Genomic DNA, 72,089 nt, shown 5'->3' on the forward strand with positions numbered 1-72,089 from the left:
TTGACGACTGCCGCTTCCTATTTTCTGTAACTTGCTGCTATTTTCTGCAAAATGTACTTTTAAACTTGCCGATTTTAACGTTTCTGCAGCTCCTGTGCAATCAACCTCTTTTCTTCAAAGTAAATTATGTCTTCAGAAGTGTTTTCAAAATAGTCTATACAAGTATGCTATGCTGATGTCTTTTGATAATTGCCTCTATTTTTCTTAATGTTTTTCTTCAATATTAATAATTTGCTGAGCACTATTTCTGAAAAAAACACTATTATTTTACTTGTAGCTCAAGTATAAACCTATTGCGGTTTTGGATGGCTTCTCTTCTGGACACCGGATGTTTTCCGCAGCTTTATAGGGAGTTTGAAATTTGTGGGAAAATGGATGGTTAGAATATCCATCTGTTTACGGGGAGACAGGAAGTAGTATTGATCAAATTGAAGTTGTAATTGAGTAATTGCTCTTGTTGGAGTGGTGAGTGGATGTTCAGTCGGTCGCATAGCTTTGGGATGAGATAATAGGGATGCTTTCCAAGCTGATGTTCTATTTTACTAGTCACTCTTTGATATTTCCCTCTGGTGTGATCCATGGTATGATCAGATCCATGGAGAGGTGGAGAATATGAATATTGACTGAAGGACGGGAGGGAAGGGAATGGATACATGTAGGGGGAGGAGATGAAGGGGAGAGGGAGGGGGGGTGGGTAGGAGAAGGGAAAAGTTAGGAAAGGGAGGGAAAGAAATGGTGAAGGGGAAGAATGGGGAGGGGGGGGGGAATGGGGAAGGGAAGAGGAAGAGGAAAGATGGGGTTGAAGGATGAGAGAAAGAGGGGAAAGGGAGGGAAAGAAATGGTGAAGGGGAAGAATGGGGGGAAGGGGAATGGGGAAGGGGAGAGGAAGAGGGGCTTGGAGGGTGAGAGAAAGGGGGAAGGGGAAAGAAAAGGTGAAGGGGAAGAATGGGAAGGGGAATGGGGAGGGAGAGGAAGAGGAAGGAGGGGCTTGGAGGGTGAGAGAAAGGGGGGAAGGGGAAAGAAATGGTGAAGGGGAAGAATGGGGAGGAAGAGGAAGGAGGGGCTTGGAGGGTGAGAGGATGGGGGAAGGGGAAAGAAATGGTGAAGGGGAAGAATGGGGAAGGGGAATGGAGGGAATGGAGAGGGAGAGAGAGAGGAAGGAGGGGTTTGGAGGTTGAGAGAAATGGGGGGGGGGTGGAAAGATCAGGAAAGGGAGGGGAAAAATAGCAAAGGGGGAAGAATAGGGAAGGGGAGTGGAGGGAATGGGGAGAGTAGAGGAGAGATAAGGTTAGAGGAAAGGGAGAGAAGGAAATTTTGGAGAGGGTAAACGCGAAGTGAAGGGGAGGTGTATGGAAATTGGAATGGCAAGGGAGAGTATGGGAGGGGGGGGGGGCAAAGAGAATATTGAAAGAAACCGAAAATAGCATAAAGATTTATTTGCTATATCATAGCATTTCTGTTGGATTTTCACAAGCCTTATTTTAGACTGTTGTATTGAGATAATCACCCAACTGGGACTCTTATAATATTTGACACATTTTGCAGCGTTTTCAGAGTATGCATATATTTTCCCATTTTGCTTTATAAGCAGACACCACAAATGGATTTTGTAAGCCCAAGTTGCCTCACATCATCACTTGCCAAACACAAAAGGCGGTGCTGCACCAGCCCGAGTTTGCTCAATCTCGAGATATTAGGCGGATCAGCCCTCTTCGCGATTAGTCTCGAGATTCAAGAAACCCCGTTTCCACCATTGCAAGAAGAGCGTATTCATGCTCAAGCGAGGCATTGCTGCTTTATGTTGTGACGCCGTGAATGAATAATCCCGAGTACGTCTGCACCCGCGAATTAGCGGGATAATTTGCAAAATAGCACGCTATTTTGCAATTGATCCCAAGTTGACTTGGGATTTTGGGATTGCAATCTCGAGATTAATCCAGCGAACTAGCGCGATAATTGCGTCTCCATTACAAATAATCTCGAGATTGTTCAGATCTGGATAATTTGCCGGATCTGAAAAAGCGTGCCAATTTGAAAACTCGGGCTGGTGCAGACGGCCCTAACGTGATGATCAAGAGATTATCTGATCCACTTTAAATACCCATACCAACACCATCAACGGGATTCTGGGGAAAGTTGATTTCCTTTGCCTGCAACGAAATATTCAATCCCATAATTTCCCTGCTGAATATACTCTGCTCTTGCCTGCATGTAACTTTCCAAGGAATTCTGATCGAGAAACCCATTTTATTCTCGCTGGAGGTTCAGTTCTTCTAGGGACCTCGGAAGAAGTAATTCATGAAAATTTTGCTTGATACCCTGGAAAAGGCTTTTGTAGGTCTTTTGCATGCTGATGGCATCATTTCACCGTTGACATTGTTTGAATTGGAATGAAGTAGACCTGTGGTTGTTTCATAAAGCTGGTTGTCAAGTTCCAAGTGAATTTACGACTGGTGATACCTTTTTGTGCTACATTTTAATGAATGACAAACAGATTATAGCACCTAAAGAAGGTATTACCAGTCTTTCATTAAATCTTTTGTACAGTCTTTTTTAAAAAGTTATTTGTGACTTACGAACAGCTTTATGAAATACCCACCTGGGATAGAGTTCCATATGCACCCCCCACCAAAAACAAAAGATTGTTGAGAATTCCGGTTCGTTCACCCCAGATTTTTCTATCATTTTTTACTCTTGCTTACCTTAGTTGGGACTCAAACAGTTCCTCGTTGTATCTGCAGTCAAGATCTCTTACCGCTATGCTATCGAGAAGCGCTGATACCAGAAGGGGTATTTTAGCGGTTATCAGCCGATAGTTTGACTAGTGTAGATTCACAGAGCCTTTACTGACTAAATAAAAAACCAATGTCTATGGACAATTACACGCACTAGATCCTGCTTGAAATTTGACGGAATAAAGCCATATTTTGGTATGTATTTCCACTCCCCAATCATATATGTTCTATATTAGTGCTAGATATTTATTCTGAACTTTCTCCATGTATTCATTTTCAATTTTAGTGGGGGGGGGGGGGGGGGTGCATTTGGAACTCTTTCCCCCACCTGGGGTTGTTTAATGATTTCTGTGGTCTCGTTGATAATGGGTGGGATAGTGTCATTTTATATACCCTGAAATGCAAGAAAAGTTGTAAAGTGCATATTTAATAATATTAATAATAATGATGATAATATAGGATTTGTATGGCCTACATGTACATGTACATAACCACCTTGTAAGGTGCTCTATTACCCTGGCAACCTAGGTTGAGTGCCGTACAATGTGGGTTAATTAAGGTACATTGTAAAGTAAAGGAAAACATGAATCAATGCCCCTCTCAGATTGAAAGACAAGTCTTAACCACTAGACCACAACGCCCCCACCTGTAGTTCAAGTGAACGGTATTGAAAATCTTGAAATGGGCATACCCATCTGAAAGCAGAGAACATACTGATCATGAACGAGTCGAAGCTACATCAACCAGAAAACAACTAAAATTAGAGTGCAAGCCATAATTTGTTGTGGAGGAGTTTAAGAGTTCTCTTTTAATAGCAACAAAACAATGGAGACATTGCAATTAGGTCTCTGGGAGATACTTCCTAATATTTTCACATATCTTTGCAGTTTAGCGAGCGAGTTGTCGTTGACCAGTTATAGAGCATACAGTAGATATTTTTTAGAACTTACCAATACAGTGCAGATGACTGTAGCTCTTATTGTAAATATTTTCTAACATTATGAAATTTTATTCATAGATTTGGTGACTATAAGGTTTGTACAAAAGAAAATACCAGCACTTTTTGCAAATTTTTATTTCTTAAAAAAAACTAAATAAGGGGCGTGCGTGCCTGATATTACCTTTACATTTTGAATGGGTAATGACGATATTCAGTTCATGTATGGTGTATGTCACATTATCCAATGTCTCTATGCACATACTAAGGGATGGTGGGTATTACTACCCCCCTGGTTTAGCCCTGGGGAGTGTTTCATCAACATTTTTGTCCGACAAGTTGTCAGATCTGACATCTTTCCTTGATGTTGATTGGCTAAGAAGCACTTTACTATGGCAACTGTCGGATAAAACGTCTGACAAGTCCTTTCATGAAATGCTCCCTAGATGAGTTCAACTTCAGAGCACTTTGGGGGGGAGGGGGCTTCCTAAAGAGGAAAAAAACACTTTAAATCGATTATTCAATGGACCGGGTGCATTGTCTTGTCAGTGAGTTAATATGACAGTAATTATCCAGGATAATCCTTTTGATGTCTTAGAACTGTACCTGAAGCTTCCAGTTGAAAAATAAACAGCCAAAAAAAGCTGAACATCGTCAAATTTATTTCGAAGATACCTTTTTGAACGTGCACATTCCACAGTTTCGGTTTGCCTTTTGTCATCCAGGTGCAGGCTAACTTCAGCAGTACAATAGATTACGGATATATATATATGCACTACACGAACATGTTATTTTTATATGAAGTGGCGTTACCTATGAGCTCTTAAAAAAATATTAAATGAAAATGATGCTGTCGCAGCATCCAACTTGATGGCGACTCTTCTAATCACACGTAGGCAAGAATGAACAGCTGCCTTAACACCGTCCATTCATATCTCTTATTAAAGTCAACATCTGGTCTGAAAGCTATCCTATCATACAAATGGTCTGTTCAGACGAGAGAAAAATTCATTCCAGTGTTAGTACATAAAATGTATGAAGAAATCATGTTAAATCTAAATTATGACTTGATCTTTTAATAGGGCGTACGGATCAAATGGAGTATTTTTATATTTTTTATAACTTGATTTGATGGCCATTCATTGTTGTGCAGCTTGAGCCTAACCCGATTTCTGTATGCATTTTTTTGCTGAGGGATCTCAAATCATGCAATTTTATAATTGTGGAGGTGCCGTGGCCGAGTGGTCTAAGGCGCCTGGCTAAACATGGAAAGTCCGGGGTTCGATCCCCGCCCGCGGCACCTATGCCCGTGAGCAAGGCATTTAATCTACAATGCTCTTTTATCCTGCTTTCAAATAAATGGAAATGCTATATGCATTATTAGTAACTAGTATGCTTTTCACACTACTTTTTTTCCTTAACCCATGGAAATTGGTGGGGCTAAGGGGGGGCCTTAGCCCAACCAATTTCCCGGGGTTAAGCTTAGCCCACTTCGTTTTCACACTACGTTTTAGCAAAGTGGGCTAGCACGGTAAATAGTACGGTACTATCTGGCCCTGCAAAAAAGCAGGGTTAGCCGGCTTATTGTTGTGCTAGCACCACAATTGCGGTGCTAAGAGATGCAGTGTGAAACGAAACCGGGCTAAGCATTAGCCAATCACAGAAGTCGAAATTGCATGTTAATCACGCTCTGTATGGTAAAATCATAAATATTCATGAGCTGTGGGATAGTCCGGGATTAAGGCGTTAATCCCGGCTATAAAGCAGATAGTATGGGGTTAAGAAAGACAGTGTGAATCCAAAAAAAGATAGTATGGGGTTAAGGAAATGCAATGTGAAAAGCATATAGGTGTGCACTTGTTTAACAAAAAAAAAAAAATAAATAAATAAATTATAATTTCAATAAAATGGCAGACATTTTCCTCTTTTTGTTGCACAAAGAAGATTTGTTTCTACATGTACTCCTCATAATGTACATGGATTAGGTTTAATCTCTCTTTAATAGCTCACTCACATCAGAACTTCATCTAAAGATCCCCCTACCCCTTTATTCCTGCAATAGTGTTTAGTAAATTTTCTACAGATTTTTATTGTGAACTGTAACTTTCTAAAAACAACTTCTCCAGTTCTCCTGGAAAGCAAACTTCACAAAAGCATTTTTCTTGAAGCTTTAATACTCCATGCTGAACCTTGCCCCTTACAGCAAGCTCTCTGGATGTCATCTAATAGATTGTGCCAACATTCATTCAAACACCATTATCACCAGCAGATATGGAAAGTGTCAATAACCCGTTCCGGAAGCCGACTAGGTCGGATGGACGCACCGACCACCTGATAGTATTGATTCTCATTTCTTTCCATTAGAGTGTGTAACTCCAATACATAGCTTCCTTCGTGGTAGGCTCTGCTTTCACGGAGCAACATTTATGATTGCATTTAATAAAGGGATTGAGAGTAGCTTTGTGGAGGAGGTTAAGGTTCGCAAAAATCCGAGTCGAGATGTGGGGCCCCACTTGATGTCAGTGAATGCAAAAATAGGTAGTTTTTGCATTTACTACGAGGAAACTCTCTCCAATGCATCGATTCCTTTGAAAATGCAATTAAAATCATAATGGAGAGGTGAGAGGCTTTTGTTGAAAGTCGGTCGACTGGGACAGCAGATCATCCAAAGAGTTGCACCGGATGAACAATTGCAAATAGGTCGTCGTCCAGAGTCAAGAGATTCCGATGCTGCCCCGGTCCACCAACTTTTCGACCAAAGCCTCTCGGCTGTCCATTGAGATTTGAGTTGCATTTTAAAAGGAATTGTTGCGTTGTAGAGAGTTTCCCCGTAGTAAAATGAAAAGTCCAGAACGTTTCAAGAGGAAACCCTGAAATCTTATTGTGTCGTATTTTCTCCCCATAGACTACGTCTGTTTACTTACATAGATATATGTCCATGCTCAAGAGGTGCTCATGACTGTAGTTACCATTTTCAAAGTAATTTAGCAACAGATTAGCTTCAAACTCTCAGGTGATTCCTCTCTGACCTAAAGGTTTGCATTTATGATTTCAGCATTAAGATCCTGAACAAGCCCTTTAAACTAAAAGACATTGTGTACGTGTACACACACATCATAGATTAGATATTGACTGTGTATGATAATGGATAATACATGTAATTGGAATTGCCACTTAAATACATGATATGCCATGCAATTTTTAGGCATGTTCACACTAAATTATGTAGATCAGTATAAACTTGATTTATTGAATAATAATTCTACAAACAAGGGGGATGGGGGGATTGTCTGGGGATGGATTGCTTGGCAAGAAAACAGGTAAATGATAATTTTTTTCACCCCCTTTTATTGGGGGAACTGACAACATATGAGCCCCCCCCTCCCCGAAAAATAGATAAATTGAATAAAAAAATGAACAATAATAAAATTTATAAAAATGAAATGAAATCAATTAACATGAAATAGAAAATGATTAAATATAATGAACTAATAGATTACAAAATGAAAATTAAGAAATAGTTGAATGAATAAAAAAATAGAATTGTAATGATTTTTAAAAGATATTATGTATATAATAAAAAATAGGAAAAAAAATTCCAAAAGTAAAAATGAAAATGATAATAAAAAAGAACAATTATCAACAAGTGAAATATACAAATTCCTGGAATCAATTATCAAAAGTATATTAATATGGTATTAAGATGGTAATACTGGGGGGGGGGGGGCATTTTTATTGTGAACATCAATGAAGATAATTATTTTTTTCCAGACAAAAGTACACGTATACCCAGTCAGAGACATGAATATCTTGTACTGTACTGCTATGGAGAAAAACACCAATGAAATTTTGAAACAAATACCCACATGTCTACAAAACGTTATTAAAAAGATTTATTGCTTCTTGAGGTAATCAAAACTGTTATACTACAGAACCTATTCATAGCAGCTTTGATAATGTACATGGTGCTTTGATCATGTGATGTAAAAATTTGCAGTACTTTAAGGGGAAAAAGTAAGTTCACTATGTGTGTGATTACTTTACATACATATTGCCACATCCTCAGGACAATGTTTTATAACACGCAACAGGGCAAATCTGCTCCAACCAAAAGTTGATTTGAATAAAAAGAGAAAATCAAACTTGTGTAATGCTGAAAATTTAATAAAAATCTCATGAAAATAAGGAAGTTATTACATTTTAAACTTTTTGCATAATTCCACCATTTAGAGAGAACCGATGACATCACCCACTCACCATTACTTTTTATTTTATGATACAGGTATTTCAATTTTTTCTCCTTATAATGTGAAAGAAGATTTGGCCCCTTGAATTTGTGGGATTGCCAATGTTGCAACCTACTGTGGCTCAACAATCATTCTTCTGTATTGTCAAATATGCCAATATTATTATTTTTTTATATAATTCATATAATAAAATAAAAATTGAGTTCCCTGTAGGACATTGACTCATGTTCTGTATCTTGTGAAAATAGGCAAACTTGAAAATTTTATAAATTTCTTAATTCTTTAATATTTTACATATGATTTTAATGAAATTTGCAGCGTAGTGCTCGTTTGATTTTCACTCCATGTATTTCTTTAAATCAACTTTTTGTTGGGGTTGATGTGTTCAATGTCCTCCATTCCCGGTCATGAAATTAAACGTCTTTCAAATCATGATTCCGAGGAAAATTTAAACGTAGAAAAAGATGCGTTTGTTAACACGATCGGCTCAAATTTTACAACCTTGAGCATCGCGAATGTGACATTGAACACAATTGAGTTTTGAAACGTTTTAAAATTTGCTTTCATGGTGGAAGCCTACACAAACAGGTGCCAGAACTGTCCTTTCTTGTGATGGGGCGCTAACGAAAGCTGGAAATTCAAAGATGATCGACATATACATGGTTTTATACCTTCGCCACTGAGCGGTGCTCTGCTGATCGTGTTTGCATTCGGTATTTTGTAATTGAGTTTTCAATCATGATTCATGTTGCTGTTTCAATTTGAAAATCGACATTGAACACACCCAGAGTGTCAGATGTGAAAACAAAATGGCTGCTCGTTTGTCCCAATATTCAGAGGAAAATGCAAATGTAGAAACCTAATGGGGAAAACACATTTTCCATGCAGTCTAGCCTGTTACATGTAAATGACTGTCGTATGTTGGATGCTATTTCTCCTGAATATATTGAATAAAATAAATCAATGCTAATGAAGTATTTCCAAATGTAATTAAATCCTCCATGTGAAAATATGCGAGGCAATGAAGGATCTATAGCGGAGTCGATTCATAAGAAATATTGAAAAATATGAATATTATTAGTATTGCTAATATTGTTGCAGGTATTGAACATAATGGCTGACATTCTGAATGTACATACAAAATAATTTTTTTTTTTTTGGCTTCCCATAATTTCAACACAGACTAATAAAAACCATGACCAAAGTTAAAGTGGAAGTTCACACTGATTAATTTTTTTTTGTTAAAGTTCCAGAAAAAATAATACACAACATTAATGAGGGATTGAGAAATATCCATTAAAGATTAAAGAAAGTTATCAAAATTTGATTTTTTTTTTTTTTAATTTGTGACGTCTTATACGAGCAGGTGGCCCATATGTTATAATTATTTAAAATGCATGAATTTCAGAGTGGGTGTTAAACCATTTGTCAGTTGACATACTGAATAATTCAAAACCCATTTTCAATTTTTTTTGGAAAATTATGTACATTGATTATTGAAAGCTGCTCCCATATGACGTCACAAATCAAAAATTAAAATTGTAATAACTTTTTGAATCTTTGATGGATTTTCCTCAAAAATTCACAATATTCTTATAATGTTTTCTACTATTTTTACAATAAACTTTTTGTCAGGGTGAACTTCCCCTTTAAGTTAGAGTTCTGGTATCATGTACATGTAAGTATGAGAAGAAATGGATGGAAGCAATCCTGAAGCGTTTATCATATGACAGAATGCTTATTTAGAACAACATAGTTTAATCAAAATAATTTTGGCTTCCTTTAAATCATATTCGTTTCATAACCATATGGTTTTCTTGGTGCAGCAAACACAGGAAATTCTGTGGCTACCAGTACCAGAGTTTATCTTTAAAGGTCAAGTCCACCCCAGAAAAAATGTTGATTTGAATAAATAGAGAAAAATCAAGGAAGCATTATGCTGAAAATTCCATCAAAATCGGATGTAGAATAAGAAAGTTATGACATTTTCAATTTTCGCTAATTTTTCACAAAATAGTGATATGCACAACTCGGTGACATGCAAATGAGACAGTCAATGATGTCCCTCAATCACTATTCTGTTTTTTATTGTTTGAATTATACAATATTTCATTTTTTACAGATTTGACAATAAGGACCAACTTGATTGAACCATATAGTATTAAACAATGGTAATTGCACATGTTCACAGAGGAATTAATCGTTGTTTCACACGACAATAGGGAAAAATTTGAATATTTCATATTTCACGTAATAAAATACAAAAGAAATAGTGAGTGATGTCATACATGTAAGTCTCCTCATTTGCATACCGACAAGGATGTAAATATAACTGTTTTGTGAAATTAAGCGAAACTTTAAAATATCATAACTTTCTTATTTTACATCCGATTTTGATCAAATTTTCAGTGTTATGCTTGTTGGATTTTTCTCATTTTTTCTCGAATCAACTTTTTGTTGGGGTGGACTTGTCCTTTAAAGATAATTACCAGTTGTGGTAACGATCTCAAAATGAGTTCGAACAGAATCGAATGAAATTACCACCAAAGTGTTTGTATACATGTATATAAATAAAAAATACATGTAAGTGCCAAATAGCTTTGGAAGAAAAAAGCATAATTACTGAGAAATGATCAAAATAAGCACAGAATTCCATCAAATGTCAGGTATTTTTCGAAGCAATATTAATACACTGTCCCACGTATGCTTTCCTGGGTAAGTGATCATCAGAATTATTGATTTTGAGCTTAAATTTTCATGATTTTACAAAGATAAGTTTACATTCGGTAAAGGAAATAATCTGTTGTCTCATGATGCGGCAAACTGAAATTGCGACGTCTCGACTGCAACTGCTAGTCTTCGTCAGGCAATGAAGTGGACTAATGCTGCGTGCGCCATTTATACCGCTGCGCTATGATTGATTTGATTATAAGTTACATTAATGTACCAGATCGAGATGTACATGTATGATAATATTTTGATATTAAAATAAATCTTGATTTAAAAGACTTTCTCATGAAATGATTGTTTGCTGCAACTACTGTCTTTTTTACCTTTAAAACAGAGTTGGTTTTTAACGGTAAAACCTGAAATGCTATCTTTCATTACTCACACACAGAGTGAAATCAAACAAGTATTGTGTTTGAACACAGAGTGGGAGTAAGGTGTCCACATGAAAGCACAATTAAAAGATTATTCTTTGGATGTGATTAAGAATGGCATTCTGAGATAATTAATTGATGAGTGTAGGGGCATGATGGATCTTGTCGGGCAACTTCTTTTTTCTGATCAATAAATGCCATTTTGATTTGGAGGGTTTACACTATAGAAAGGAAAAAGTGATTTAAAATCTTTAAGAATGAAGAAAAGAAATTGTAATACTTGTGTGAATCATGAAAAGTAATCGCAGTGTTGGTTCATTTTTGAACCTGTGCACATGTATTTCAACCCGGACATTTTCCGCTTTTCTTACGAATGGTACATTGTTAGGAAAATTAGTAGAGGAAATAGTAGGGAAAGGCAGCAGGAAGGAGGAAAATGTGAATATGAAGCACCAAGGATTGCAAACTAGGGTAAAAAATGTAGGTTATGTTTGATAGCATATTAGACTCCGTTCTCATTACGCTTTCTAAAACTAGTTACATGGAAACTGGTTCAGGAAACCAGTTTGGAAGATCACTTTGCTATCGTTCCCATTTGATCACCTGGTTTTCAAAATCACTGCACGTAAAGCGATCTTGTTGCTATGGGAACGCTCTCAGTGGAGTGACATGTTTCGTGTGGAATTCGAAACTGCAGCATTGGCATTCTACACACAGTGTGTGGAATAGCGCGCTCAAAATGTGCGAAGATCGCTTCCCGAAGAACGCTTGTGTCCTCAAGCTAAAACCAGTTTAACGAGGCAAAGCAATCTTGAAAACTACATCGCGAGGTGGTTTTATGAACCGGTTTAGAAGATCGCTTCCAAGATCTCTTTGACTGTTCTCACTTCACGTTAAAGGCCAGCTCTTCATTAACTGAAGCCAATGAAGATACATTGTAGATCTAGGGTGTGTTTTATACACCACTTATTTACCCTAGAATCATGATCTAAAACACCTTTTGAAAGACGTTTCTGCAGAATCATGGTTGTGTCTAGTCAAAAATAAAAGAAAACCTGTTGTAAATCACAAACATGAAACATGGAAAAATGGCCGCTTGGAGAGACCTTTCTGCAGAAACATATTCTAAAAAGGAAAAAAAAACGTGATTTGAATGATGATTCTATGACTGTTGTGTTGGCCTACTTCCATTTCCATGCCAAACTGCATGATGTCAGTAAGTATTTTTCGCTGTCGCTTCACGCAGTAGCTATTATCATATTGAAAATCAAAGTACAGTAGTTATATCTTTTGCGTAAAAATTGACCTACATGATGCTTCCAGGGTCTACGCGGTAGGATGCACATTGGCTAGGCTCAAAGTGAGGGAGAAACTGGGTTGGAGAGAGGGTCAATCAAATCCTACAGATTCTGTAGTTACCATGGTTTATGTAATATGTTTTTAATCATAATTCATGTTTGTGATTCTCATTTCTCACTCTGATATTAGGCCGCATAAACACAATATTTATCTTTCATTGTAATCAGAAAAGATATTTTCTTTCTTTTTGATAGTGCACATTGCATACATGTAGAAGAATGGATGCTCATTATAAAATGTTGGTGAGAAATGCAGTGTATCTGTGACAATTTTTTCTGCAGGTAAAATATCTCTTGTATGAGCGTCATTGCATATAAATTTACATGTATGTGGTTTCAGGCTGACTTGATTACTATACCTGTAAATTCTTTAGAATTTGTTCAGGTCTCACGATACCTGATAATTAGTATCTGCATTCATACCCACCCTATTCCTAACCAGATTGGTTGGGTAAGTTCTCAAACTTATGAGCATACTTATGGTCCAAATAGCAGACAAGACATGCGATTCCAAAGCACTAGCTCAGCCAGCTATAGGGCTTGTCGGTTTCCAACTTTAAACAGCAACATGGATCATGATTGAAAACGTGATTACAAAACGCAGTCATAATGAGAAACAAAGGGTGTGTTCAATGTCCACTATTCCCGGTCATAAAAGTAAACGTCTTTCAAATCACGATTCGGAGGAAAATTTAAACATAAAAAAAGATACATGTGTAAACGTGATCAGCTATAAACATTTTACGACCTTCAGCATCGCGAATGCGACATTGAACACAATTGCGTTTTTAAACATGATATAAATTTGCTCTCGCAGTGTAATTCTACACAAACAGGTGCCAGAACTAACCTTTCTTGTGATGGGTCAAACTGAGCTCTAAAGCTGCGTTAACGAAATCGGGGAAATTTAAAGACGATCAACACATAAACGGCTTTATATTTTCGACACTGAACAGTGCACCACTGATTGTGTTTGTGTTCGGTGTTTTGGAATCGAGTTTTCAATCATGATTCATGTTGCTGTTAAAATTTGAAAATCGACATTGAACACACCCAAGGGCCCTACCTGTAGGGTATTTCACCAGCACCCAGTATATGTTTCACTGGGATGTGAGAGTTCTCGTAATTTGCTTGAATCACACTGCGAGAATATAGCAATGACCTTGGAAAACTCCCTGCGAAAGTAATGGAAATTTTGAAAAGTGCCTACAATAAAGCAGGTATTTTGGGGGCAATATGACAAGTACTGTAGGCCTGTTTGCTTTCATTCTACCAAAGATACCTGGTGTTTTTTTCATTAATCTGTTGGTAAAGTTATGCACGACTGATGTAAGTTCTTAGCTGCTGGACTTTTAACAGGGATGTATCAAGAAAGGGCCATCAGTCATTCGTAAATTTTGAACAGCTATATGAAATACCCGTCCGGTTTAGGACTATGTACTGTAACGTATGGTATTTTATTTTATGATCCGAGGCTATTGGAGTAGAATTCCTGATCAGAGAATTCTGGGTATCCTTAGTTTTGGAGTTGGTCTGAAAGCAATAAATATTGTCAGCTTTCTCAGAGATTTCCGTTCACCATGTAGCTTCCTACAAAGTATATCCTGTTTGTGTTTCCCATAAAAAATTTCCCTGCTCAGGTGTCTTCGGACTGTTTAGATTCGTAGAAAGAATTTCACTTTATGGGACAAGGTGTGCTAAAAAAAGAGATTGGTCTGATACTCGCACCCCTATCACGAATCCACCCTCACCTAAGGCGGTGCTGCACCAGCCCGAGCTTGCTCAATCTCGAGATTTTAGCCCGATCGGCCCTCTTCGCGATTAATCTCGAGATTCAAGAAACCCCGTCTCCACCATCGCACGAAGGGCAATTCCTGCTTGAGTGAGGCATTATGGTCTGACGCCGTGAATAAATAATCCAGAGTCTGTCTGCACCTGCGAATTAGCGGGATAATTTGCAAAATAGCGCGCTAATTTGCAAAATCCCAAGTTAATTTGGGATTGCAATCCCGAGATTAATCCAGCGAACTAGCGCGATAATTGCGTCTCCATTACAAATAATCTCGAGATTGTTCAGATCGGGATTATTTGCCAGATGAGAAATAGCGCGCTAATTTGAAAACTCGGGCTGGTGCAGACGCCCCTATAGAGAAGATTGAATATCGATCAGAATAATATGAATCTTCAATAAAAATTGTGTTCATGAATTTAGGTATAGGCTGCATTGTTATTTAGTAGTGCAGCGAGGAAATGTTAAAGCTTATCATGTAAAGTTAGTCCAGTGCATGCGCATGGCAAATGAGACCTTGGACCGCCGACTTTATTTGAGAATCCCATTCATGAATTAAATAATGAGATGGAGTGAAAATCGGATGCAGATCGAGTCTTCTAGGAGCGCTCAAGTTTTGGTTCTCAATCTTTCATGAATTGATTGAAATGATTAAATTATCCAAGTGGCAGTACATGTATGTAAAGGAGAACTGATCTGGATCAATTGAGTAGAACTCCCAATTTATATTTCAGAACCTCTCTCCATCCATCCTTAAGAAAAATCATATTATTTCTGTAAATTGTGAATGGAACATGATTTAACCATGATCTTGGCAAACTTTCAAGAATATTATGATGGTATGATAATGAAGGTGAAGAAGATGATATGTGCAATATGAGATTCAAAGTAAAATATGGGTGTTATCGTGGAAGTGACGTGGTAATGACGCAGAAGAAAGTATCAATTTCAGTTTTCATTCACAGACAATTGTTTTTGGAATATATACTGGAATTTGGCCCAATTTTACTATCAATCATTGTTTTGATTTATTTATGTCATCATCTATGTGAATTTTTGTCAGATATGCGATACATATTCCTAGTCATTGATTTTACTCCCTTTTCATGTATATGCTGTGTAAATGTATGTGGTACAGATTAAATATATCGACTTTTATTCTATAAACTTTTAACTTGGAAAAAGTTTTTCTTTCACTTTTGATAAGGAGGCACGATAGCTCAGTCGGTAGAGCAGGGGATTCATATTCCGGTGACATAGGTTCGATTCCCATTTGGTGCGCTAGTGCCCTTTGGTACTAAAGGCATTTATCCTCAGTACCAGGTCCTTCGGAGAGGACCTTAAGCCGTCGGTCCTCTGGTTGCTTGCTTACAAGCATTCATGCTTTCTTAGCAATCAGGTAAAAAAATCACCACCAATCACCAATATGATGTTAATCATGTTATGATCATTCTTTTCTGATATTTAGAGAACTGGAATGCATGTTTTAGGCGGTTCTTTTAATATCCTGTTACGTACCGTACATCATAATTTATTTCAGTTTCCATTTTCCCTCATTATGAAGGGTTACTACTGACTCTCACGTCACAATGGCCTTCCCTCAATCAAATATGTCTTGATTATCCTCCTTGTTCAGACCATGGACCTACTACTCATTCGGACCGAGCTTTCCTTCACCATATCTTACCATGTAATGTTTTCTCTATGGGTGTGTTCAACGTTGGTTTTCAAATTTAAACAGCAACATGTATCATGATTGAAAACTTAATTACAAAACACAGAACACAAACACGATCAGCGGTGCCCTGTTCAGTGTCGAAAATATAAAGCTGATTATTTGTAAATCGTCCTTAAATTTCCCTTTTTCGTTAGCGCAGCTTTAGTGCACAGTTTGACCCAGCACAAGAAAGGTCAATTCTGGTTCCTGCTTGTGTAGGCTTCCACTGCGAGAGCAAACTTAAAGATGTTCCAAAACCCAATTGTGTTCAGTGTCGCATTCGCGATGCTGAAGGTCGTAAAGTGTTAGCTGAGCGCGTTTACAAATGCATCTTTTTTTATGAATCATGATTTGAGAGACGTTTACTTTTGCAACCAGGAATGGAGGACATTGAACACACCCTCTGTTTCTCATTATATCCGGGTTTTGTTATTATGTTTTCAATCATGATTCATGTTGCCGTTTGAATTTGGAAACTGATATTGAACACACCCTTATTCACATTACGTGTATTGACACTATCCATGTCCATTGATTCATTCTATTAAGAATTAAAAAGCAAGCCGTGAAGTGCTTGAAATTTGAAATGGTACAAGTTACATAATTATAGATAAGCCTAGATGTATTCCGTAATTGTATACATTCACAACCATAACGTTTTTTTCCTTTCTAATCTTTTTACATTACTTGCGGGTTGAAATTCCATTTGAAGCAATATCGGTACTGATTTGATATTTTCAAGGTATCCCCAAGGTCTTTATTTCCAGTCACTGTGGCAGAATTTGTAGGATTTGACTGGGAACAGTGGTAAAACTTTGGTGTACTGAAGAACAAGACTTAACAGGGCTTTGATGTATTGCATAAAGGCAAGCTCATCCTCAATACACTGGCCATCTTTACGCCCATTATTTATTATTTCTTGTGAATTGGATGAAAGAGGTCTTTCAAAATGTAATCATTTATTTTATAGTTTATGAGTTTTGTAAGCAACTTTTTCAGCAAGAAATTTACCAACATTGTGCTGCACTCAACCCAGGTGAGGTGAATGGGTACCCGGCAGGAAGAATTTCCTTGAATGCCAGAGCGCCTTTAGGCAGCACGGCTGTAGCCTGGGTAATAATAATAATAACATTATTGTTATGCGCAGTTGAGTATATACAGATAGAAATTGCGCAATATAAATGTACAATTATTATTATTATTAAATGAACAGTGTATAGTACAATGTAATTCCCTTTGTTTGCTGTTGGCAGGTGTTTTCCTAGCTGATTGGTTTTGAAGCATGTTGTACATGCCATCAATTTCCTCTCAGTTTTATAAAGGGATAACTTCGAGGCAGATCGTTATGTGTACTGTCCATCTGATACCAGTTTGCAGGCTTGTCACTGATTTGAGGCCCTAGTTACACTTTTCAATTTTAGGCTCCTAGTGCATACATGTTTATATGACTCCTAGATAGATCCTTGTCATTTGAACTTGATCATTCAGCCCATTTACAATGACGTCATCAAGCGTGCAATTTTGGATCCATTCATCGTGCAATTTTGGATCCATACGATTTTGTCCATTGCACGCGCGCACCCAGACTGCATGCAGTCACAAGTAAAAAACTTTTGTTTGCAGCGCGCATGTTTTACATGTACATGTACGTGACAACCAACAGGTCGAGCTAACACTGCATGAACATAACTATTTTGCATCGAAATTCGTAAATTTCATATGAAAAAGAATCTATTTTAGGTGTCATATACATGTATCAACCAAATAGTGAATGTTCTTATCATTTGTGCAATGGACAAAATACTTCATTCAGTGAAAGATGAAATGAATGATCCATTCAACTCGGCTACGCCTTGTTAAATGGATCAGTCGGTAACGCGTCTGCCCGTCGAACCAAAGATCATGGGTTCGAGTCCACCCTGGGCGGATGACTGAAGTCAGTGCGTTGTGTGTAAACGTCTCTCCCATGTTTCATAGATGCAGGCTATGTTACAATGAAAAACACTCCTTCCCTCGGATAGGACGTTAAATTGAGGCCCCGTGTAGAGGAGAGTCACCACCTTTGCATGTTAAGAACCCACTGCACTATTCGTATAAGAGTAGGGGGAAACCCCGGTGTAGTGGTCCACCTGCATTCCCCCAATCAGTTATATCGGGAGGAGAGACCTGCGGGTCATAGTGATTCAGTTCGCTTTTCACCTCCCAGGCACAGGTGACGCCAAACAAATAATAATAATAATTTCATCTTTCACCTCATGAAGTATTCTCTCATAGACATTCATTATTTGTATAATATTGTACAGCATATATCGCACTGTAGCTTCTTTTCAGGTTCAGTGAGTCAAACCGTTGGATTTATTTGGTGTGATTTAAAATGGCCCTCTTTCAGCTAATGGCTGGCTGTTTTTCAGAGAGGCCTTGCATGAAACACATAAGTACAAAAATAAATCATAAACTGTACAATGAATAAAACACAAAAAAGTACAAAATCAAAAGACAGAAAAATAACGAGGATAAATAAGTAAAATAGGAGGATGAAGATATCAGGAATCTTATAATTATATTGAGAGAAATACACGAGAGTTACAATGTGGCTTCCTTCAATAGATGAATTGATCTTGGCATACTTTGTAAAAAACATGAATTCATGTGATTGGTGTCTTTCATTTGAACAGAGCAAACTTGTGTTTCATTTGATGCAAAACAAGTATTTCTGTAAATCGGTTATTCATACACAATGTGGTTTGTATTAAGCTTTTAACACATACCAGTACTCTTTCTTCTTTCTCGAAAGCTGTAAAACAATCGGGGCATTTTGAATGCTTTTGGAGGTTTATAACTTGTGTTTCATTTGATGCAAAACAAGTATTTCTGTAAATCGGTTATTCATACACGATGTGGTTTGTATTAAAGCTTTTAACACATACCAGTGCTCTTTCTTCTTTCTAGAAAGCTGTAAAACAATCGGGGCATTTTGAATGCTTTTGGAGGTTTATAACTCATTTGTGCAACTGTGTACTCTGAATAAATGTATCAGTTATAAAAGTATGGCATGTTTAGCTTTTAAATTTATGGTATCAAGTAGGCCTATATGGTGGACCGGTTGATTTATCTCATTAAAGCTACATTACAGTAGTTGCAGTAAAACACTAATTTCGTGAGAAAGTCTGTAAAACCAAGGTTAAGTATGACTATATCATCGTGGATCTAGATCTGGTACAGTTACATAAACTGAACTTTGTGAAATCATAAAATCTAAGCTGAAATACGTTTCACACTGAAGATCGCCAACACAGATAGGCACACGTGGGACAGTGTATTATTATTGCTGGAATAAAGACCCGACGGAAGTGACCGAATCCGCGCTTATTTTGCTTATTTCTCAGCAATTACACAATTTCTTCCAGAATCCTTTGGCACATATTTTTCATTCATACAAACAGACACTTGGGTGGTCATTATATTAGATTCTGTAAAAAGTCATTTTGAGATCGTTACCAGAACTGGAATTTACCTTTTAAGAGATCAGATCAGATTCGAACATAAACACAAACTACAATGTACAGTACAATAGATCACGTGAATAGAGACTGACTTGCTTTATGTATTCATGAATAATTAGAAGTGAATAATTGTCGCTTGGTTTCTATTGCCTTACAAGTGGATAGATCTAATTAAAGTATCCATCATAAATACCTGCCTATACCTAAGCCCAGGGTCGTGTGTTGGTTATACAGTAATTACTTTTGTTTGAGAGATTGATAGAGAGAAAGAGGGAGAGGAGGGGAAGAAAGAGGGAGGGGGGGGGGAAGAGAGAGAGAGAGGGGGGGGGGGAAGATAACTGCATTCGCATCTCCATACTGAGAAAACAAGTTTCAGTTGTGCGATATCTACATGTACCTTGTAAACATTACAAGTTTTTTTTTTTTTTTTTTAAGAATGAATATTATGATTTTGCTTGACATAATAATAATAATGATATATAAATGTATAGAGCACAGAAACATTTCCATAAATGGTAAATTCTACTGCACTTCATGGGACTCCTAAAATGCTTGTTATTAATTAAATAGATGTGTTTTGAGCTTTGATTTGAAGTTGTTTGCAGATGGTGCTTTCCTAAATTGTGACCATGATAACTGTTTTTTTACCTCAATAATTCTATAATGTAGAATGAGGGCTTATTAAACTCAGATTTACTACATGAACATGAACATTACAAGAAAACATCATGTTAATTGAAACCATAACATCCTTCATTGGGCATTGAAGAAATAGTGAATCTCATGAAACCCTTATAAAAAGCAATTGAATTCATATAACAGAGAACTGTAATCTAAGAAACAGATCAATGAAGGTTTGATGAACATTTGAATATTGAGATCACTAATTAATGCTATGTAGATTTGCCCCCATTAGAAATTATGTCACATACTTTATTTACAACTTTCCCAGTTTAGTATATATATATTTCTCTACATCTGTGTTTAAGGCGAATTTTTTTGTCTTCTTTCAATGTTCGTACTGCGCCTCAATGCCCTCCACCTTCGTCTATATGTGTATTATGACGGAATAAACCCATTCATAGACTTCGCCCTTACGTAGAATTCACTTATATTTTCTCTTTTATCTACTCTATTTCAAGATCAGTGTTTTTGAATAAGAGGGCGCATGTACATGTAATTTACAGATTTCAAAATATTATATTATGGATGAATGGTTTAATTATCCTATCATTAGAATGAAAAAGAAAGAGAGAGAGAGAGAGAGGGATCTATTTAGAGTATATTTTTGTACAGTAGAAGGCCAAGATGATGTTTGATGGATTATGTGTGGAGTATGGATAGGAAGTGGACTTGAGATGTGAATGATTAAAGCACTTATGGAGAAGAATAACAAGATGACTTCACTTCACTTTGGGAAAGAACACTTGATGATGATGTCGATGATGGTGATGATGATGATGGTGATGATGATGATGATGATGGTGGTGATTATGATGATAATGATAATGTTGATGATGATTATGATGATCATGATGTTGAAGATGATGATGGTGATGTTGATGATGGTGATGTTGATGATGATGATGGTGATGTTGATGATGGTGATGATGGTGATGTTGACGATGATGATGATGATGATGAAGGACAGTAAATACCAAGCTAAGGTTTGATGGGTTATATCAGAAGTATGGATAGGAAGTGGACTTTGAGATGGGAATGATTAAAGCACTTATGGAGAAGAATGACAAAAAGACTTCACTTCACTTTGGGGAAGAACACTTGATGTTGATGTTAATGATGATGGCAGTAGAAGTGGTGATGATTATTATGTTGATTATGATGACAGCGTGCGACACTGGCGCCGGTCCGACAGTCCCAGACCAGCAAAAATTTGCTGACGGGCCAGTAACTTTTCAGAAGTAGCCAGATTTTAATACTGGTCCGACATGACCAGTAAAAAATATATCAAAATGATACAAATGATATTTTCTCTTTTGTAAATTATAAAAATCGCCCTGGCATCTTATAAAAATGGGTCTCCAAAATTGAGAAATGGCTCTCATGAATCATGTTGTGTGTGTGTACTATTTGTATGGGTTTTTTTTTTTGGGGGGGGGGGGGCAATAAAAGCAATAAAATACAGCAAAATATACTCAAGCCTTTTTTTCCACACGTAGGCCTAGGGGTTTTTTTGGGGGGGGGGGAGACCAGGAAATTTTAGGTTCTGACCAGTAAAAAATTGAAAAACTGGGTATCTTCTACTGGTCCGACACAGACAGGTTGGACTAGTAGAAAAAAGGGTCAGTGTGGAGCCCTGATGATGAGGATAGTGATGGTAATGATGATGATGATGATGATGACTATGATGATGATGATGACGATAATGGTGATGATACTGATGCTAATGATGATAATAAACAATTATGATGATAACGATGATATTGATGTTAATGATGGTGATAATGATGATACTAATGATGAAGGTGATAATTTTTATGATGGTGATATTGATTTAAGTCCTCATCATTGATAATAATAACATGACTTAAGCTCCAAATCCATTCTCAAGAGGCATAAAGAATTAAGAAGCAAATAAAAAGTATTAAAAATATTTTTTTGAAAGACTTCATATAGATAAATATTTTTTCCTTTTTCTGCACAGGTGAAGCTAAGAACTTAAGTTCCACAAGAGATTGCTACTGTACTGTGAAATTAGACCAGGAAGAGGTTTACAGAACAGCAGCTAGAGAAAAGACACAATGGTGAGTTATTTGTTCATTTTTAGGAAAGGAGGGAGGATAACTGGATTGCAGAAACAAATAATAATAATAAAGCAACATTTATGTCATTTAATTATTATAGCGCGTAATGCAATGTCAGAGCTGCCAACCAGTACGTTTTTTTGACGTATTTAGTACGTTTTTGCAACCAAAATATGACAGTACGTTTTTTCTTTAAAAGATACGATTTTGTTTTTAAAAATTGTAATTTATTGAGAAAAATCACCTCTATATGTCTCTATTTCATAAAACTTACACAAATATGGTTATTGATCAATGTAATTTCAGGTAAATTTTTTTTTCAATCATTTTGTTAAAACCAGGGTGAGATATACACATGTTTCAATGTTTTTTTTTCATCTGCAAGAGCAGTGCGCATTTTAGCTTGCATGCAGCTTGAGCACCGTGATGAGGGTGCGCGCCACATATTTTATTATGAAATACAGCTTTTGTGGAAAAATACAGTTTTTTTATCACAGAATACAAGTTTTCATTCCCAGAGGTTGGCAGGTCTGCAATGTTTCAAAGCACTGCAATACTAATTCCCCGGATTAAGCATGGCTACTCTGCCTGCATGAAACTTCTTCCATCTGGGTACCAATTTACTACACCTGGGTGGAGAGTGGCAAGTGGAGATAAACACCTTGCCGAAATACGCGAGTGCCGTGGTGGGAATCGAACCCTTGACTGTGTAGTTGAGTCCAGAGGCTTATCCACTGAGCCACAAAACCTATACAAAATAATATTATGATAATACATTGGAACGACGTGTCTCAGCGCTTTACAGATATATTATTACCCCGGTCATCGGATTCAATCATTCAGTCATTCCTGCACACAATGTGTGCACATCCTCCACTCACTGGGGAGTATTCCAGTCAGTCGCCCGTGAGGCACACACAGTGCAAAAGAAGGAAGTGAATGAGAGAAAGCCATTGTAGGAGGAGAAAGTCTTAATTTTTTAGTAGTCTGTAAAATAATTGTGCAACATTGCCCTTCTTGGCATTTGTGGTGTGCGCTGTAATCCTAGCTACTGTACATGGGGGGAAGTGATGGACAGGTTTGAGGTTCAAGCCCTGGGCTCGTAACACAAAGCTTAGCAATGATTGTAGAACATTTTACTACGACTGGTTCCATCGACTGCAATGTATAATCAATCGTAAAAAAATCAAGTGACTGTATGATTAATCGCTAGCCTTTGTGTTACGGGACCTAGGTCACATCTTTTAGATGTTGACATTCATGATGGGGGGGGGGGGCAGACATAAATAATCATACATGTATCTGAATGATGTACGTTTGTAAAAACTAAATCACAACACACATTCACATAATTACTCAAGCTTTAAAGGACAAGTCCACCCCAACAAAAAGTTGATTCGAATAAAAAGAGAAAAATCCAATAAGCATAACACTGAAAATTTCATCAAAATCGGATGTAAAATAAGAAAGTTATGACATTTCAAAGTTTCGCTTAATTTCACAAAACAGTTATATTCACATCCTTGTCTGTATGCAAATGAGGAGACTGATGACATCACTCACTCACTATTTCTTTTGTATTTTATTATATGAAATATGAAATATTACAATTTTCTCCCTGTTGTCGTGTGAAACGATGATTGATTCCTCCCTGAACATGTGCAATTAGCATTGTTTAATACTGTATGTTTCAATCAAGTTGGTCCTTATTGTCAAATCTGTAAAAATTGAAATATTGTATAATTCAAACAATAAAAAAGAAAAGAAATAGTGAGTGAGGGACATCATCGACTGTCTTATTTGCATGTCACTGAGTTGTGCATATCACTGTTTTGTGAAAAATAAGCGAAACTTTAAAATGTCACAACTTTCTTATTTTACATCTGATTTTGATGAAATTTTCAGCATAATGCTTGTTTGATTTTTCTATATTTATTCAAATCAACATTTTTCTGGGGTGGACTTGTCCTTTAATAGCAGAGCAGCTGTTATGTAGTATTAAGTATTAAAAGGAAAGGCGTCCTGTTGAAACTGTTCTTTAAAAAAAAGAAAAAATCTTTGCATGTTGTGGCATATTGTTCTCAAAGTTTATTTTTTTAATATCTTCTTTTCTTTTGTAAACTCCTACTCTTCCCACCATTCTATGAATTAATCATTTTCTTTCTTTCTTTTTAACTATTTCTTTTTCAATATTTCCCTCCGATCTGCATCTCCACATTCACTTTGCAAAGTTTTTCTTAATTTCTTTTCTTTTCTTTTTCTTTCCATTTCAATATTTCCCTCTTTACCTTCAAATAGAATTTTCATTCTATGAATAAATCATTTTCTTTCTTTCTTTCTTTCTATTGTACTATTTCCTTTTTAATATTTCTCACCGATCTGCATCTCCACATTCATTTTGCAAAGTCTTTTTTATTTCTTTTTCTTCATTTTCCTTTCCATTTCAATATTTCCCTCTTTGCCTTCAAATTTAATTTGCAAAGTCTCTTACTTTCTGTATGTTTCTTTCCTGTTCAATATTTTCTTTTCTTTATTTCCTTCCATACCTTCACATTCACTTTGAAAGTTTTCTTTACTTTCCTTTTCCAAACGTAATTAATAAAACTCAAGAGGGTTTTTCGAGACAGTCAGCAAACATTGACCCAGACCACTTGTCTTGACAATGTGCTCAATACTTCTGAGGAAAAAAACAAACCCCAAACCACAGTAACTGAAGACAATCGCCATGGCAATGTACATGTTAGTACAGAGCTCATGTATCTCTTTTTAGAGTGTTTCTCTCAAGAATGTCGGAAGATGTCGTGTCTCAAATTTCCCAAATTAAGAAAAAAAATGGCAGAAATGGATAAGAATAGGAAATGCTGATATTGTCTTTGCAATCACCTCATGTAATGGAAGTAGTCTTGAAAATTTTTATTGCCCTATTCAAGAGATGCCATTGAAGGAGAGAAGATGAATTTGGTCATGATATTTGGATTTCTAAGCACTTTAAATGCAGTTACAGGTAGAGGTGACTAAATGAATCTACATAATTTGAACCACAAAAATTGTTTGACTGAGGAGAAATCTTACTTAGAGATAATAGATAATAATGCAAATAAAGCAAATAGAGATTCTGTTTACCGTATGTAACTGTAGCTCTCAGAATATTCAAAGAAGTCTTGTGGAAAAGCCCAAATAAATGACAAACGAATCAACAGTGAGAGATCCCCTGGAAACAAAAACATTTATTTCCTTTAATATATTCCTATTCCACGCACTTCTCTCCCTTTAACGGATGGTCGAGAACAAAAATAGATTTGCCAATGAGTTCAGGACAGTCCCATGTGCCTCTATCCACGTAGTGGTAGCTGACCAATTAAGTCAACAACTCTGCTGCAAATCTAATTGATCTGTATTGTTTCGTGCGTCAGTGGCGGTAACCGCTCATGGACTCTCTCAGCATTTGCTCCGGTATCGTTGCATCCCACGTGCACGGAGAGGCTCCCAGGGGTCCAGGTGTGCATTCGTATTAGTTGTAGGTTGCAGTAAATTGGCAACAATTGGATTTAAGGAAATGGAGGCTGCGTTCAGAGTATACAAAATTATCCAAAGTAATGGCGATACATTAAATCTGGAAGTACGAAGTATGTTTTATAGCAGACTGCTGTAGAAGTACATGTACATGTAGGTCAAAGAATTTAGTGCATTCCATCACTGTAGGTTACATTGAGCCGACATTCTAGAAAATTTTCAAAAATGGGCTTTCAATTATAAAGATGTTTAGTTTGAAATAAAGGTTAAAGGTTGCTTTGTAATGAAGTCATGAAATGTGCATTCTTAAAGAGAAATTCCAGTAGTTGCAGTAAACACCGATTTCATGAGAAAGTCTGTAAAACCAGGCTTAATTGTCAGTACTGTATATCATCGAGGATCTAGATCTGGTACAGTTACATAAACTGAACTTTGTGAAAACTTGAAATCTACGCTGAAAAATGTTCAGACTGAACTTCCCCAACACAGATAAGCGCACGTGGGACTGTGTATAATTATTGCTTTGAGCGTCGGGCCCGACGCTCTACCCGAATCCTGTGCTTATTTGCTGATTTCTCAGCAATTACACAATTTCTTCCAGAATCCTTTGGCACATGCGTTTTATTTATGCAAACAGACACTTTGGTGGTCATTTCATTGGATTCTGTACGAACTCATTTTGGTATCGTTACCAAAACTAGCATTTACCTTTAAAGCATCATGAACACAGCATGAAGTGCTTCTAAGTGATTTAACATTTTTCCTTTGGGATATTTTATCAGCTTTGGATCCCTTTATTCAGCATTGGCTTTTTGTTTGTTACAATAAGCAAAATTGATTGATGAATGATCTTTTTTGTTCTTATTTATCACAGTCCGTTCTGGGCAGAGGAATACATGTTCGACATTCCCATCCGATTCCGCATGCTCTCCTTTTACATCTACGAGAAAGACAAACTCAAGCGATCAGACTCGGCCATTGGGAAGGTGGCGCTACGTCGGGGAGAGCTCCATAAATGCCAAAGCAAGGATCAGTGGTACCCGTTGACCCCTATCGACCAAGATACAGAAGTGCAGGTGGGTTTGATAAATTTGTTTGATAAACATTTTTCAGCTCTAGAATCTTTTGGCCAATTGCACAATTATTTCTACGTGGTACATGTATGTTATGATGTGCTGTGTAAGGTGCATTTAAGTTTATTGTAATGTAAACTATTAAAAGTGATTTAACTCAACCTTAAAATCAATTTTTATAAACATGATATATTATTACATCCTGGAGACAGGTTTTTGTTCATGAGTAAAATATGTTTGCATGTAATTTCATATATAAGGCAGGGCAGCAGCAACTCCCATCTTCTTTTGGTCTGACCTGGCCAGGGTGTAAACTCCTGACCTCCCGGTTGTGAGACAGACGCTCTATAAACTGAGCCAACACACTGGTTTTTATGTTGCTTTATCAAATTTTTTTTAGGTCATAAAAATGAACGTATTTCATAAGCAAATACAAATCAATGAAATAGATGAGTCTTCAATGGCAAACTCGGCAGAACCACCGAAATACAAGTTTGAATTTAGTAACAAAAATCTCATTCACCATTATACAACGGTCATCTTTTGATTTGGACATGTATTGCACGAACTCTAAGGTTGACCGTTACATCACTTGCATCTTATAGATGAAACATAACATGTAGAACATCATCTGGAGACGAGTCTTTATTTTATTTTTTTGTTGGGGGGGGGATGGATGGGGTAGAATTAAATAGTGTTTGAGAGATGAACAGATATTTACTTCCAAACACCACTTACAATTTGAATGACAATTATTTGTTATTTATGAGAAACCATCTGGAGAAAAAAAATCATCTGGAAACAAGTCATTTTTTTGTTGTTGTTGGGTGGGGGGAGGGGAGTAGAATTAAATAGTGTTTGAGTGATGAACAGATATTTACTTCCAAACACCACCAACAATAGAATGACAATTATTTGTTATTTATGAGAAACCATCTGGAGAAAAAAATCATCTGGAAACAAGTCATTTTTTGTTGTTGTTGGGGGGGGGGTGGGGGTAGAATTAAATAGTGTTTGAGAGATGAACAGATATTTACTTCCAAACACCACTGACAATTTGAATGACAATTATTTGTTATTTATGAGAAACCATCTGGAGAAAAAAATCATCTGGAAACAAGTCATTTTTTTGGTTGGGGGGGGGGGTGGGAGTAGAATTAAATAGTGTTTGAGAGATGAACAGATATTTACTTCCAAACACCACTGACAATTTGAATGACAATTATTTGTTATTTATGAGAAACCATCTGGAGAGAAAATCATCTGGAAACAAGTCATGTTTTTTTTTTTTGGGGGGGGGGAGGGGTGGGGATAGAATTTAAAAGTGTTTGAGTGATGAACAGATATTTACTTCCAAACACCACTGACAATTTGAATTACAATTATTTGTTATTTTATATGAGAAACCATCTGGAGAGAAAAATCATCTGGAAACAAGTCATGTTTTTTTTTTTGGGGGGGGAGGGGTGGGGATAGAATTAAAAAGTGTTTGAGTGATGAACAGATATTTACTTCCAAACACCACTGACAATTTGAATTACAATTATTTGTTATTTTATATGAGAAACCATCTGGAGAGAAAAATCATCTGGAAACAAGTCATGTTTTTTTTTTTGGGGGGGGGAGGGGTGGGGATAGAATTAAATAGTGTTTGAGTGATGAACAGATATTTACTTCCAAACACCACTGACAATTTGAATTACAATTATTTGTTATTTTATATGAGAAACCATCTGGAGAAAAAAATCATCTGGAAACAAGTCATTTTTTATTGATGTTGGGGGGGGGGGGGGAGGGGAGTAGAATTAAATAGTGTTTGAGTGATGAACAGATATTTACTTCCAAACACCACTGACAATTTGAATGACAATTATTTGTTATTTATGAGAAACCATCTGGAGAAAAAAATCATCTGGAAACAAGTCATTTTTTTTGGTTGGGGGGGGGGGGTGGGAGTAGAATTAAATAGTGTTTGAGAGATGAACAGATATTTACTTCCAAACACCACTGACAATTTGAATGACAATTATTTGTTATTTATGAGAAACCATCTGGAGAGAAAAATCATCTGGAAACAAGTCATGTTTTTTTTTTTTGGGGGGGGGAGGGGTGGGGATAGAATTAAAAAGTGTTTGAGTGATGAACAGATATTTACTTCCAAACACCACTGACAATTTGAATTACAATTATTTGTTATTTTATATATGAGAAACCATCTGGAGAGAAAAATCATCTGGAAACAAGTCATGTTTTTTTTTTTTGGGGGGGGGAGGGGTGGGGATAGAATTAAAAAGTGTTTGAGTGATGAACAGATATTTACTTCCAAACACCACTGACAATTTGAATTACAATTATTTGTTATTTTATATGAGAAACCATCTGGAGAAAAAAATCATCTGGAAACAAGTCATTTTTTATTGATGTTGGGGGGGGGGAGGGGAGTAGAATTAAATAGTGTTTGAGAGATGAACAGATATTTACTTCCAAACACCACTGACAATTTGAATGACAATTATTTGTTATTTATGAGAAACCATCTGGAGAAAAAAATCATATGGAAACAAGTCATTTTTTTTTGTTGGGGGGGGGGTGGGAGTAGAATTAAATAGTGTTTGAGTGATGAACAGATATTTACTTCCAAACACCACCAACAATAGAATGACAATTATTTGTTATTTATTTATGAGAAACCAAGTAGCCTGAAAATTAGATTCATTCATATAAAGGGATAAGTTGATGTGTATATGATACCAATGAAGTGAATTATTTGTTTATTTATCTATTGTTGAATATTTCCTCCCAATTAACCACTGATTTCCTTGTTTACTTGTCGCTAATATGTGTGTGAGTCAGAAAAATAGAACCTGGATTTAGTCCCCCAGTGAGAAAATATCTATATAAAAAAAGAATAGATAGACCATGAACCCCCATGGGAAGATGGAGTGGTTTAAGAGTAAGAAGTTGTGTGACAAAAAAAATTGTATAGCTTTTATTGAATCTAAAGGAAAATGAACCTTTTGGAACAAGTGGGCTTGTGTGGAAACTGAAAAATCAAAGAATTAGATCAAAGAAAGTTTGAGAAAAATTGGACAAATAATGACACAGTTATGAGCATTAGAATATTGCGATCACTATGGTATGGAGATCGTCCTATCGGCAATGCGACAAAGATTTCTGATGTCACATGTGAACAACTTTCCATTTGATGGACTATAAAATACCCCCCAAAATGTCTCTTTTTTATCTTTCTTATGGTGATTCAAACTTTTTATCCATAATGTATTCTTTACAAATTCGTATCATATGCCCTCCTATAGAAAGAATACATGATCTACTGATGGGATGAAAGAGACAGTTTCGGTGAAATATATAAAAAAGCATTGGGAAAGTTGTTCACATGCGACATCACGCATCTTTGTTGCAATGCCAATGGGAGGATCTGCATTACAATAATGATCTTAACTTCAAATGCTCATAACTTTCCTATTATTTATTCAATTTTTCTCAAACTTTCGTTGATCTGTTTCTTTGATCTTTATTTTTTTCGCACAAGCTATCTTGCTCATAAGGTTTCATTTCCCTTTAAAGAGAAATTCCAGTAGTTGCAGTAAACACTGATTTCATGAGAAAGTCTGTAAAACCAGGCTTAATTGTCAGTATATCATCGAGGATCTAGATCTGGTACAGTTACATAAACTGAACTTTGTGAAATCTTGAAATCTGCGCTGAATAATGTTCAGACTGAACTTCCCCAACACAGATAAGCGCTCGTGGGACAGTGTATAATTATTGCTTTGAGCGTCGGGCCCGACGCTCTACCCGAATCCTGTGCTTATTTGCTGATTTCTCAGCAATTACACAATTTCTTCCAGAATCCTTTGGCACATGCGTTTTATTTATACAAACAGACACTTTGGTGGTCATTTCATTGGATTCTGTACGAACTCATTTTGATATCGTTACCAAAACTAGCATTTATCTTTAATGAAATAATGATAAATAGTTCAAGTGACACAATTGGTTTGTAAACATAACTTTACTTCTATAAAGCACAATACAGGTCCATCTTAATTTTCATGCTCAGGATGTTTCAAGAAAAAATAGAACATTTATTTAGAGAGAGAGAGAGGCTGAAAATTGAAAAATAAGGATTACCTCTCATACAAAATATTTAAGGACACCAAACAGGTGATGCGCACAGATAAAACAAAGTGAATATTTTGGCTTGAATATGGATTATCAAGTTTAAATATATTTCATTTATCTAATATATCAAAGATTCCAATTTGAAATCACCTCACATACGTTTACTGTACATTTAATTTTAGATGTCTAAATCAGAAATGTTATTTTATTTTGCTTGCTGGAGCAAACTATTTTTTACCAATTATGAAATAGGACAAAGTGACCCAGTTTTGTGGTACGGCTAAAAAAAAAAAACTGTAAAATCATATAAAATACATCAGAACTTCAGAAGGATATGTTTGTACCTACATATACTTTACCCATTTTTATTGTGCCACTATCTTTTAATCGGTGCTAAAAACATATGGAAAGTTTATTGCCAATGCAATGAAACATCCAGTATTGCTAATTTTTGCCTTTTTTTTTGCTTTTTTTCTCTATGAATTCGAAAATAAAGCATCAGCAATTGAATGGATGATACAAGTGTTGCCAATATGAAGAGTAGTAGTGATCAAATAATGCTTCAAATAATGTATTGTTTTTTTATGAGCTTGCAGCATACAATGTAATAAAAACCTGATTACATTATAAATTGTCTACTGCAGGGTAAAGTCCATGTAGAAGTCAGGACCAGTGAATTATTGAATGGATCGTCCTCAATCACTAAACTAGCAGTAAGGTAAGTAAATTGTTCATTTATACAAAAGTGGGGGAAAGAATCTATAAACGTTAAAGTGGAAGTGAAATAAAGAGAGGATGTGGACTTTGTGAAGTGTCCAATATATAGGACTCCTGTTACACCAGATTTCCTAAGTAGTCTTGGGGTGCCCCGAGTCTCGGGCAGGTTTTTAATCCGGTGTAGACGTAATACCCACCCGAGACCCCTTCTGAGCAAACCTATCTCGGACCTCCTCGCGATGTGTTCCGAGACCGGTCTCGGGGCACCCCGAGACTGCTTTGGATTCGGTGTAATCGCAAACCTGCCCGAGACTGGTCCGAGACAGGTTCGCTTGATGCGCTACACGTGGAACGATAACCCAAACAACAAACACAGCGCGCGCTTTGCGCCCTGCCAAACCTATCTCGGACAGTTTTGGTAATTCGGTGTAAACGCACAGAAAGCTTTCTCGGGGGCGCCCCAAGACTCGTTACGATTCCTGTGTAATAGGGGGTCAAAAATTTAGGTCAACTTTGTGGAAACCAGATAGATAGACAGATAGGCAGACATCAATAGGTAAATAAAGAGAAAGAGAGAGACCTAGCAAGAGAGAATGAGATAGATGGAGACGGAAAGCAAGTTGCTTAATGACACGAACAACGACGTCACCGTACTAGCTACTTTCTCTTACCCTTCCAGCTGATGCTAAAATGGCTGGTAATTGTTGCGTTAGAGAGCAAAACTGCCTTTTTCCCTTCAAACTCCCTCGTTGTAGCTCTTGGGGTTCGTTGTTAACCAAAGAAAAGTGACGTCAAACCTCCCTTCATTTGTCCCCAGAGCCTTGAACTGTACACAGATGTATGTCTTATTGGAATCAGTTCTTTTTTAAATAGCTAACTGGATGAAAAGATGTAGACTCTCTCATTTCCATTTTGAAGCATGTATAATATAAAGGCTGACATGGCCAATAGTTGTATGCTTCCATTTCTGAAATGTTCTGTCAATTCTCTATTTTTAGATGTTTGCTTGTGTTTATCAATGTATACCAGTACTTTTTTTTTATTTTTTTTTTATGTGTGTCCTCCATATTTCCTTTCATTAGACCAAATGTCAATTAGACTAAATTGAAAGTAGACCAAATGGCCCGTATTCTGAAGTCGGGTTTAACTTAAACTCAGGTTTAAAGTTGTGGTTTAAGTATGGACAGCCAATTGTTACATAATCACTAACAGTAGATATATCATACTTCAGCTCATTCGGCTCTCAAATCATTCATAATTGTGTAGGAAGTATAAATAGATGATTGTCTTCACCATCGATGAATCAGAAAAGAGCACAGTAAACATAGGAAACATACAACTTAATAAAAATGTTGATACTTTTGGCTTCCCATACTTAAACCACACATTTAAACCTGAGTTTAAGTTAAACCCGACTTCAGAATACAGGCCAATGGGATTATCCCTTGCTGTATTAGACTATCATGAGATGTAGACCAAGTGCGAGTAGACCAAGTGAATGCACAGTTTCTATGTAACCTCCGTGGTATCAGTTATTTCTCCGTAATGGCAGTATGCCTTAATGCCTTTCAACTAAACGATGAGATCGAATTGCCCATTGTTGCCAGTTTCGAGTGACCTCTTTAGCGTAATGGAGTAATTTTATCTTATCACCTTCCTCCTCTGCGTTCCTTTTCCTCTTCCCCTTTTTTCGTGACCCTGTACCTCGTTTGTAATTTCAGTCTTCCTCGTCTTTCTTCGAATTTCCTTTATTGTATCCTCTTCCATGTCTTAATTGATGGACGATTCGATGTTGACATTCAGGCTCATACTCTCCCAAGTCGGTTTACGAATTGAAAATGGACATAGGAGCCCGAATGTCAACTTGTTCGACACTGACCTGGGCTGCGTCTTACAAAGAGTTACGATTGATCCAATCCATTGTAACTCTATGGACATCCAACAGTGTCATAATTTTTTCTACAGGAAATTTGCAAAATGTCCTTTGTAATCAAAGGAGAACACCCCAAATTGTCAAGAAATCAATGAATTTATGGATATGCATTCATATCTAGAATTTTTTTTTGAACAAACATGCATTTCATATGTTGACTTTGCTGGCTTGCCATAGTTATGATTGATCGGATCAATCGTAACTCTTTGTACAACGGGGCCCTGGGCTGCGTCTTACAAAGAGTTACGATTGATCCAATCGATCGTAACTCTATGGACAGCCATCAGTGCCATAATTTTTTCTACAGGAAATGTGCAAAATGTCCTTTGTAAACGAAGGAGAACACACCAAACTGTCAAGAAATCAATTAATTTATGGATATACATTCATATGTAGAGAAAAATTTGAACAAATGTGCATTTTATATGTTGACTTTGCTGGCTTTCCATAGTTGCGATTGATCAGATCAATCGCGACTCTTTGTAAGACGGGCCCCTGATGACCTAATACACCACCCTTTTCTTCTGCATCTTTTTTTTTCTACCTACATGTACAATATATCTACTGAAAATGGGATCTGATTTCTTTTCACATATTTTTATTAATTCTGTCATTTTGTACAGCATTTTTATTTTCCTCTTTAAAAAAATTTCATTAACATTTTATACAATTTTTTGCAGAATACTTGTATAGGAAACTATTAGAAAAAATACCAGTTTAATCACATGACCTCTATTTTTCCTTTTTTTCCACATGTTCATGACATACATGTATACATGTCCCTTTAATGATTTTAATGCAGGCTCAAATGCATATGCTCTGTAGAGGCATGTGCAAGTATTGGTCTTCAAATAACTATAAAACGTTTGAATAAATTACGTTGGACTCTGCCCTCTCTATTGCATTGCTCAGCTCAGGTGGCGTTTGCTCAATCATTTCTTGAATCTGGCCGGGTATTAAGTGATTAATGGACTCAATCTGATCATGGGGGAAATGCTTGAGGGTTTACTCAACAATTTGCTGGCAAATTAGTCATCATGATTTCCGATGATCGGCCGATAATCACATTTGGCCGTTTGCCGGGTTGATTGAATACCAAGATTGTCTTATCATCATACACAAACAACCATTAGGATGTTTCCTAATGTCTTCATTCACAAATTAGGGTTGTGCCTGTATGAGGAAATTGAAAGACTTGAGTATATTTAATGTGGTTGTAATAATGATTGATATCATTATTTTGATTTTTTACAGGAAGTGTTTGATTGTTTATGTTGATTGAAAAAAAAAAAAAAAAAAAACATTAAAAAAGAACATTGATGATGATGGCAATAAAGAGCTGAAGCTGATGACTTCTTCCTGAAGGATGATCACAATGGTTATGATGATGACGATGATGATAGTGATGATGATGATGATGGTGATGATGATGGTGATGATGATGATGGTGATGATGGTGATGATGATGATGGTGATGATGATGATGATGGTGATGATGGTGATGATGATGGTGATGATGGTGATGATGATGGTGATGATGATGATGATGATGATGATGATGATGATGGTGATGATGGTGATTATGACAATGATGATGGTGATGATGATGACGATGATGATGATTGTGATGATGGTGATGATGGTGATGATGGTGATGATGGTGATGATGGTGATGATGGTGATGATGATGATGATGATGATGATGATGATGGTGATGATGGTGATGGTGATGGTGATGATGATTTATGATGATGATGGTGGTGGTTGTGGGGATGATGTTGATGAAAATGGTGATGATGATGATGACGATGATGGTGATGATGATGATGATGGTGATGATGGTGATGATGGTGATGATGGTGATGATGATGGTGATGATGGTGATGGTGATGATGATGATGATGATGATTAATGATGATGATGGTTGTGGGGATGATGTTGATGAAAATGGTGATGATGATGATGACGATGATGACGAATATGATGAATATGACGATGATGATGGTGATGATGGTGATGATGATGATGATGATGATTTATGATGATGGTGGTGGTTGTGGGGATGATGTTGAGGAAAATGGTGACTATCATGATGATGATGGTGATGATGATGATGATAATGACGATGATGATCATGATGGTGGTGGTTGTGGGGATGATGTTGATGAAAATGGTGATGATGATGATGATGATCATGATGACGATGACGAATATAACAATGATGATGGTGATGATGATGATGATGATAATGATGACGAATATGACGATGATGATGATGATGGTGATGATGATGGTGGTGGTGATGATTGTATTTATAAGGAACATGATGATGGTGTTGGTGGTGATGATGAGGAGGAGGAGGAATAATGGATAGTTGAATAGGAGGAAATGGGCAAGAATATATTGCGAATTTCACTTATTATTTCCTGTATGCCATGTAGCATATCAATGATCATTTATTAATGATTCATAAAAACAATATGTTGAGAAGCCTACATGTATATGAAATAAAAATGTCTGAATGTCAAATGTTGCCCCTTGTATAAAGTTTCAAATTATCACCTGCAAATTCTCTTTGGGTGCAATACAACAAAGAGTAGCAAACATGCCAGCCCCCAATGCAGGAAATAATGCCCCTGTCAGGGCTCTCGCAGTAAATATTATTGTCTAATTGTATTGGGTATTTCGTTTCTCTTTTCCGATAATTTCGTTTTAGAGTCGTGGAGGGAAGTGGATTAACAATCGTCAACGGCCAATGTGATACATATGCCACAGTTTCATACCATTCTGCCTCGAGGTAAGAGAATATCTCTTTATATAATTTGTAATAGATCCTTTTCTGTGGAGTCAAATGTGTGATCTGATTTTTTCTGGGGAATTTATATCGAATCGGATTCCAATTTACATTGAATCCCATTTCCAGTGATTTTTTTAATACCAAATTTGCTCTAATTTTGCAAGATTTGGTTTCACTTAGACTGCATATTTCAGACCTATGCTTTTTATCATGATGCTTCAGCAGACATTCAAAGGTGTATTTAGTGATTTTTAATGGAGATTTCATTTATTATGATACAAGGAATGAAAATCCCTTTAAGGTATAGATAGGGGAGAGAGGTGGAGAAAGAATAAAAGAGAGAGAGAGAGTTGGGGTGCAGCAGGTAAAAATGGGGTCAGGGGGCGATGAAGCCCCAAAATGCTCAAAATAGCCAGGCTGGAAACTAAAAAAGGAGCTGTGGAAAATCCCATTTTGTTGCAATGTTGAAGCTTTTCCAATGTTGCCAATTCAGGTAGTAATTTGTGAAAAGTAACCCCTGAAAATCGAATATTAATTTTTTGCCTGGGTTGCAGTTGGGATGGTAATGGAGGAGATATGTGGGAGAGTCCTGTAGACCATATCCAGAAGCATGTGGGATTAATTCCAGTTCCAGATTTAAAAAAGCTAGGTGATATTTGTCAGTAAAGCGATAAAAGCATGGGTGGGAGCTTAAGAAGAGAGAGGAGCAGTAAGATCTTCCCTCCGAGTAGTCCAGATACTGGCCGTGTTTTATTGTCTGCTTACCGGTAATTCTCCCACACATTACACCCATCGATTCGCATTGTACACACACCTTGCTAGACCACTGATCGCGGGACTCCACGAATCTGTCCGCTCGAAAAAAACACAGGTGTGACGCGCCATCAACGTCCGTTGTTGGCGGATTGTTTAATAAAGTCCAGCAAAAATCACATTTCCCCAACACGCCCCCCCCCCCCCGGCTAGTCTGCAGGCACAGACCCTGATTGAAACTTTGATCAACAAGTGTCTCTCCACACAAAGACTAGCACATGCAAAGCTTGCTGTTTCAATTCAGGAGCGAGAGTGTCTTCAGTACACATGGCAGGAGTAGGCTGCAATTCAGACCCTTTACTCGAGTGAAGGGTTTGCACAGCAGACTACCCCCGGGCCACTTCAGTAGCAGCCTTGTGTTTGCAGCTACTGAAGTGGGCGGGGCAGGGGGGGGGGGGGAGTAATGTGATTTTAGTGAGTCTCCCTCTATCTTTGGCTTTGAGGAAAGTATCTTCCCTCTCACAAAGGTCCAGACTGTATGGACTACGTCTTAATTAAAGACCCAAACGGGAGATAAAGAATGAAATTCTAGTACAACAATGGTTTTATTGGGCCACTTCAGTAGCAGCCTTGTGTTAATAGCAGCTACTGAATTGGGCAGGGCGAGGGGGGAGTAATGTTATTTTAGTGAGTCTGCTCTATGTTTGGCTTTGAGAAACGTATCTTCCCTCTCACAAAGGTCCAGACTGGACCACGTCTTAAAGACCCAAACGGGGGATAAAAATGAAATTCCAGTACAACGATGGTTTTATGCATATATTCAACACTTGACAGCCGAGTAAGAAAAAGAAAAATTAACAGGTTTCAACCAAATGTTTTATCAAGCTTCTTAAGGGTCACAGGGGAGTTGTAATTCTATAGGTTTGTAGGTTAAAAAAAACTATTATGTTTTTAAAAAATATTTCCAGATTATGATTTTTTCCCCCAATTTTCAGAGGTAAGTGGCACTGACAATTATTTACTGCTCAAATAGATGGAAACCTTCAACTCTTCATTAGGTTTCTTATTGTGATTTCCTTGTTTGGCTCATATTGGGCCTAAATTGCTATACCGGGATAAGTTATATTACACATAATCTGAACGCAGATAGAATTGGAAAGCTGCTCCAATCTGCTAACAATACATGATCAGTGTTTGGAAGAACATTATAGCCCGAATTCACAAAGGTGGTTTTGAAAACCCACAGTTGAGTCCATGGTTTATGCAGATTTCCTGTATAAATTACGCTTAATTTAGCGCGTATCAGGCGTGTGTATAAAAACTGTCCAATGCTGATGCGTGCTCTTGTCACAGTGCGCCAAATTGACGCCTGTTACCATGGTTTACATATGCTATTTTATTCACGAGTCCGCTGTTTGAAGAGTGGACTCATGAATAAAAACAGTGGACCCATGAGTAAAATAGCATGGACATTTTTTTAATATACGCGGTAAAATAAGCGTAATTTATACAGGATATCTGCATAAACCATGGACTCAACCTTGGGTTTTAAAAACCACCTTTGTGAATTCGGGCCTATATGACTTGTTACTCTCCATTACGTATTCTACTTGCATGCTATACTTTCCTTGCATTCAGTTCCTCATGACCTTTTGTTTATTACCTACATGTACTGTGCATGTGAATTAGAAGTGTATTTGGCATTACATGTATTAAGAATTCATTTCATGGTCTTTCCCTGTGTGTATAGGTTTGACTATTAAGTTTTGTTTATTTCAAGGGAAACAATGTCTTCCTTTATTCGGACATGATAAAAATCTCTTGGGCATGATATTAGTTCAGGATATTGAATGATTCTAGTCTAAATGACATCTTATAAATGTCTTGCATTTATTTTTCCACTGTCTTCACTAATTGTTGCCTTTTCTGCATGACCTGAATACAGATTATCTGCATGCTATTAACAACAGATTTTATCACTGATTAGGTGGTTTTCTGTTAATTCTCACAACAAATAAATGAATTAATTTTTGTTAGTGTACTCTTAAATTTTTGACATATTTCCCAGTGGCCTGAATATATCTTTTCTTTTATAATTTTTAAGCATCTTTAGCTGTTTACCTTTTAGTTTTCATGCAACAAATATTTCCTTTGCCAATATACCCATACATCTATGACATTTCAAATCAATATATCTTTTTCTTTTGTAAATACAACAACTTAATAGCTTTATTCATTTCAAGTATTTCATATATTTTTCCTGTAGCCAATATTCTTGATGACATTAATTCATATTTGGTACATGTTCTTGTTACTACATGTACAGCATGCAGTTTATTTTTTAATTAGTATTAAAAAGGACCTTCATTTTGCTGATATTGGATAATTTTGAAATTGCTCTTTGTCATTGTGACACGAGTTAACCAATAAATTTATGCCCTCTTTAGTTTAGGATAAGATCTTTTATTGCAATGCATATTGGCATTGTTTTGCTTTTTAGGATGAATTCATGGTCTTTTCCTTCCATTTTCCTTTATTTCTAGCCATCAATCTTTTTTTTAAATCATTTTCATTGTTCCATTTCCAGGGAAGAATTTTAGAATTGAAATGCGTCAATCATTTTATGCTGCTATGACACTTCCATGAGCTTTTGTTCCCACAGTTGGCGAGATTCGATGATCGATACAAATTCATGGCAATGCAGGGCAGGGTGCTACATAACATTTTAGATTCACTTGCCCTGTCAGGCAAGTAAATTTTTAAATAGTTTGAATATACTTGCCCGAAAATCTATTTCACTTGCCCGAAAAAAATCATTGAAATTTTTTTTTTACCTCTTCAAAAATATATTACGGTTTAAGAAACCATTGACCTTTTTTTCTCTCTTTTGACATGAAATGATGAACCTTGTTCTGGCATTTCTTTTTACGAAGTAATTTTATCTTGCCCGCCATGACCAAATTTAGGGTCGGTATATCATATCGACCCTAACTTTGGTAATTCTACTGCGAGAATTTCGCTTGCCCATATAATTCGGGCAAGTAGTTTTGGTCTTTACTTCAAAACACTTGCCCTACTTTAACTTTTACTTGCCCCGGGCAATCGGGCAAGTGCTTATGTAGCACCCTGATGCAGGGCATAAAGTGCGTCAGTGGTTTATGCCACAGTCCAGACTAGTTTACATCTCATGGATGCAGTATTTACATCATTCACTTCATCATTTATTGGGGCATAAATCAAAACCCATGAAGATTTGTGAATCGCTATTTTTTATAGCCAAACTGTGCATGTTCCTTTTAGGCGAACAATCCTGACACTTCCAGGAAATATACGTAGCCTATTCCTGTGCTAGTCATGGACCAGTTGTGAACTAGTTCTGACCTAGACGCTGTTTTTATTACGCTTTCTAAAACTAGTTTACTGGAAAATGGTTCAGGGAACCAGTTTGAAAGATCGCTTTGCTAGCGTTCCCACTTGATCACACGAAAGTGGTTTTCAAAATCACTTCACGTAAAGCGGTCTTGTTTCTATGGGAACGCTCTCAGCAGGGTAACACGTTTCGCTCGTCGGCATTCTACACACAGTGTGTGGGATAGTGCGCTCAAAATGTGCACAGATCGCTTCCCGAAGAACGGTTGTGTCCTCACTTACGCTAAAACCAGTTTAACAAGTCAAATCGATCTTGAAAACTACATTAGCGAGGTGGTTTTCTGAACCGGTTTGGAAGATCGCTTCAACCGTTCTCAATACACGTTAAACTAGTTTCCAGTAAACTAGTTTTAGGAAGGTAGTGACAACGCGTGTCCTAATCATGTATTAGTCATGAAATGCATGCCACTTGTGCCTTGGCCCAACCAAGTTGCACACAGTTTACAACAATTGTCCTTGAAATTGAGATAAAGGTCAATAATGGCATGTCTGCGGGAAGGCGATGATGTAGTGCCTTTGTTATTCATTACTGCTAATACATATTTATTAGAGATATGGCTGATCTCACAGTTCATGTTCCCATAATCATCATTTGATATTAAAAGTCACGCAATTCCTCAGAATTTGATCTGCGCTATCTCTCCAACGTGTAGATTCATATGTCATCCACAAGTCACTGTACGAGGATGCTCAGTCATGGCAATGTATTTTTCATTCGTTCTAATCAGTTTATTGTAATTGTATGCAGTATGAATTCATACCAAATTTCCAAGAAATGTTTTGTGATATAGCCGTAATACAATCATGTCATGAATCAAATTTGATTAAACTAACTCATCAATTAAGGAAAAAAAATGTTATTGTGGGATGTGATTTATTTCAGACTGGCATAGTATGAAATGGGAGCTGAATTGAGCCTTGAAATGAAGTTCTAGGTACTCATCAAATTACCAAATCAGGGTTGTCCAACCTTTTTTGGCTTCATATCACTTTATTTTTCTGTGACAAGAATTTTCGTAGAATAAGCTCAGTAATATACATTCTACAGTGAAAAGATTTTGATTTTTGATTGTATATATGATGAAGTAAGTTACAGCTATGAAATATTTTAATTTGGGGATCTTGAATTGTCTGAAAAATGGTTTGATATGTCACTGTGAAACTTACTTGATTGAAGGAAGCTTATAAACAAGGCCACAGTGTCTGTTATGATATTTATATCAAATGCCTGGCGACTGGAAAAAGTACGCGGAAGGCCGGGTTAATGTGAGGATTGCGAGCCCTGTTACAGGGCCTTTAGGAACTTTACTAAGATTTCTTTTGTTAACCGTTCATCGGGACTCGCAATCGCTACCTGAAAAGTAGCGGCCAATCAGCGAACGTATCGTTTGCATCAATGAACCCTGTATGACCCCGTACCACGGAAGCAAACATTCCTGGTCCCATGATGCAATAAAAATCGACCATGCGGATTAGCGCATCGGAAAGCTCATGAATAATTCATACACTTACATTCACGTCTCCTCCAGCTTCCAGAAGGCCTTGCGATTGAAGTTGCTTGATCTCGCGCTCACTCTGCTAGTCTTGTCTCAGACACTACGTGATGAGGAATATAGCCATGTCACGTTGCCTTTCCAAAAGGCTAGATCTGAAGGTGGTCCCAAAGCTATTATTCCTGCTGGACTTGAGATGAATTTGACTTTATTCAAACCTGGACTTGATCTTGAAATCAATTATAATTTGTTAGTATTTGAATTGTGTAAGGACAACGTACATGTAACCTCAAAAGGGAATCTAATGATCTAACTTTTCTTTTAAAACAACCACCATACTATTCAAGTCATGAGTTACATTTCATCTTCATCTTCCACAAGATACAGTCTGAATATTTGAGCGACCGTAAGCCACGCTATGGTATATTGTCCTCCTCACGATGCCACTAACGGGAAGATCAGTGAGATCGGTTTTTTTTCCCCCGAGTTCTGATTTTTTGGCGGTTGACTGTCTGTGTTGTGTAAACTTTGTGGTATCGGGTGACACCTGATGCATGCATAAGTGAAATGCAGGCTGGCAGACGACACCCTCTCCGCAAATGTTGTTAGGTTAGAGCAGAAGGCAGATAATCGTCTATCTTTCAGGATTATTAACTAAAAAAAGAAAAAAGTAAAAGATGAGATATTATTGACAGAAAGCCTTACATTCTTTGTTACTTGTGTTCTGTATTAAAAAAGAGAAGAGAAGAGATTTTTTGTCAAGTTTAATTGAGTTAAATTTATTATTTATCCATTGACGGCAAAAGCCCTATTCAGCTACATGGCTGGTTTACCAGTTTCTTTCAGTAGGGGGTTGGGGAAGAGAAAGGGAGGAGAGAGAGGGGACTGGGAGGAGAGGTAGAGTGGGTGGGATGGGGGAGTAGAATCATTCAGAGGGGGGGGGGGGTGGACAGGATAAGCAAGTGTTATCATCCATAACTGTACATTATCAATGAAAATCCTGGATAAAAAGAACCCAACAAACAGCATGGAGTCTCCCGACTTGGAAAGAGGGTTGTGCACCCAGATGGTCTTAACTGATACAATTTTTAATCTACAAAGATTATATTTTCAATGTAAGCTGATGAGAATAAACTTGATTGAGAATTAGATCTGGCACAGAATATTACATGTAGGTAAACAGACTTGTCTAAAGTCATTCATAACTGGCAATTTTATGACCTGCGAGTGAGAGAGTGAGGGGAAGCGAGAAAATTAGAATAAGAAATAAAATAGGAACATGAGACGGACAGACAGAAAGAAGAGAAGATTTTAACCACCGAGAAAGTTAAGCATCCTGGCAAAACAAATTAAATTGATATTTTTTACCATTTACCTCTTTAGTGTGCATCGGACAAATTATTACCCCACAGCTGTTATTCCATATTCATAGACGGGAACTATACAAATTGGCCATTATCACAATATTTTATTCCAGGGGGCTGTTTCATAAAGCTGTTTGTAAGATAAGAGTGACTTTAAAATGACTGGTGAACCTTTCTCATGTGCTAAACTATCGCCAATAATACTCCCTTTACCATAAGAAAGGATCACCAGTCGTTCTTAAAGTCGCTCTTAACTTGTGAACAGCTTTATGAAACACCCACCAGGTCCCTGAAACAAAGCTTGGGGATTTTTTTTATTATTGATCCTACATATAGTAATAATTAATGCATTCAATTGTAGAAATCAATTGCTAAGCTTTATGTTACTAGGCCTACATGTAGGTCAGGTGTATATACATGTATATTGGCTTATTTATTTATGGTGTCATGCGCGTAAAACATTCCCCCATAGACTTGTGTGTTAAAATGGCACTTTTGAAAAATTCATACAAAATAAACGTGAAATTAGAGGGTTGAATGTTTACTACCATTGGATAGGATATATATCTGACATTCTATATCTAATCAGAAAAGGGTATTGTAGCCAGCTCATTTTAAAAATAAATCGCCATTTATGAAGATAATTACGATGGGATCATGTTTATCAACTACAACAGTAAAATAGCCCTAATTCTTCCGCCAGTCAAAAAATAGTTCCAGAGTCATTGATATATTTTCCCAGTTTGGGCAAAGGAAGTTCAGTAGTTACCATTTCTAGAATAAGTGTTAGATTTTCAATTATATTCCTACACTTTTGTCAATCAGCAATATCAAATTAAAAGAAATTGAATCGGTTGGGTCAAACGAATATCTTTAGCCTTTTTGTTGTAATTAGGCCTTGGAAGCTGTCGTTCAATTTATCCCATTAACTTCATTCTTATGAAAGGAAGTCGGGAGCAGTATGGCTTCACTTTTCAGTCCGTTTTATTTGATCATATCAAATACATACCTTGGGACTTCGCCCTTCGGGAAAAATGGTAATTTGGCCAGAACAACCAAGGATAAATAATTCCTCTATACTTTTGAAAGAAGGGCCTGGTATATGTTTTATATAATACATTTAATAAGGTAGAACAATAGTCTATCTACTCTTGTATAACGCACAGCGCAGACTGATCTACTTTTCCCGAAACTACGCGCTCAGCGGCATGTGGATTTGTGCCTGCGCCTGCCCGTTAGAGTCATCTCATTGACATGTGCGCCCGAGAGATTGCATGATCTGTGACGTCAGTGATGGAATAGTCGACTATTCCATCATTGACGTCAAGGAATAGCACATTTTCTTCGGTGGGCGTTTCATTTTCGACATCATCACAAAGTAGTGAGAATATGTTTGGTCACATGGTGCTATTTAAACCAATCAGCATACAGGATTTAATTTATGTAGGAAATAATAGACAATATAATAATAGAAATGATAATACATAAGTTTTATAAAGCATATTTGATAATTAGGTGTCCAATGACAATTAATTTGTGTGGATGGTGAAACTATTGGCTCCAAATTAAAAGTCTATGCTAATAAGTAATCATTCGAGGGGAATACGTTCTGATAATTACATACTGACATGTGGACTGTTTCATCTCTTAACAGTGTTCTTTGAAAAAAAAAATCATAATTCAATTTTGAATTAACAGGCACTTGGGATGAAACACAACTTGGAATCATTGGCCCGTATTCTGAAGTCGGTTTAACTTAGATCATGGTCTAACTCTGTGCTAAAATTATGGGAAGCCAAACGTTTCAAAATTTGTTTACAGTGAATGCTTCTCAAGTTTCCTGTGCTTTTTACTAATTCTTTAATGGGGAAGACGGCTGTCATACTTATCATTCCCAGGCAGTTAATAATGTTTTGGGAGTCAAATGAGCTGATACATTGAACCTCTACTGTTGGAGATTTATGTAACAACTTGCTTTCCATAGTTAAACCACAACGTAAAACCAGAGTTTAAATTAAACCCGACTTCAGAATACGGGCAAAAATGTATACATGTATAATGAATATCGTGCTCATTTTTGCATAATTTTCCTCATGTGAAAGAATATACAGTGTAGCTCTAATATTCAAGTTGTACTATGATTGTTCTAACGTTTGAAAAGATCAGAATCATATTGTGTATTTCATAGCAACGAAAATAATAGTGATGCAAATCATTAGGAGGCAAGGATTTATCTTGATCTCATGAAAATTGAACACAATTATAATTTTGTTTTTCTTTGCAGGTTAGAAACAAAAAGGACTAAAGTGAAAAGGAAATCTACAAATCCCCAATTTGATGAAGCTTTCCAGTTTGAGGTGAGTGTATTCTATTGAAAGTTTTACTTGTTTTCCTTGCATTTTTAATACCATTCCCAATTAATGTTAAAGCATCCTTGTTGTTCCCTGCATTTTACTCTTATCTTTATTAAAATAGTTATCATTATCATCATCATCATCGTCTTCGTCTTCTTCTTCATCATCATCATTATCATCACCACCACCACCACATCATCATCAACATCTTCATCATCTTCTTCGTCATCATTTTCATAATCATCATCATCATCATAACCACCACCATCATCATCATCACCACCACCATCATCATCATCATCACCACCACCATCATCATCAATATCACCATTCATCATCATCATCATCATCATCATCATCATCATCATCATCATCATCATCATCATCATCACCATCATCATCATCATCATCAATATCACCACCATCATCAATATCAAGATTCATCATCATAATTTTTACCATCATCACCATTAACATCATCATAATCATCATCACCTGTCATACTCTATTATAACAGTGAAGTGATTACTTTATGTTACCACAGACAACAATGAACACCCACCCCTTCGTTTTTTCCTCTTATAAAAACATGAATCAGGAACTGATGACTCTCTAACAAGGGTTTAAAATTTTGAAGTGTCACCCATGGGTGTTAATAATGTGTGTGTAACACCAACAGAAAGTCCACACATGCTTGTCATGGTGTATTTAAAGGCGACCACACACCTTACGACTGGTCTGCGACCCGATTTTGGAACAAATCACATTTTGCTCATTTTCTGAAGATGTGAATGGAACATATCATTTTATTTGAGGTTAAAATTAATTGAAATAATAATATTATAACAATTTTGAAAAATTGCAAGCCCTTATTTTGGAGTAAAGTCCAAATTAGTTTCAAATCGTAGCCAATCGTAAGACTGCTATGACGTCATTACGACTAGATATTAAATTCGCTTTTATTCTAAGAAGGATGATAGCATAGTCACAAATTTGATCATAGGTATTCGTACGATGATTTCGAACATTACACAGTAAGATATTCCAAGTCTCAATATTAGCATCAAATTCTATTACATTTTATTCAGAAATCTGGTCGCAGACCAGTCGTAAGGTGTGCGGTGGCCTTAACACACAAGGTTTTTTCAGTGATGAGTTTATTAAAAGATTTGCTCTGCTATCTTCAGTAGATATGAAGTAAGGTCCATAGAAAACTTGTTTTGTAATTTCATTGTAAACAAGCAATTTGAATGGCAGGAAAGCTGATGTGCAAAGACGAATAGCACTTGTAGAGCATGACTTCTGCTAATTGGCTTGGCACAGGCTTTTTGACAAGGTTCCTAAGGCCTAAAATGAATTCACGTTTTGCTTATTTCTCCTTTTTATTTTCAGTTTTGAATTTATCCTTTCCGTAAAATTTTAAAGCATTTATATACTGATAGTAAAAAGTCTCCACTCTCCAGTTTTTTAATTTTCAAAAATTCTGTGTTCTCTTATGTTCAAAATATCAAATTTCATGTCTTTCGGGGACAAGGCAGTTGTAAAAAATTAAAATCTTTAATAGAAGATTAGTTCCAATTATATGCACTGCAGTCCTTACGTCTATTACAGATAAAGCTTGGCAATTGCACACTAAACACTGCTCAAATGGGTTTGGTTTCCTTGGATTTTGTTTTTCTTTTCATGATTTTCACTGCATTTTTTTCATTAACCGATTTTCAGAGGCCTGAAAATTGCATTTTCTGTGCATTCTGTTCTTAAACTTTCTTAATTTTTTTTACTGTTCACTGTGTTGTGTTGTGAAAATTGGGGAATTTATGCACATGAGAGAATAAGTTTTCTCACTGTCACAATGTATTATTGACCTTATCTTGAACTCATCATATTCTGTAATCGTGGTGGCATGGCTGTACACATGTAAATGAAGAGATTGAAGAGAGAGAGAGAGAGTAGGTGGTTTCAGACCGCCTCAAAGTTCGTCAGTTCCAGGTATTCTCTGATCGGGAAATTTACCCCGATCAGAAAATACCAGGTATTTTGGTAGTGTGAAAGCAAACTAGGCGTAATTTCCCCGAAAGAAAATACCCGCTAAATAGTAGGTACTTTACTTTACCTTAATTACAAGAACTTTCGCGGGGATTTCTCCAAGGTCGCAGGTATTTTGGCAATGTGAAAGCAATTTAAGGGAACTTTTAGCCCAGCGTGCCGTTGGGCGCGGGCGCAGTGGATGGCTGCTGGGCTAGTGGTTTTGAATCTCGCGCCTTGCCTGCTTATTAGACCATACTGCGCATGCTCCTAACTTCAGGAATTTACCCCGAAGTGTATGTTTTGGGGCGGTGTGAATGCAGGAATGATTAATGGGTATTTTTGAGCCTAGAAATGTTCTCGTAATTTAATGGGAATTCTTGTGATCGAGGCGGTTTGAAACCACCTAGTGAGTGAAATGATAACTGGAGACTTTATCCAATTACCTCCAGGGCTTTGACTATGGACAATCCATACTTGTCTTCTATTATGTCTTTGTCTGTTTCGCAAAACCCTCCTCATTTCTCCTTGGTCCATGCCCACGCAAAGTAGAGAAGGGAGGATGTTGTTGCAGGGAGGGAAGGATTAGGCAGTGTCAGTGTATAATACCCCTTTCATAAACACATCCTCCTATTAGCCGCCTAAGAGTAATGCGGATAATTCAATAAAAATTGCGTTCACAAACTCCGAAAATAATCCGCACTATTTTTACGAGCGCCCGTCCTGAAAAAGGCGGATAATCGTCATGACAACTGCACACGCCCCCTGATGCGGTTGTTATCCGCATTATTTGAAAACTCATTCATAAAGTCAAAATCTGGTCCCGATGCCGCTATTATGCGGATAATTGCAGCATCAAAATATTGCGGATAACTCTGGTCCTCCTCCGATTTTACAACCAAATTATGCTGCTATTGGGTTTTTGGGCATAATTGGGTTTATGAAAGGGGTATTAGAATGACTTTCTTAATGTTCTATTCATTGTAATGTCATTTATACTCAGATTTTTTTTCTTTATCTACAAGGGGTCACGGGTGGAAATCCCAGGGGGGATAGGTCCCCCTACCCAAAATAGTAGGGGGGGACACATTATCAAATGTCCCCCCTACTATTTTTTGTCTTTTATGATGGAAAGAAATGCATCATTCAAAATCGAATAAAACATGTATTTTGGACAGATGACCTTACTTCCAGCCCCTGGTCCCCCTACCTTTGGGGAGAGATTTCCGCCCTTGCAAGGGGTTGATGGTGAGCCCCACCCCCTGACATACTCATTCCTACCATATGTTCAACCCTCTTTCACTTTTTCAATCTTCATTATTTCAATTGTTTTTCTTGCTTCTGAATGTGAACTAATTCTTTCGTACTACCAACTCATCTGCTCCTATCAACATTATATTTCAATTCCCCGGATGTCACTTCTTTCACCCCTCCCATCTCTCACAAAAACACATAAAAACAACTGATTTTGAGCTCTTATCATAGTTGTTACAGATGATTTTATGTTTGATTTCCCCCTTACCTCTTTTCTCTCTTCTTCCCCCATCTTGTTCTTTCACGATCTCCCTCCATTTCGGAGAATAACACGTAAAAGAAACCAATTTCCCTTCTTATTTATGGTTGTTTTTAATAGTTGACATTATATTTTCTTGATCTCTTGCCTCTTTTCTCTCTCCTCTCCCCATTTTTTGCACCTACCATCTCTATTTCCCCTTTCTATCATAAAACATATAAATCCAACTGACTTTGAGCTCTTATTATCACGGCCTTTATCTCGGTTTCTTTCTCTCTCTTGGCGATGAAATGATGTTGCGATCTACCTTTGCTTAATTCACATGCCAAGGGCATTTTTCACCATCAGCAATAATTGAATAAATCTTTAATCAAATCATGCTTCAAAGTTGTGGGAGGGAAGATTTAAGCAAACCAGGGTAATTTGTTTATAAAAGTACTGCTGTCCTGGGGATTGGAGTGGAGAGAGAGATAGAAAGAGAGAGAGAAAGTAAAAGAAAGAAAGGAGTGTGGTGTTCATGTGTGAGCACATGTGAATGTGTTAAAGAGAGAATGGGGGATTAAGTGAGGGAGAGAGTTGGAGAGAGAGGGAGAGAGAAACAGACAGACAGACAGAAAAATAAAGAATATAGTAGGAGGTATGTATGTCTACTTTCACTATCTTATGGTAAAAAATGATAATGGAGATAAGAGGAGAGGAATAGATATAAGAAAATGAACTTATATGTATTTTGCATGTTTTGTAAGAAGTGGGGAAGCAAAAAGAGGAAAACAGAGAAGGAGAATCAGAATAAAGAGGGGAATAAAATGAAAGAAAGAAAGAAAGAAAGAACGAACGAACGAAAGAAAGAAAGAAAGAAAGAATAAAAGAAAGAAAGAAAGAAAGAAGAGAAGAGAAGAGAAGAGAAAAATGGAAGAAAGTGACAAATGGAAGAAAGTGACAAATGGAAGATAGGAGCTCACCGAAGGCAAACGGTTCTCTTTCCCAAAACAAATATTCCACATTCCCTCTCTTGGCAGCTGCATTCAGCTATTATCTGTCAAAGTCCTTCGATTTGTATCATTACCCGGCAATCAAGCAAATCACTTAGTAAAACGGTCCATCTATGAAATCTGATTTTGATTGAGACCGATAAAGCCGTGATGTGACAGGCAGAGGAGAGCAAATTACCGTTTTGTTTAGCTTTAGAAGTAGACTGTGGAGTACGGAGATGATATTGTATTCATAAGACAATATGGAAGAAGGCTTTTGACCTTTTCATAATTTTTAGTATAAAGTGGGGATGGAATAATTTGGAGCAAACTAGGGCAGGTCTCAAAATCAAAGAATTTCAATATTTCAAAGGTGCATTTCTGTATGTTTTCAAGGGGTAAAAATGTAGCATCACTCTATGTCTTTTGAGTATATTTATAATTTCAAATATGAGAGTTTAGCATCCATTTATGCTTAAAAGAATGGGATAAATGAAGAAGGTTAGGGGGGATGAGGCGCGATAGCTCATATTGCAGTAACCCGGGCTTGATTCCCAATAGGTGCACAAGTGCCCCTTGGTAAGGCATTTAAATCCTCATTACCAGGTCCCTCAGAGAGGACCTTAAGCTGTTGGTCCTCTTTGCTTGTCAACAAGCATTCATGCCTTCTTAGCAATGGGGTAAAAAAAATCACGACCATTTACCAATAAAGTCAGCTCTTCTGCGCATTCAAATAATAATAATAATGATATAGGGTATTTATATTGCGCACATACATGTATCCACCTTATTAGGTGCTCAAGGCGCTCCTATATTACCTGGCTAAGCTAGGCGTTCACAGCGCACACAGCTTCTTGAGGAATTACTTCCTACCGGTACCCATTTACCTCACCTGGGTTGAGTGCAGCACATTGTGGATCAGTTTCTTGCCGAAGGAAATTACGCTATGGCTGGGATTCGAACCCACGACCCTCTGTTTCAAAGTCCGGAGACTAATCCACTGGGCCACAACGCTCCACAAATGATCTTTCATGCATTGTTGTTTAATTCTTTGCATGCTGAATTATTCTTTTGGGAATAATAATGACAATTGTTTCCATGTTATTTTCTTTGAATCAAGATTTCCAATTTCAACAATTGATACTAATGATTGTTATATAGATGTTGTCCAAGAACTTTTGCCATTTATTAGCTTCTCTTATATGAAGTTAGTATAGAAAACTTAATTATTACGATTTTTTAATATAATCGTAATAATGTGCAAAATTGCTACATCAGCATGCAAAGGGTTAAAGTCCAGAGACTTAATGTACATGTATATAACCACAACACCTCTACGATTCATTTATCTAATTATCATGCTGTTTCATATTTTGTCTGTTGCAGTTGCAGAAGAATAATTCCTATGTTGAGAAGAATCATTTTAGTCCACCAGAAGAAGACATCTGCAAGACAGAACTCAGGTAAAAAATATATATGTGGAGCAGAACAATTAAAAGGTTATACTTTGAAATCGTCCTGGCAATTGCACAATTATAACATGAAGATTACTTTTTCACTTGTAATATTGCACTTCAGTCCCCTGTATCAGATAGCAGTATGATATTGGACAGAATTTTTTTATATTGTCATTGAAATCTTGGTGTACCTGTGAACATTTATGTATTTGTAATTCAGCTCAATTTAGTTTGACTTAATCCGTTTACTTTCCTTTCAAATCAGTTCAACTCATTTAATTTCAGGTCAAGGCAATATAGTACCGAAGTGTAATTTTTTTGTATTTTACTATTTTTATACCTTATTTCGGTTGAACATGATGAAATGCCTCCACAACCCAAATTTGGTGGGAATCGGTCCATGGGGGCCTTAGATCGACCTCATGAATACATAATTAGCCCCATTGAAGTCAATGCATTATTGGCCTGTTCCTACAACTTAGAACCAGGCCAGTAATACATTGACTTCAGTGGGGCTAATTATGTATTCATGAGGTCGTATCTCGGGTCCCCATGGACCGATTCCCACCGAATTTGATTTGTGGAGGTATCTTTGTCATGCTCTTTCGAAATATGGTATAAAAAATGCTTAAATGCAAAAAGAGGTTTTTGTGACGCCATCGATTCAACTCTGTTCAGTTTGTAGTTAATTCAATTGCAAGCAACTCAATTCAAATCACTCCCATTCTTTTCAATTTGATTGAGTTCAGTCCAATATGATTTAATTTAGTTAAGTCCAATCCACTTCCAATGCATTTAGATTCTATTTCCTACATTGACATTCATGTAGCTGGAAATTGAAAACAAAACAATAGTGTAGGTATCTATAAAAATAGGGTCAGCATATAATATGAAATCATCGCGATCATCAAGTATAATAAGGAAGGAACTACCAGTCTGACTCAAGGTTCTTTTGTTTAAGGCACTGACATGTTCAAGTGAGGTTTCAATGTTACAGAATTAATTGTTGCTTGTGGATTGTAGAAATCAGATAGAGTAATTTTGGGTAACAATGCAAATTCCTTGGGCCCTGACTTACAAAGACCTACGATTAATCCAATCAATCATAAGTCTATGGAAACCCTTCAATGTCATAATTTTTTTCTACAGGAAATTTGCAAAATGTCCTAAAGTTGTAACAAAGGCAAACACGCCAAATTGTCAAGAAATCAATGAATTTATGAAAATACTTCATATCTAGAAATATTTTTGAACAAATATTCATTTTTAGATGTGGGCGTTGCTGGCGTTCCATAGTTGAGTTTGATCAGATCAATCGCAACTCTTTGTAAGACGGGGCCCAGAAGTAAAAGAGTGGCAGTAATACCAACTTCTGCATATCCCTTGATGTCTGTGGTGGATCAATTATCCCCTGGCCTTGGGAACAAGGGGACATATGGGCGGACTAAATGGCAAATAACCAAATGATTAGTAGATAGACTAGTTGCAGATGAACAAGGATTGGACCGTGTGGTATGATACCAAATGGACAGAGATGGAGCCAAGGTCGGCCACAAGGTCATATTTTGCCAACCTTGACCTTAGCCACGTTGTGCAAAGACTGATAAGGCTCATACCTCAACCCCATCTGTCCCCTCCTTTCAGTCAGCCTCAAGAGGCCCTTGCTTTACTTGATATGTTCCTGAAGAGATTCTTGTAAAGCGAGGGCTACCTCGATGTCAAGGACATCGATGACTTTAGCTCTTTGCATACCGAGTGTTTCCAGGGTAAATTGCCGCTTGGTCTGTACTTGTCTCATCTACTTCGCATTTGGTCTCTTCCCACATGGGCTAATCCTGTGTAGGTCTTCCTTTAGTTGATAGAGAGACAATAGTCGCTTGGCTAACTTTCCATTTGCAGGGATGGGGTTGATGTATGAGCCTTAGTAGTCTTTGCACAACATGGCTAAGGCCAAGGTCGGCAAAATATGACCCTGTGGCCGACCTTGGCTCCATCTCTGTCCATTTGGTATCATCCCACATGGTCTAATCCTAGTTCGTCTGCAACCAATTTATCTACCAACCATGTGGTCTAATTGCCATTTAGTTCACTTACCATTTTGTCTTATTTCCACTTGGTCTAACACAACTTAGTCTAAATGGTAAAATGAAATGTTTTATGAATCGCATTTTGATTTTGACAAAGTGCAAAATAAAATAATTAGTAGACAATGAGAATTACAGTCAGTGGCTGAGAATGTTAATTTTTTTTTATTTGTGTTCACTCAAAAACTTATAGGCCGGTATTCTGAACTCGGGTTTAACTTAAACTCAGGTTTAAAGTTGTGGTCTAAGTATGGATAGCAAATTGTTACATAAATCACCAACAGTAGAAATATAATATTTCAGCTCGTTTGGCTCTCAAATCATTCATAATTGTCTAGGAAGTATAAATAGATGATTGTCTTCACCATCAATGAATCAGGAAAGAGCACAGTAAACATAAGAAACATACAACTTAATAAAATTTGTGTTCACTCAAAACTTATAGGCCGGTATTCTGAACTCGGGTTTAACTTAAACTCAGGTTTAAAGTTGTGGTCTAAGTATGGATAGCAAATTGTTACATAAATCACCAACAGTAGAAATATAATATTTCAGCTCGTTTGGCTCTCAAATCATTCATAATTGTCTAGGAAGTATAAATAGATGATTGTCTTCACCATCAATGAATCAGGAAAGAGCACAGTAAACATAAGAAACATACAACTTAATAAAATTTGTGTTCACTCAAAACTTATAGGCCGGTATTCTGAACTCGGGTTTAACTTAAACTCAGGTTTAAAGTTGTGGTCTAAGTATGGATAGCAAATTGTTACATAAATCACCAACAGTAGAAATATAATATTTCAGCTCGTTTGGCTCTCAAATCATTCATAATTGTCTAGGAAGTATAAATAGATGATTGTCTTCACCATCAATGAATCAGGAAAGAGCACAGTAAACATAAGAAACATACTACTTAATAAAATTTGTGTTCACTCAAAACTTATAGGCCGGTATTCTGAACTCGGGTTTAACTTAAACTCCGGTTTAAAGCTGTGGTTTAAGTATGGATAGCCAATTGTTACATAAATCACTAACAGTAGAAATATAATATTTCAGCTCATTTGGTTCTCAAATCATTCATAATTGTCTAGGAAGTATAAATAGATGATTGTCTTCACCATCAATGAATCAGGAAAGAGCACAGTAAACATAAGAAACATACAACTTAATAAAATTTTTGACACTTTTGGCTTCCCATAATATTAGCACAGAGTTAGACCATGGTTTAAGTTAAACCTGACTTCAGAATACAGGCCATAGTCAACAGTTATCGACTAAGTCTTTTCTCTCACTTGGTTGCCATACATGACATACATGTTGAAATGACATGCATCGTGAATGACTTGTTGGAAACATATAGTGATGCAAAAACAAATGTGACACCCCGTCAAAAAAAATAGGAACAACAAATAAAACTTGCTCGGAAATATACAAATTTCTTCTGGATTGTCAATACAGCTAGCTAAGTGACCCAACAAAGATGCAAAGCTTGTAAATTGATGTCCAGCTCCCTCTGTTACCATGTAAACAAGACAAGAGATGCTCAAGAGTTCATCCTTGTTGAAGGGGAGACTGTCTCCTCTTGAATTTGAAATGACTTTGTTTTGCAAACTTGGAGAGAAGTATAGACACGCATTCCATGTTTGTTTTCAGAAAATTGCACGCACATGGATGCGAGGCTGAGGTGCATGTAAATTAATATTTCTGGTATAAGGATGCACCATCAGGTCTGGTTTTTAAATTGGCAACATTAGTATGGAATTTTCTGTTTTCATATTTTGTAAAATCAATACAACGTCAACAAGCCATGGGCATGAACGGTATTTCATAATTTTTAACACTAGAGTGACGTGTTCTACTTTCCAGTGGTAGGTCGAGAGCTTTAAAGTTGAAATTATTCCCAACTTGACGATGAGGTTTGCAGTTATTTCTTGTAAGGTAGTCCTGAAACGGATGTTGGGTCGTCTATTGTATAAAAGTCCGTAGAGGAACTGTTGATCCCGACATTTCAAGCTAGTAAACTGCTGGGGTTTTTTACAACTTATTAAAAGCTGGGAACTAACACTTGTTGGTGTCCCTCGATGAAAACACCCTGAGGTTTTGAAATTCCCCATTGTAAATCAAACATAACACCAAAGTGTTAAAGTAATAACCCATAGTGTTGAATTAACACCTAAAATGTTGGTACTGGAGTACCATGGTTGGTAGGGTACACCAGGAATCTACACTAGGAATCAACACCACACTTTGTGTTGTGAGATGAATAGAACAAAAGCTGGAAGGAATATACCATCTTATTCACCATTCAAATTGATCTCTCTTTCTTTCTATCTCTATATTTTAGAATTGCCTTGTGGAACTCTGTATCTGGTTTATCAGGTGATGTGTTCATTGGTGAGGTCAAAATACCAATTAGTGCTCTAGACATGTCTACAGGCCTCCATCAAGCATGGTAAGTCAGACATTGATTTAAAGGACAAGTCCGCCCCAACAAAAAGTTGATTTGAATAAGAAGAGAAAAATCCAACAAGCATAACACTGAAAATTTCCTCAAAATCGGATGTAAAATAAGAAAGTTATGACATCTCAAACTTTCGCTTTATTTCACAAAACAGTTATACGTACATCCTGGTCAGTAAGCGAATGAGGAGACTGATGATGTCATCCTCTCACTATTTCTTTTGTATTTTATTATGTGAAATATTCTAATTTTCTCCTCTTTGTCAAGTGACTCAATGATTAGTTCTTCCCTGAACATGTGGAATTGTTTGATACCATATGGTTCAGTCAACTTGGTCCTTATTGTCAAATCTGTAAAAATTTAATATTGTATAATTCAAACAATAAAAAACAAAAAGTAATAGTGAGTGATAGACATCATTGACTGACTCATTTTGCATGACACCGGCCTGTGCATATCACTGTTTTATGAAAAATAAGAGAAACTTTAAAATGCCATAACTTTCTTATTTTACATCCAATTTTGATGAAATTTTCAGTGTTATGCTTGTTGAATTTTTCTCTATTTATTTCAATCAACTTTATACTGAGGTGGACTTGTCCTTTAAAAACAGAATAAAACTTCAGCATAGCTGTTCTTCTCCTTGGTCCTGAAAAAATAGGTTAAAAAGATGAAATAATGGCAAACTGTAATTAGCAATTATCACATTGAGCAAAGTTGTGCAAAATGAATAAAGTTTGCTGTTTGCTAGCTGTTTTTCAAAAGGGCTACAAAACAGTTTCAGAAAGGGAAACAAAAAAGCTACAAAATGTCATGTTGTTCACTGTTTGTATAGAAAGAAAAAAAAACATAAAACAAACTAAATCATGTTATATACTCATAATTGCAGATTTTATACAAAATCACAAGTAATGAAATATTACTTCAACTATATAATAAATTAAAAATAATATTAAGTAGTCACTATAATTAGATAAAAATGAACAGATAATATTTACAAAGTGAGCAAAAAGCAAAGGGTAAAATAATTAGAATGACCTAGTTAAAGATGTGATGTTTTGCATGTGATAAAAGTTGTAGTTTATTTTAGAATATTCATATTTGACTTATGATGACACTACTGAGCAGTTTCATGTAATTGTTTTAATATCTTAATTTTGTTTAGGCTCCCTAGTGAGAAAAACTCTTATTTATCAAACAATTTCACATGGTGTTTGATATTCCCTATTAAAAGTCGTAGTGGATGTGTTATTAAGCTATTTGTAGGTTACAACTTTATGCGTGACTGGTTACCCTTTCTTGTGCTAAATAATATATCCATATGTGGCTGATTGGCGCATAAAATCATGTTCCATTCATGCGTTAAGTTATGGGTATCATCACAACCATCTCTATTTAACATCAAGCTGTTCTTCTTCCTTTTTATCTTGTCTTCAAAAAAATAAGTGTAAGTTGTAAACGAAGAAAATGTGTTTGGTACCTTAATTATCTGTCCTATTTCATGGCATTCAGGTATACTCAGTCATGCTTCCATTTGCGTTTTGCTTACGACCACCTTGACATTCAAACGTCGCTGTCGTCTGAAACATAAATTGAACAAAGAGAAAAGGCAGAGGTATAGCCCAGATCATCGGGCTGTGAATTATCTATCACCCTCACAACTTTCCTCTCACGATATTGTTTACAGTTCATCGATTTCAACCCGAGACCCTTTTACCCCCAGTGGAGCAATTCACACATGAAGCGGTTTGCACGCGTAATTTCCCTCGGCATACAAGCATAGCAAATGACTTGTCATACACCATCATTTAAGCTTCCCCTCAACTCTTTTTTTTTTTTTTTTTTTCGTGTGTGTGTGGTGGATATCCTCGGTTGCGCTCTCCCCTGCCACCGGTGCAGATGATTGTGTTCGCAGGGAAAATATGTTCCTTGGGGCGATGGTGGATGGTGATTGCGTTTCCGGGTCTTTGACTGTGCCAGGCTGCGCAGGATATTGGTGGGTTTTTAGGGTATGGATTGGATTACGATTGCGAAGGAGACGGAAAGGTTTCTGAATACCACCATCCCGCATCCGGCTGAGGGTAACTCGCACTTCTTTACTTCTTCAGTGCAATGGCGCCTCTTTGTCATTTTTTTTTTCCCCCCAAAAGTGTTGGACTTCAAAGGAAGTCTCATTTTACACCCCCTGTGATTCAGGCCAAACTAGATTGTTCTTTTATATTTTCTGAGTGATGGGAAGCTTTTCGTTTGTCTCTACCAGCGGAATGATACTCTGTAAACAAAAAAAAATTACCATTTCATATCTCTCCATATTCAGATATGTTGTTTTCGAATTTTTCCTTTTTTAAAACTCTTTCAGCTTTGTTGTCTGTGACACTCAACGTTGCTGATCATTCTTTCCACTCGCTATTTCCTTCTGTCTTCCACTCTTGTTTATTTTGTTTTAATACACTGTACCTCTGTTTCTTTTTCTCATAGCCTCTTTCTTTGTCTCTCTTTTCCCTTCACTCCTCCCTCACCCTCCTTTTTCCTCTTCCTCTCCTCTCTCTCTCTTTCCTTCTCACCTACCTTCTCCTCTCTCTCCCCTTTAACTTCTCATTCTTCTTTCCTTTATATTCTCCTCCATCTAACTTCCTTCCTATACATATAATGTCCTTTGACATATTAATCTTTTGATACATGTAGATTCCCTCCCTCTTTCCAGCTTTTAATTGAAAAATTGTTTTCTTTCTTTCTTCCCTTCCCTTCCCTTCCTTCCCTCCTTTTTTTTTTTTTTTTTTTTTTTTCTTTCTTTCTATCCTTCTTCCTTCTTCTATCTTTCTATCATTTCCTTTCTTCACCCTATTGCATCCTCCCTTCTCCGTATAATATAATTATATTGTCTCTTCATGTACTACACTCATTCCCCCACACCTCATGTAAGGCCCCTCTTTCATTTTCTGTCCTCCTTTCTCTCCAATCTCTTCTGTGTTCAAATCATTATATTGTTTTATTAAGGCCAGGGGTGTTGTTGCTTATAAGCAGGTGGAGACAGGATTCGTTTGCTTAATTTGTTTCTTCTTTCTCCAGAATTCATCAAGCTTTGCTTTAGTCTCTCTCTCTCTCTTTTCTTGGAGAGTGGGACAGTATAGATTTTTCACTGTTTCTGTTAATTGTTATATTACCTGTTAATTGGTTTCAGTATTAATAAACTTTCTCATTCAGTTTATTCTCATAGATATCAAAGCAAATGGCTTTGACTCCAGTCTTTAAAATTCTGAATACGTGACTGATGCTTATTTCATCATTTCAACCATTTTCTATTAAAAATTGTTATTTAACACGAAATATATTTCAGCATAAGGATACCCATTCTAACTACTTACAAGTATGATGAAAAAAAAAGTACATAGAAGTATATGAAATAGTGTCTTTTGTATGTTTTTTTTATTAATTTTGTACAGATAAAATGCAATATTCAACTATGTTTTGAATTCAAATGAAGGTGGATAAATTTGAAAAGTCAGATAGCAGGATATTGTTTATAAATTCCTTTTATGCGTTCATCTTGTGCCTAATGAGGCAGTTCTTCTAGTGGTCCTGTCTTACAAATACCCTTTTTACACACGCTAAAATTTCCTTAACCCCGTACTATAGGTGGGGCTAAATTGCTATTTAGCCCCACCTATAGTACGGGGTTAAGCTTAGCCCACTTTCTTTTTACACAGCATTTTTGCAAAGTGGGCTAACCCCACCTTTAGTACGGGATTATTTGGCCCTGCAAAAAAGCAGGGTTATCCCAGCAATTGCGGTGCTAAGAGCGATAGTACGGGGTTAAGATCGCTAGTGTAAAACGAAAGTGGGCTAAGCTTAACCCCGTACTATAGGTGGGGCTAAATGGCAATTTGGCCCCACCTATAGTACGGGGTTAAGGAAATTTTAGCGTGTGTAAAAAAGGTACGAGTGAAGTACTTGTACTACGAATGATCGACAAAAACCACTAGTCCGGGGTTAGCGAGTTTCGTGTGTGAAAAGCAAGCATTCCTTATCCGGGGTTAGAAATAACAATTTGGCATGTGTGAAAAGGAAAAAAAATAGTACGGGGTTGAGGATAGTACGGGGTTAGCGATAGTCCGGGGCTAAGAAAATCCTGTGTAAAAAGGGTAAAAGAGTAGTGATGGATTTGAATCAAACTCACAATAGGGCCGTCTGCACCAGCCCGAGTTTTCAAATTAGCGCGCTATTTCTGATCCGGCAAATGATCCCGATCTGAACACTCTCAAGATCATTTGTAATGGACACGCAATTATCGCGCTAGTTCGCTGGATTAATCTCGAGATTGCAATCCCAAGTCAACTTGGGATTATTTGCAACATAGCGCGCCATTTTACGAATTATCCCGCTAATTCGCAGGTGCGACGCACTCAGGATTATTTATTCACGGCGTCAGACCATAATGCATCGATGCCACGCTTTTGCGATGGTGGAGACGGGGTTTCTTGAATCTCGAGATTAATCGCGAAGAGAGCCGATTGGGGTCAAATCTCGAGATTGAGCAAACTCGGGCTGGTGCAGCACCGCCTATTGAGATAGATCTCAAATTATGTCATTAAGAAAGTTGATTGATATCAATTTGAGTTTGAATAATGTCAGTGTCTAGTTATAGGATCGTCTCCAGGGTACTTTCTTTCGAAAAGTTTTGATGGATTCATATTGAGATTGATCACAAACTGTCATTAATCTTGAGATATTTATTAGGTTCAATCTTAGTTTGAGTTTGATCCATCGCAGCTCATTGTAAGACAAGGGCCCTGAAGGGGGTTGAGGATGGAGATGGGATTAAGACAGTTTTTATCAATTCAATCAAATTTTACATACTGTAAATGCAATGATGCTTGGAGAAAAATAGGTAAAAGCCAAAAATCAAAGCCAATTTAAAGAATCATTTAAATTATATATGTTACAGGGGCAGTGTCTCAGTAGTGAAAAGGGGGATTAAAGATGAGGAAAATGGAAGGGGTGCATGGAGATAAAGGTCATGAAATATATAATACCCCTGTGATTTTAATGAGAAAAAAAATGATATCAACCCCCTCTCCCCCTCCAAATGTACTGGCATCACACCTATTAATTCGTGGATATTTTATGTAACGTTTTAGTTCGTTTACAACCCTGCAAATATACTAATACCCCTTTCATAAACCCAATAAAACCTATCCTCCAATTAGCCGCCTAAGAGTAATGCGGATAATTCAATAAAAATTGCGTTCACAAACTCCGAAAATTATCCGCATTATTTTTACGAGCGCCGGTCCTGAAAAAGGCGGATAATCGTCATGACAACTGGACACGCCCCCTCCAATGCGGTTGTGTTGGAAAAGGGTGACCTTGTGACCGCACCATGGCAATTATCCGCATTATTTGGAAATACGTTCATAAACTCAAAATCTTGTCCCGATGCCGCTATTATGCGGATAATAGCAGCATCAGAATAATGCGGATAACTCTTGTCCTCCTGTGATTTTACGACCAAATTATGCTGCTATTAGCCGCATAATTTGGTTTTATTGGGTTTATGAAAGGGGTATAAGTGTGAAAGTCATTATTATAGGGTGCTGATTTTGTGGTTGAGATCTAGTGCCTTTGGACGAGAAACCAAACTTTCGATCACAAGGCCCCCATGGCCTAGTAGCGTCAGTACCTTCCGTGATTTGTGTCTTAGCGGTAATGAATTGAGCTAACAAGTCTCGCGTCGTCGTTGTGGGGCAAGCCTGTCGATGCATCAAATTCTGCTGCGTCTTTGCTGTGAGGGAAAGTCTTGGGGAGTTGGGAAGGGATGGGTTGGGTAGGATAAGAGAAAGATTGAAAGAAAAAGGGGTTGTTTCAAATACCTCTTTAATTATTTTAGACGAGAGAGAGAGAGAGAGAGAAATAGATTAGATGCATTTTCTTATGTTATATGAGTCTGTGATCTATGGAAGGCAGAAATAATAATAGGAAAGTGAAAAGTATGGTGACAACTATCAATCACATGATGGTTCCTCCTTGCACATGAAAGAAAGAGGAAAAGAGAGAGAGAAAAGGACAACAAATGAATGAATGAGTTAAAGAATGGAAGAATTTCAAAGAAAAAGGAAAAAAAAGATTAACAGATGGAGCTAAAGCCATACAAGTTTGAGGAAATAACCACAGTATTTCTCGGCCGTTTGTGGCAACAATTTAATCACAATGTTGATTCTTTCCTCTCTTAAATGATTGATGGAAATGGATCAAGAAATGATGGCGAGAGGAGTGAGGAGCAATTTATTGATTTAGAGCAGCTTCCATGTGGTTTAACAGAAGAGAAATCTGATTGCCTGTTGTATGTCCTATTCTTTAGGGATTGATGAGGCAAGAAATAAGATTATATCTTCATGATAAAAGTATCATTGATACGACTCCTTTTATGTAACTTTTGATTGTGTAAATGAGAAGTGATAGGAGATGATATGTGGAAGATGGAATCTTTTACCCAAGTTACCATTTTACATATTGGAAAGCATTATGACAGGATTTTAAAAAAGATGTCGGCTGGGTATTTCTTACATTGATAATTTTCATAAATAAATTGGGAAGTGTAAAATCTTGAGACTAATTTGATTAAAATCACCCTTCATTTGGTAGTCCTGGTATTGAGCAATGTAATAGCGATATTTCAAGGAATCCCTACTTTGGATTATGTTTACATGTTACGTAGCTGAATGCTTTCCATTTTTTTCCTTTTCTTGGATTAAAGTTTCCAAGTAATAATCAGTTTTCCTCTCCTCCATGCTAAGTTACACTATGTGCTTTTGTGTACTAGATCTTCATCTGTCTCATAACTGGGTCAGGTAATAAGTGGTTTCCACCTCATCTTCTTCCCTGTTTCATTCTCATTCTCCCAAGAAGGCATCCCCATCCCCCCCGCATCTTGTTTTTCTCCAGAAAAAGCATTCAAGCGGAAGAAAACATTTGTAGGAGAGTGGTTGGGGAGGGGAACTTGATGCTCGTCTGTTTGTCCGTCGGGAAACGCTTCCTTTGAGCATTTTTTAACGCCTTCTGATTTCGATGCCTGCAGTGAGTAGGATTACCACAAAGGACACCTGAGGTGTCGTGACATATCTTTCCTTTTTAAAGAAACATCACCCTTCGAGGCTATCCATTGATGAATTTAGCTGAGAGTAAAAAGTAAACGTGTTTTCTTTTTTTAATCACAATACTGATCTATTTCCTGTTTGTTGTCAAATTTAGCTGTAGGATACCCCCTGATCTGACTCCCGGGAGGATTCTAGAATATCTGAAGCTTGTTTGAAGTGAACTAGTATTATTCAGGAGTAGTCTATTCTCAGAATAGCCTACGCAAGCTGAATGATTTCGTGTTCATTTAATGAATTTATACAACGTATCCTGGGACTCTTGTACTTGATTTCAGACTGGGTTATTTATTATTTTGTTGGTGGTCACTATTCACTTGTTATTGTTATTTTTATTAACTGTTATTTATTTTTGTAATTGTCATTTAGATAGATAGATAGATAGATAGATAGATAGATAGATAGATAAAATGGTTTATTAAAAGATCATCGCAGCCAAAGGCCGAATTGTGATCAATTTTACAAACATTCAAGTTACATATAAAGTTCTCATACAAAGTATCATAACAGTTTCTTAAAATGATACACGAACCTATTATGTATATTATGTGATCTTAGAAAAAGAGTCAGTGGGGAAAAAGGAGAATGCAGTGATAGGTGAGCGAAAATGAGGAAGGAAACTAGAAAAATGTAAAGGGACGTTGTGAAGGTGTAAGGGAATGAATGGAAAGAATGGAAAAGAGAGGAGAGAAAGGGAGGAAAAGAGGAGAAAAGAACAGATTGCGTTCATCACATCTTGACATGTACACACCATATCCTATCACAGATGGTAGCAAGAAAATTGCAGTGAGATTTAAAAAAAAAACCAATAAAAACGTTCAATATATTAACATAGTAGTTTTTTTGTCATAATTCATTGTTATATTTTTTTATTTATATTATTTATCATTCATAATTTGTTATTATTTGTTATTATTATCTTGACAGCCTTAACTCACCAGTGGCATTGCATTATGGATTCTTAGTTCACCTTTCTATCTTGTCCTTTCTGAGATTCAATGGATTAATTTCTAGAAACTACATCTATTTTTTTTTGGGGGGGGAGGCTATTGAGGTCAAAGTTGATATCCAACTGTTTGGCAAGCCTTTCAAAATCTTTAGAAGTTGACCAATAAAGAAAAATAAGAGAACTGTCCTTTTAATAGGAACTACTTCATTTGTTTGTTTTTTGGGGGGGATGAAAATGCCAATAAACAATAATGACTGATTATAGACAATATTATAAGCTGTGAGCACAGGAATCGGTAGACTAGCTTAGCGGGGGTAATATAGGAGTGCCTTGAGCACCTTATAAGGTGGATGCATGAGCTATACAAATCCTATGTAATTATTATTATTAATATTGTTATTATAGTTATTATACTATTAATGTATAATAATGTGATATAATATAAAAAGAAGTACATATATTCAATAATAATTTAAACAAATGTGTCTTGTGAGTCTTGTGAATCTGAAAATCAAATACAAATTAGAAGAGAATTTGAACAAATGCTGGATAAATTTCTGCTTAACATTTGGTTGAGATGATTTACCAGCCCATCTGTAAGCAGTAATTTTTTAAAGAATTTCCCTTCAATCTGGAGAGAAAGTGTTTTGATAGATCTAATGAAGATATGAAATGAGCGATCTGTAAATTTGGTTTTTCGGTAAATAATTTGGGGACATTCGACTTGCATACCTTTATGATGAATTATGTTTTGAACGCTGATGATCATTCAATGAGCAAAAGGACATCATCATGTTTTAAAACCTGATATTTTTATCTCGTCTGCATAGCAGAGCGAGACTATAGGCTATAGACTATAAGCGCTGGCGTCAACATAAAATTTTAACCTAATGTTAATATTTTTAAATGACATCATAACTTAGAAATTATGTGGACCTAGTTCATGAACATGGACATAAAGGTAATCAAGTAACACTGAACATCCTGCCTGAGTTTCAGGTCACATGACCGAGGTCAAAGGTCATTTAGGGTCTATGAACTTTGGACATGTTTGGGATATTTGTTGAATATCCATCGTAACTTTGAATGTTTATGGATCTAGTTAATAAAACTTGGACATAAGATTAATCAAGTATCACTGAACATCCTGTGTGAGTTTCAGGTCACATGACTAAGGTGGAAGGTCAATGAACTTTGGCTATGTTGTGAGTAATTGTTGAATTCCCATAACTGAAAGTTTATGGATATAGTTAATGAAATGTGGACATAGGGGTAATCCAGTATCATTGCTCATCTTGCTCAAGTCTTAGGTCACTTGATAAAGGTCAAATGTCATTAAGGGTCAATGAACGTAGTAGTGTATCATTGTATGAATGGTGTTTTTTTTTAATAATTATTTCATAGTCATTTTCAAAGTCAGCACTGCTGCTATATTGAATCTCGTAATGCAGGCGAGACAGCCAGAGGCGCTCCACTTGTTGCACACTCGCTCGCTGATATGGCACTAAAATCAAATGAATGATTGTAATCAGAGAAAATTAATGACTTTAGTGCATTCTGAAACACTTGGTATGAGCCAGTGATATCTTTTCTAACTGGAACTAGGGCAGCATCATTCTTTACTGCTATTGAGGAGTGGGCAGTATCCACGAGGAAAAAAAAAACACAGAAGGGGATATTTTTCATTGGTAAGCATGGAACAAAATGACATTGTCAAAAGCACCAAAAAAAAATAGAAAAAAGCCCCCTCAATTATTGTTATCTAAGATGCGAAAACTATAATTTACACTAACTGTGGTACCTACTGTGAGAGACGCATGAAGGCAAAATCTTTTTCTTGACCTTGGTAAAAAAGCCTGATCTAAAGTCCAAATTTGGAATGGAATCCCTAACCCTGAATCATAAAGCCAAATCTAAATCCCAAATACTATATACACCATTATTGCTTAGCATGCTTAGTGTAAACAATGTTGATACCCTGGTTTAGGGCATGTGTGAATAATTAAGGAATATCGGATGGCCTTGAGTGGGTTGCGCAGAAATATTGTACGAGCTGAAGAACAATATTGGATGAGTTGGAGACGGATCCAATATTGTTCTTCAGTGAGTAACAATATTTCTACGCATCCCACGAAAATTGGTCATCCAATATTATTATTTAGACACCCCCACAAAGCTTAACATAAATTAATAAAGCAAAAAAAATTGTTTTTATTCACCATTTTATGTCAATCCTGTAAATTATGAGCATGACAGCTGAGTATTTTCTTTAAAAAAAAAAAGAAATCTCTGTAAAGATGCACATTTGAATTTAATAAATTGACGCAATCTTGCTCCTTTGCCACACCTCCTGGCAACTAATATGCAATGCAATTTCACTGTGACGTAACAATAGCTTCATGCGCACAATCATTTATTACCCAATGATAATCTTGAAGGCGGGCAAGATATTCATTTCATCCAATATGGAAAATATTGGATGGTTTTCATAGGCATACATGTTAAAGTCATACATCTAAATAGTAATAATGCATGTAAGCGCGTGCATGCAGGGTAAAAAAACAATGTGCACGAAGAGCCAATGGATATACCGCACCGAGGTCCGCAGGACCGAGTGCGTTGTATCTATTTGGCGAGTCGAGCACAGAGTTCATTACTCAGGTCCTCTATGCAGAAGAATGCGTGCATTGTTTGTTCTATACAACTCCCCCATGTTACTGAGTTGCCCCGAAAGCTATATTTGATCTAAATTCTAGATAATTCCAGACCTCGCACTATCCTGCACTCTGACGTCAGAGTGCAGGATAGTATTTTTGGTATGACATCAGAGTGCAGGATAGTGCAGTTTGGATGCAATATCATGTGATCCGATTTGGACCAATCAGATTACAGAACATTCTTGGGAGTTGTATAATTATTGATATTCTTCTTTAGGAGTTTAATATTAATAATAACATCTGCACACAATTCTTGTTCAGGCTGTCTTAGCCACCTTCCCTTGAATTCTATTTTAGCATGTATTTTCAGGACAACTCTCCCTCTCCAATTCTTCAATGAAAGTGACCCCCAGAGATTAGCTGGATCTTTTTAACACATTTTCCAGAGGAAATAATGTACCAAGCAAGAGCTTATTTATTTGTGATATCACCTGATTACTTAAAAAAAAAAATCACAAACGCTCATTTCATATCTTCATTAGATTTTATACTGATGAAACGTGTGTTTCTTGCCAAAGTGCAACAATTATTAAACCTGCTTCTTCTGCAGCACTCAGTGGCTTCAAGGAATAGATCCTGCTTGGTAACGATTCACTTCACCTGGGTTCAGTGCAGCACAATATGGATAAATGTCTTGCTTAAGGAAAGTACGCCATGGGTGGGATTTGATTCCACAACTCTCTGTTTGAAAGATGATAGTCTAAACCCCGACATGCAAGCTCTTGTGATGACCTTGAGCTGTGAGCACCGAAATTACCACACATAAATAAATCTGTCTCTGTATCAAGACCATACATTGAGAGGAGGAAGTGGGACATGTATCTTGCTGTAAGGGATTGCCAGCATCAAACTGACATCATCTTCACTTGGCCTATTGATTAAAAAATACAAGTGGTGACAGTGAAGAGCCTTAGGGGACACTTGTCTGTCCGATAGAATGGCAGATCGATTAAGGAGGATGCAAGGGGTATTGACCTTCTGTTTTTGTTACATATTCATGTTACATGTTCTGGATTGAGTATTTCGTCTGTCTGGAGTCATGAGGGAATAAATACCCTCATTATTTGGATCTTTTCAATGTCCTTTCTTAGATTGTATGATTTCCTAAAGTTAATTCTTTGTTGTTACTTACAAAATTAAGAATGACTTGTCATTGTGCAAAGCGAATCAATGTTTTTATATTTTTTTTATATGTTGAACATGATCGCATTGTGAGATAGCAGTCAAGGGACCAATTCCTTAAAATCCTCTCTGAGGGACTAATGATTTTTTTGTCCCAGAATCATGAACTTGGAAGTGAATATCAGACTGTTTTTGTCTCACCTGCATAGCAGAGCAAGACTAAAGGCACTGCTTTTCCGGCGGCGGTGGCGGCAGCGGCATCGTTAAGATTGAAATCTTAACCAAGGTTAAGTTTTTGAAATGTCATCATAACTTGGGTAGTATATGGACCCAGTTGGTGAAACTTAGACATAAGGGTAATCAAGTATTACTGAACATCCTGCTGGAGTTTCAGGTCACACAACCAAGGTCAAAGGTCATTTAGGGTCAATGAACTTAGACCATGTTGGGGAATCAACTTCGAAATCTTAACCAAGGTTTGAAAGTTTATGGATCTAGTTCATGAAACTTGGATATAAGGGTGATGGTATAACACTGAATATCCTGTCTGAGTGTCAAGTCACATGATTAAGGTCATCTTTGGTCAACAAACTTTGGCCATGTTGGGGTATTAGTTGAATTGCCATCATCTGTAAAAATTCATGGATCTAGTTCATGAAACCTGGACATAAGAGCAATTAAGTATCACCAAATATACTGTGCGAGTTTCAGGCCACATTATGATGGTCAAAGGTCATATACATGTAGGGTCAATGAACTTTGCCCATGTTGGGGATATTTGTTGAATTGCCATCCTAACTTTGAAAGTTTATCGGTCCAGTTAATAAGACTTGGATATAAGAGCAATCAAGTATCAGCAAACATCATTTGCAAGTTTCAGGTCACATGACCAAGGTCAAAGTTCATTTAGGGTCAATGAACAGTATTTTACTATCATATGAATTGTGTGTTAAAAAAAATAAATAACTATTCAATAGTCGTTTTTGAAAGTCAGCATTGTTGCTATATTGAATGGCGTAGGGCAGGCGACACTGCCAGAGGCGTTCCACTTGTTTTTTTAAAGGAGAAATATATTGATTATGTAAACATATGGCCTTATTACATAGCAATGGAAAGGTAATGATGAGGGGATTATGATTAGGTCATTTGAAAATAACGAAAATAATACATAAGGTAGAAATCGCCAATTTAAAAGCGCTAAAATGCCTCTCCGAAATGTGCCTCGCATCGGTCTCTGAATTGACTCGAATTTGATGACGTGTATGACGGTACAAGAGACGTGATTGGCTCTCCCACATCGAGCTCCACTTGCATGCAAAACCTACTTCGATTGCCAGTGGCGTGCGATTTCTCCACACTGTCACTGAGTAGTTCGATCATGAAATGGAAGAAAACCCAGAAGTTATATCTAGATTTCGAAACAAATGTTGTTGAAGAAGATATTGATGATGAAGATTCTAGCTCTAGTTAACAACAAAGCGACATGGAAGAAGGAAAATGAGGGGAATTGCACCGGTGATGGAGAGTGGAACGAACGCAAACTGTTGGTAGTCAACTCACAATCATTTGCAACTGCACGGTGCACCACCCAAACAGGCCAAACAATGGAGAAAAAAATCCACGATAGAGAGTCTCTTTAACAACTTCGAAATATAATAATTAAAATAGTGATTGCATGTACTTACAAACAAGTAAAAGATATGTCTGAACCAATTAATGTATGTATCCAAATCAATTCATGATATAGCAGCAGAGACGATATATGCACCGACGAGAAAATGAACTTCACGCGTGGGATGGATACTCGATCGCTCGTTCTGTTTGAATTTCGATATCATTCTTCTGACCGACGAAATTTAGGGATTTTTTTCATATAGAAATAAATGTACGATAAAAATTATTTTTCTCATTACGACTAACACTTGGCTGAATCAAATATTTGAGATAAATTAAAATGAGATGTAAAACTAAAAGATCAACCAGCTAGCTTGCATGCACCGTGGAAATAAATTCCTTTTATTTCCGTGGCTTGCACGTGCAGCTCTTGTTTGAATCAATATATTTCTCCTTTAAGACCTGTCTGTTGGACTTACTTTTATTTCACTTCTGAGAGGGTGTGATTTAAAGTAGACAGGAAGGGTGCCAATAGCTTATAAAGCTCCCCCAGACTGACTTGATAATGAGCTTCAATATCATCTTTGTTTGAATCTGGAACCCACATTTACAAGACCACCTACTTAAACCTCTAGACCTCAGCCATGGCTTATCAACATGTAGGAATTATATCATGAAGTTAAACACTTGAAGCTTTCATTGATCCCTTTTCTACGGTGCCTGGGATGTATCCAAATCTAAACATCAATGTGCTTTCAGGGAGTTTGTAAGAGGAAAAAATGAAATAATCTTGCATGTCATACTTTTTTAAAGCCACTGAGCTTCAATATCAAATGCTTTGTTGATATTGAATAATAGATGATCCCTTGAGTGTGCTACGTTGTCTTGACCAAACCTGGGACAAGTGTTCGTGTCGTTCATTCCAACCCCTCCAGGCAGGCAGGAAGAACACTAAGTGGCTCTTAACTTTTGCAGAGGATGTCCGATCGTGCTGTTTGATGAAGATCTTATCGTTATAAGCGATGGCTTTCACTCCACTCTATCCCCATTTTCAGCATTTCTTGCGTGCGGAGGAAGAAGAAAAGTCGTCGGCACGAAGAAATTCAATTTCACTTTTACGTGCGCTTGGGTGTTTTTTCCTGAAGATCTTATCTTAGCAAGCGATTGTTTTTGCCATCTTCTCCCTTTGTCCATCGCTATCCTGTTATCTGAGAGAGGCAATGATGAAATAGTAAAATAATGATTTTTTGTGGGCTTGTGTAGGTGTATATGTGTGTCTCCTCTTCCTTTAATGCAGATGTTTATTTGTGGGTGGGTGTGTGTATAGGGAATGCTTCAACATTCTTATTTGTGGGTAGGTGTGTGTATAGGGAATGCTTCAACATTCTTATTTGTGGGTGGGTGTGTGTATAGGGAATGCTTCAACATTCTTATTTGTGTGCGGGTGTGTGTATAGGGAATGCTTCAACATTCTTATTTGTGGGTGGATGTGTGTGTATAGGGAATGCTTCAACATTCTTATTTGTGGGTGGGTGTGTGTATAGGGAATGCTTCAACATTCTTATTTGTGTGCGGGTGTGTGTATAGGGAATGCTTCAACATTCTTATTTGTAGGTGGGTGTGTGTATAGGGAATGCTTCAACATTCTTATTTGTGAGTGGATGTGTGTGTATAGGGAATGCTTCAACATTCTTATTTGTGGGTGGGTGTGTGTATAGGGAATGCTCTAACATTCTTATTTGTGAGTGGATGTGTGTGTATAGGGAATGCTTCAACATTCTTATTTGTGAGTGGATGTGTGTGTATAGGGAATGCTTCAACATTCTTATTTGTGAGTGGGTGTGTGTGTATAAGGAATGCTTCAACATTCTTATTTTACATCCGATTTGGTTGACATTGTAATGTGTGTTGTTTCTCTTATGAATAAATTTATTGGAATTGAATTGGACTCTTGCCTATTGGCGGTATAACATTAAAGGACAAGTCCACCCCAGTAAAAGTTGATTGATTAAAAAGAGAAAATCCAAGAAGCATAACACTGATAATTTCATCAAAATGGGATGTAAAATAAGAAATTTATGACATTTTTTTTAGTTTCAATTATTTTCACAAAAACAGTTATATGCATATCCTGCTCTGTATGCAAATGAGGGGAATGATGACATCACTATTTTCTTTGTATTTCATCATATGAAATGTAAAATATTCTAATTTTCTCCTCATTGTCAAGTGAAACAAAGTGTTATTCCTCCCTGAACATGTGGAATTACCATTGTTTTAACATTTTATGATTATGTC

At 36.8% G+C, this 72,089-nt stretch overlaps 1 protein-coding gene across 1 annotated transcript; it reads left to right on the top strand.

Annotated features, from left to right (window-relative positions):
* Positions 1 to 21,336: 21,336 nt before the first annotated feature.
* On the top strand, positions 21,337 to 58,514 carry LOC129279250 (ras GTPase-activating protein 3-like). The gene is made up of 8 exons (XM_064111590.1): positions 21,337 to 21,343; positions 22,053 to 22,152; positions 26,540 to 26,741; positions 31,529 to 31,602; positions 36,251 to 36,331; positions 45,655 to 45,727; positions 51,620 to 51,696; positions 56,122 to 58,514. The coding sequence occupies exons 1-8, from the start codon at positions 21,337 to 21,339 to the stop codon at positions 56,231 to 56,233; spliced, it is 726 nt and encodes a 241-aa protein (XP_063967660.1). The 3' UTR covers positions 56,234 to 58,514.
* The last annotated feature ends 13,575 nt before the right edge of the window (positions 58,515 to 72,089 follow it).

This window comes from Lytechinus pictus, chromosome 16 (assembly GCF_037042905.1).
Source record: "Lytechinus pictus isolate F3 Inbred chromosome 16, Lp3.0, whole genome shotgun sequence".
In the NCBI taxonomy this organism is placed as follows: domain Eukaryota; kingdom Metazoa; phylum Echinodermata; class Echinoidea; order Temnopleuroida; family Toxopneustidae; genus Lytechinus; species Lytechinus pictus.

Excerpts from the sequence above, each read along its gene's own strand:
- LOC129279250 (XM_064111590.1), top strand. Across the intron at positions 45,728-51,619 it reads ATGAAGCTTTCCAGTTTGAG|TTGCAGAAGAATAATTCCTA; the intron begins GTGAGTGTATTC and ends TGTCTGTTGCAG. Across the intron at positions 51,697-56,121 it reads ATCTGCAAGACAGAACTCAG|AATTGCCTTGTGGAACTCTG; the intron begins GTAAAAAATATA and ends TCTATATTTTAG.